Source organism: Artibeus jamaicensis, unplaced genomic scaffold, assembly GCF_021234435.1.
Source record: "Artibeus jamaicensis isolate MK-2021 breed Jamaican fruit bat unplaced genomic scaffold, CSHL_Jam_final contig_1998, whole genome shotgun sequence".
Classification (NCBI taxonomy): Eukaryota; Metazoa; Chordata; class Mammalia; order Chiroptera; family Phyllostomidae; genus Artibeus; species Artibeus jamaicensis.
In genome coordinates, this window is record NW_026521407.1 from 17,786,388 (window position 1) to 17,857,095 (window position 70,708).

At 50.9% G+C, this 70,708-nt stretch overlaps 1 protein-coding gene and 1 long non-coding RNA gene across 4 annotated transcripts in view; both read right to left on the reverse strand.

Moving 5' to 3' along the window:
* Positions 1–1,608: 1,608 nt before the first annotated feature.
* On the reverse strand, positions 1,609–54,068 carry RGS9 (regulator of G protein signaling 9). 3 transcript variants are annotated; one of them, XM_053657433.1, is made up of 19 exons: positions 53,841–54,068; positions 45,696–45,792; positions 42,748–42,798; positions 41,309–41,415; positions 41,055–41,106; positions 40,740–40,798; positions 39,754–39,830; positions 36,383–36,464; positions 30,510–30,572; positions 22,362–22,391; positions 21,613–21,674; positions 20,746–20,859; positions 20,274–20,389; positions 16,675–16,762; positions 14,780–14,918; positions 12,238–12,323; positions 8,927–9,044; positions 2,141–2,625; positions 1,609–1,744 (listed from the first exon to the last, which is right to left on the reverse strand). In XM_053657433.1, the coding sequence occupies exons 1-19, from the start codon at positions 53,895–53,897 to the stop codon at positions 1,609–1,611; spliced, it is 2,019 nt and encodes a 672-aa protein (XP_053513408.1). In that variant the 5' UTR covers positions 53,898–54,068. The 3 variants fall into 3 exon arrangements, with proteins under 3 accessions (XP_053513408.1, XP_053513405.1, XP_053513409.1); XM_053657430.1 differs by having other exon boundaries at positions 30,501–30,572; XM_053657434.1 differs by lacking the exons at positions 1,609–1,744; positions 2,141–2,625 and having other exon boundaries at positions 6,821–9,044.
* Positions 54,069–64,359: 10,291 nt separating this feature from the next.
* Positions 64,360–70,708, reverse strand: part of LOC119036265 (uncharacterized) — an 8,040-nt gene continuing 1,691 nt past the window's right edge. The window contains exon 3 of the long non-coding RNA XR_005079962.2: positions 64,360–64,638. This is a non-coding gene — a long non-coding RNA (uncharacterized LOC119036265). The remainder of the gene's footprint in view (positions 64,639–70,708) is intronic.

Below are 70,708 nucleotides of genomic sequence, written 5' to 3' on the forward strand. Positions count from 1 at the left end.
AAATGTGGGGCTCTTGCCTACTGACTGAACTCGGAGAAAGCTGAGTGTTAAAGCTTTCTTTAACCCTGAGGAGGAGGCATGATGAGTGGTCGGGCAAACCGCTTGAATTTTTTTTCTTAGGATGACTTTCCACGCATCTTTTAAGAAATGTTTTACTCACCATGTAACCTGTGATCCCCACCCTCTGTTCGACCTAAATATGATCCCAGCACGACCGTTCAGGGCAAAGCTTCCAGGCATGGGGCTGAAACAAATGACAAGGGGCACATGCCCAGCATCACAGGGCGTGGCCCATGATTCAGTTCCGGGTTCCTCAGCGGTGGCACCGATACCGGACCAGGTACTCTCTTGTTGCAGAGGGATAAGGCCCCTGTCCCGGGCATTGTAGCAGGTTTAGCAGCACCCCTGGCCTATCCCCACCAGATGCCAGTAGCTTCCCCAGCCAGTCTTGACAACCAAAACTGGCTCCAGACACACTGCTCCATGTCCCCTGGGGGCAGAGCTGCCCCTGGTTGAGAACTGCTGCTGTAGATGAATTCCGTGAAGCAAGGAGTCACAGCGGCATCCCTGGGGCCTCACACAGTGCCTGCCACACAGTAGGGGCTCAGTAAAGACTTGCTGAGTGAATAGCTGGAGGAGAGTTTGGAGTGGTGCACCAAGGTGCAAACCTGCAGAGGTGCCTGCTGGGTTGGGACAGCAGTCATGGCAGTGTGTGCTCAGATCTCCTGCTGCAGGGCCACTAGCCCCATGGCCACCAGCATGTCTGTGCCAGGGCCATGCTTCCCACAGGTGCTCCCAGCCAGTGACCTTGCCCGGCAGGGGTACTCGTGCAAAACGATTACTGCAAGACACAGGTCCCCTCCACCAGTGACTTTGGCTAAGGGACACCCCAACAGCCAGGCCAGAACCTCCTCTCCCTGCCCACTCCCCCTTCCCCAGAGGTCAGCCCAGCACCATGGCCCGAGGACCCTGGCCCCTCTCCAGCTCTTACTCCCCACTGTTTTTCACAGGTGTTTTCCCAACAATCCCTTGCCCACCTAACCCCATCTTGGCATCTGCTGCTCGGTGGGTCTGAACAACAGTCCTGGCATTCTAGGAGGGTGCCTTTGCCCAGCCTGCTTCCTGTCTGATGCCACACCCTGGGGTGTCCCTCTGGAGAGCACTATTGTACAAAGCATCACACACAAACCAATGTAGGCAGGAATCGAGTTCTTTGTCTAAAAAAACCCAAACAAAGAAGACATGAGTTTAACTTATTAATAATAGCTCATAAATAACTAAGAAAACCAGACGCGCACTAATATTTCAATCCAAGAGACTCTTAGAAGTTATCCTTTTATCGGTTTTAAGGCAGCAAGTAAAGTCATCTGATCCACATGCTTTTCTTCTGCCCAAAGAAGAGAAGGTCAGGGGGCAGGGAGGGAGTTGGCCCCCAAGAATCCAGACGAAACGAAGCATTCTTCCTCCAAATCTCCCCCATCTTGGCTCTCGGCCCCCAAGTATGATCTTAATGCACTTCGGTTTGAGAGCCTGTCCTGTGGCCCAAACCAGCAGAGTCTTCCAGGAGCACCTGCCTGGTGCAAGGGTCCCGGCTCAGCCAGCTTTCCCCTAAGCCAGGCTCTCCCAGGGGCAGATGACCTCCTTCCGGATGGCCCGGTCACCCGATTCTCCTGTCCCCGAGTCCTCTGAGTCCATCAGGCAGGTTCCATTCTCCACACGCACATCCATTTTGATCTGGAAAAAGCTTCAGACGCAAGAGGAAACCAAGTGTGGGGGTGCAGGGGGAATGCCAAGTGGGGAGAATTAATAGACATGCACACCCACAGACATAAGGGCACATGTACACAGGCATGCACAAACATGAGTGCATATACACATACATGCATATGTCCGCAAGTGAGCACACGAGCATGCATGTGTATGTCCACAGATACACATGCACACATACACGTGAACATGCCCACAGACATACATGCACACACATGCACAAATGTGTGTCCACGCGTATGTGTATGCATGCACCCACAGACACATGAGCACATAAGGGTGCTTGTCCATGGACACATGTGCACATATACGTGTGGACGTGCCCATGGACATATGTGCACGCATGCACAGTGCACTTCCCTCTGGTTCTTACTTTGTCACCCTCCTGGATTTGAGCCGTGGCAGCTGCTGACCCACATCCCCGAGGGGCTGCACTTTCCCATGGGACACAGCGGGGCACTTGGGCGAGAGCCTGGCAAAGATCGGAGAGGCTAGACAGCCTCGTCTCAGAAAACTGCTGAAGGACAGAGCCATGCGGGCCTTGGCAGGGGCCGTGGGCAGCAGCTGAGGCCCAGGGCAGTCGGCAGAGGACTCGCCGGTATCAGCAGTAGAGGGTCCTTGGCGGGCACTAGATCCGCAGGCCTCCCCCTTCTGCTCAGAGCCCAAGGAGCTCTCCAAGCCCACCCTAATGGGTGAGGGGCAGATGGTGTTGCTGGGTCTCCGGATGAAACGGCCTGGCGAGGGGAAGGGCTTCCTAGGGGAGCGGCAGGAGGGGGAGAAGGGGCTGGAAGGAGAGGGGGGCACGCAGGTCCCCGTGTACACAGCCAGGTGGGGGCTGGGAGCTGTGTGCTGGCCTGGCTGCAGGGAAGAGAGAGAGAGCTCAGAGTGAGATGGGTGGCTGACCAGTCAATGGGCCCGGGGCCACCCTCTGCTGACTTGGCCCCTGCAGTACCTAAAGCACAGGGCATGGCTATCCTCTCAGAAGTCAGAAAGGGTGCCCAAAGCTACCTGTGACAATGGCACAGCCACGCAGAGGTCTCCTGTCAAAGAGCCTGTCTGTCCCCAAGCCCTGGCCATGGTCCCCAGACTTCAGCACTTGCATCCCAGGGCATAGGCTGGCCTTCCTCCAGCCTGAGAAGCTGGGGTGTGGCCAGGCTGAATTCCCAATCACCCCCCAATCCCAGACCCAGGTGAGCAATGTCTAGTGCCTGCCTCGTGCCCTCATCCCTTCTCTGTTCTTGGTTCCTCAGGACTGGAGGCATTTAGAGAATTTTTGATAGGGTGCCAGAGATGGCAGAAGAAGCCCCAGCTCGTGCCTGGCTGACTCTTCCATGCCTGAGACCACCCACCTTGACCTGAACCCACACCTGTGTCCACACCGACCAGAACTGGGGGCTGGCCAGACCCAGCTCTTCCCAGTGCCTCCCGTGAGCAGAGCGGGGCGACTGGGAAGAAAGACTGGATGTGGAACCTGGACTAGCCAGGAGAAGGAAGCAGAAATATGGGGCAATGAGGTTACTCATCGGAGGAGGAGGAGGAGCGTCTCAGCCTCCCTGGGCCACCATGGCCCCTGGGTCCCAGAGCTCTGGGGCAGGAGGGCTGGGTCAGGCACGTTTGCAGCTGGAGGAGCCCAAGAAGCCCAAGAGAGCTCGGGCTGAGTGGGAAAGTGAAAATTGGAGTTTTCGGGGAGGTTCTCTGCTGTCACCTCTCTTCCCTGCCCAGAGTGCACAGGCCCACTGGCTGGAGCTCACTGGTCCTGCCCTGAAGGCCTCTTGTGGCCAAGTGCCACACCAAAGCCCAGAGTGAACAGGCCTAAGGACATGCTGGACCTGGTGGGGAGAGGGGACCCCCTGGGACAGTTGGACCAACACTGCCTCCAAGAGAAAACTGGCAATGATTTCAGTGAAGAACACACCACAGCCACCCCAAGGTCCTGCCTAGAGGGACGTGCCTGCCCCACTGGGACCCAGGCACCGTGGGCCCCAAGAGGTAGCTGCCTGCTTCTTCAGCCTGTGGCCTAGTTTCCAGGTCACTGGAGTGTGCCAGTCCCAGCCTGGAGAAGAAAGGGCAGGCGCATCCAAGAACAGCTTTTGGAGGGAAAGAAACCCAGGAGGCCACAGTGTGCTTTGCTGTGGGGTGGGGGTGGGGTCTGCATTCTCTCCCAACTGCCTCCTGAAGTTCAAGGTCAAACAAGATTCCTCGGTGAAACAGAAGCCACTGATTCTGCTTGGTTGCTCAGATACCCACAGGTCAACAGACCAGATCTGGGGCCATTGGGTTGTTACACTAAGCTGAATGGTTGTTATTGTTAATAAGCAGTGAGAACTTACCTGCTTCTTGGGAAGCAGGTTCTTCCCAAGAAGAACTGTGAGGTTCTGGGTTGAGCACTTTATGTGGATTATTGCATTTACTTCCCAGAGCCACTCAGGGAGGGAGCTAACTATTATTGTGCCCATCTCACAGATGAGGAAGCCAACACACTCGAGAAACCAAACCCCTGGGACACGCTGCTGGAAATGGCGGGACAGGCTTTGAACCAGGCTGGCTGACTCCTTAGTTTCAGCATGGGACCGCTAGCTGGGTGTCTCATCAGAATCACCCCAGGGGCCAGCTACAAAGGCACATCCTAGCCCCACCCGAGACCCACTGATGGAGACTCTCAGGGCATGTGATTCAAGCAAAGCATCTTCTAATTGACACCCAAGGGCGTCATTATGCCCAGTAAGATTGAGGAGCTTTGAGCTATGCTTCCAATGCCTCCCTTCAGTGGGGACACAGTTTCCACACAGGACAGTCTGCAAAGAACAACAGTGGGTGGGGGGAGGAGCTGCACCCTCAATAAGGGCTGGGGGACAACTGTTAGGTCAAAAGAGGGCCCTATAAGGCATTAAGCATCTGCTGTGTAGTAGGCACACTACAAATCTGTAGATGCCTCATTTTAGAGAAGAGAATATTGAGGACCAACGGAGTTCATCACCCTCCCCAGATTCACAAAGCCCATCAGCCAGTGTGGTGTGTACAGTGAAATTCCAAGGTGGCCCCAGGAACCCTGCCCCCAACCTTCGTGTGTGTGTACACAGTGAATGCTATTGGTAGGCACCCCCATGGCCAGACTACGTGACAGGTGAATTTAGGGAAGGAGCATCAGGGTGAGCCTCACCTCAGCACCTGGGCCCTTCAGAGCTGAGTCTAGAGGCCAGGGATAAAAGACAGGCCTGAGACATGACAGGAATTCAACGAGGGAAAATCTCTCCACTCCTGGCTCTCAGGTGGAGGGGTCCATGTGGCAAGGAGTTTGGGCAGCTTGTAGAAGCTGACAGCAGCCCCCTACCGACAGCCAGTAAAAAACTGGAGCCTTCTATCCTACAGCGAGAAACTGAGTCCTACCAACAGTGTGAATGGACTTGGAAGCAGGTTCTTCCCAAGAAGAACAGGGCCCTGCAACAGCTCAGTGGGAGGCCCTGAGTGCAGCCCCAAGTCTCCCCCGGCCAACCATGGGCTGGGAAGTGGCCCACAGCTGTTTCTGCAAATTTGTTAGGTGGCAGTAGATAACTAATCTCATGACTGAATGAGAATTTGATCCCCTGTTGGGAACTGCCCTGCCTGGTCTCAGGAATTGTAACTGCCTCCCATGGCTAAGTGAATGACCTCCAGAATGCAGGCCACAGGAGACAAAGCTTGTCTCTGGCAGCAAGCGATACTTCTGCTTCCTCCCCTGCCTCTAAAGCATGGTCGATGTCCACGGTGGGTACGACCCCTCAGAGAGGGGCAACCTAGTCCAGACACGATCACTTGGGAGGCCTTCGTGGAAGGACTGGTGGGGGTTGGGGGCTGCGCCAAAGAGGGAGCGATGGACCCTCGTCTCCCCCGGCTATTGTGATATCCCCTAAGTCCCCATTTCTGTCGGGGAGAAGCACTGCCTGGCTCTAATCCACTTAAGCCTAAAGACCTATAATGGGGAAGGCGGTGCAGCCCTGTGCTGGAAAGGGCAGGTATGGAGGTAAATCAAGCATAAGAAAGAATATATAAAAATCCTGTGAAACCTGCTTTGTTTAGAATGCTCTCATTTAAATAAGGGTCCAAGCAAGAAGTTGGTTCCTCAAAGTTTTATGGCTCTTTAGACCCTGACTGAGAATAAGCCCTCATAGTTCTTTGAATGCTATCTATTGTTTGATCCTTACCTGTATTCTTGTGCAAATGAGCCCAATAAAAGCCCATTGAGCAGAGGGCTCTTGGCCCTTCCCCTTTGAGGGATCGGCCACCTTTCCTCCCCAAGCAGATCATGTCTTGGTAGTGTTTACTTTCATCCGTGGCGGACAGGGGTACTTTGTGGGCAAAGTTGCCCCCACAATCCCCGTTCTGTGTAACCCCACCGCCCTTGCTTTTTCTACTGATCCATATTGCCATCCCATTGCCTGTGGGTCTGGGCAGGACTTGGGGTCCTGGGGAGTGGGCCAAAGCAGCAGAGCTATGAAATAAGCTTTGTTATGAGAGATAAAGACTCCTCCAACTGCTCTTCCCTGAACTAAGTGACGAGAACACCCCACCCTACTTATATAGAATTTGTGACAAACCCTCATGACAATCCCCACTTCACAGATTAAAAAAACAACTGAGGCTCATGGTGACAGTGCAGTGTAACCAAGATCATACAGCTATGAGCCACTCCACATACCCCCACTCCCCCGATTCTTTGCCCTCTTTCCCATCCCCTTCACCCCCCCCATCCTTCTCTTTCCCAGGATGAATGACAGTACAGGTAAGGAAGGTGGCCATTGTCCTGCTTCACTTACCTGGCCTGAGGAGGTCCTCCCTTCTGAGCAAATAGCCATTAGCCCAACTGGCCCTGGATACTCTAAGCAGGATGGCTTTTGCACCCCAGCCCCCATGACCTTGGCCATTCTTAGAGGGGTCTGGGGCTTGCACTTGGAGACCCAGCCCTTCCAGATGATGCCATACCCACCGTTGTTGGTGTGAAGCAGCAAAGCAATGAAATGCAAGGCACATGGCAAAGAAATGGGACACACCAGAGACACAGTGGAGGAGAGCTCGGTTTTGCTTTGTTTTGTGCTGTGCTGATGCTTTATTATGCAGGGGAGCCGACAGAAGTGAGAGAAGGAGCATGAAATGGAGCAGGAATGTTGACATGAGGACACAGTCACAGGCTTTTTAATGAAAGGCAGAGCAGACGGCACAAAGAGATGCAATTCGTTTTCGGTCCAGAAACTGAGTGAGAAGTCGAGGGAGACCTCGTGGCCACCTGAACTCTGACTCCCTGGGAGCAGGCGGGTGGGGAGAGGGCTGCATTCGGGTTCAGCATGCAGTGAGCACTCACCCCTCCAGTCCCTTCTCGCTCACCCTTCCCTCACTGTCCCCAAAAGCAAATGAGCAAAGTTGGTCCCATGAAGGAAACTCATTTTGCTTATATGAAACCAAGAGCCATACACTCCTCACAACAGCCTAAAAAGTCCTTGATGACCGGGCCCTGCCCAGCTCTCTCACCTCATCTTGTTCCCTTTCTGCCCCCACCCCCCACCAGGCTCTGCCCCCGCAGTGTTCCCGTTCACTCTAGGCTGTTTCCCACCGCTGGGCCTTTGTCCTCGAAGCCCCCCAGCCTGGAAAGGTCTCCCTGCCTAGCCCACATTCATTGTATAGCCAGCTCTTTCCATCAGCTGCTCATCTGTCACCGCCCGGGAGAGGCCTCCGTAACCTGCACAACCCGTCATCTTGCTAACACAATGTCACATCCATTTCCTTAGTACGCCTTGTATGAGTTTTGCCATCTATGGGTTTGCGTTGTTGATTGCTATCACGGCCCCAATTCTCTCTGCCTCCCTGTCTCCTTGCCTTCTGCCATGAGACTTTGACATTTTCTCACTAAAGAAATAGAGTCTATTTTCCCGCTCCTTGATTCTAAGTGGGCTCTGGTTCTTGCTCTGGCCAACCAAATGAGGGGGGAGAGACCGTGTGCCAGTTCCTAGCCTACCCCTCAAAAACCTTATGTGTTTCCACTCAGTCCCTTGCCATCCCCACAGGCAGCCTCAGGCCTAGGCTAGTGCTGAAGGATGAGACGTGTGAAGCAGAGAAGAAGCATTCCACTCATCCCCGCCGAGGCCACCACCATGGCACAGCTCCGTGAGATAGGGACTGTGTCTATTTTATTCTCCAATGCCTGGCACATGGTAGGCACTCAGTCAACAGGCTCAATGAGTGAGTCTTCTTGCGGTGCAAGGTGCTCAGTGACCTGTTCTATCTCCTTTGCCTTCTTACCCAGGTGTGTGGGGCAAGCCTGCTTTCACAGATAACCCTGTCGGCCTCCCAGGGTTAGAGTCTGAACTGCCCTCCACTCCACCCCGACCACAGGGCTGGCCTAGTCTACAGCTATAGAGGAGAGAAGCACTAACATCTAGGCTTCCCTAGATACCTGAGAGAGTATTATCTTTGATCTTGACCCCTCTTGAAAATGGCACAGATATCTACCATCCTTCCTCCCATGAACAAAAACATTGGCCCCTTCGTTCTTTCTCCAAAAAGATGCTCCTCTGAAGGCCATTTCACCTTGACTGCTCTGGAGGCGTCCAGGGACGCACATCTATAGGGAAGCCCTGAGACTCGTCCCTTGGCAGGATCTGCAGCTGCCTCAGAAGCCAAGTCTAAACTGGACAGATGAGGGTGGAAGGGGGCGCTTCACTGAGCTATTTGAAACAAATGTGCCTGAAAGAACTATGCGTGGGAGTGGAGGGGGGCGCAGAAGGCCTTCTCTTTACTTTTCCAAAGCAAGTGGTAGAACACAAATCAGCCTGTTTTCTCTATGGTGCTCACTGCAAGAACCCCCTACCAGAAGATGGGTGGTCACACAGCAGCTGAGTCGGGTGCTCTGCCCCCACCACTGCCGGTCCTGCCCCTGGGCTGTTGGAGTGAGAGAACCACGAGTTGCTGTGGTATCAAAAAGCTCACCATGAAGGAGGTCGGAGGGAGCTGGCATGAACCTGTCTACCCCAGGGCCCCCCCCACTGATGGGGAATGACTCTTCTAGGCTCCACCCCTGCCTTTGTGTGCCTCTCCCAAGGGCACGCCCTTGCCACCCCCAGGAACTGTAGACTTATTTAGGAGGCAGCTCCCTTTTGAGTTGGCTCCTACGGTCCAGCTTGCTCATGACCTGGGTGATGTCCACCGTGTTGGCTGCCTCTCGAGCCTTGGCTTCCTCCTCCAGCTGCCTCAGGATGACAGGGCTCGGGCTGGAACGCAGGTGACGCCGCATAAATGGGAGGCTGGAGCTGGAAGGAGGGACAGGATTGGCGGTCAGCAGAAAGCCGCAGGCTTGCCCAGCAGTGACCCCACACCACCTGTTCTGGAGGCAGGGCTGGGAGGCCAGAATCTGGACCTGTCCCCTCATTCTCCCGGGGAACCTCAAGTGGGGCTGTCAGAGGTGGGTCCCACCTTAGTTCTTTTCTTTGCCCCTGGAGCATGGGACCAGAGAGAGTCTCAACTGCCACCAGACTTTAGGCAAGGCACAACGGAGACTGCTGGGATGGTGATGATTGGATACACCTACAACCTTTAGAAATTAATGTGTTGTCTCAACTTCCCATGGGCTCTTCCTGAAAGAAGGAGAAAGGCGGGGCTTGGGTACTGGGAGCCCAAGGGTTCCTGCCTTAAGGAAGAGTCCGAGCATTTGTTTGTTTTCCAAAGCCAAGGTTCTGGGAAGGAGGGAGAGAGCCGGGCTGTTTAAGAGGCCTGATGTCAATGGGCAGAGAAAGGGAGAGGGGCCAAAAGAGGGCTGGGGAGCTGCTGGCTCTGGGCACATGCACCGAATGAGTCAGGACCTTCTACAGAAGTTAAACATGGACTCCTGGGACCAAACTCTCTTGACCATGGCCTTGGAAGCCAGGACAAAGTTTCGGTGTCTGACTGATACAGGAGAGAGTGAGCAGGTAAACAACCCAGAGGCTTGGAAAACGAGCATTGTAGCAGCCATGGTGGACTTAAACCCTAGGACCTCCCCATGCCTCTGCAGCACAAAAGCCCACGGAGCTCCTCATCCGCCCTGGGGAGGAGGGGGGCTCCCTGAGAGCAACCCGTGCCTGATGCTTGTCTCCCACCGGCCCTGCAAGAGAAGGCCCGGAGCTCGGTTTCACTAGCTCTGAAAACATTAAGTTTCATACATTGTCTTACACTCGCGAGTCACAGAACAAACTCATACTCACCCCTGTCCCCACACGATTACAAACCCAGCCTCACGAGTCACAAAAGCGTCCCCACATGCATTCCCAAGTGTGGTGGCAGTGGCCGTGGCAGCAATGCCACACCCCAACACTAACGCCTAGCGCCGCCCTTGTGGTCCAAGGCCACACCTGTGGTCTAAGGCCACCGCAGCCCTCAGAGTGCCCCGGGGCACCTGAGAGAAGATCCAGCTGATTCCTCAGGTCTGCCTCAGCTCACAATACATCTGCAGCGAGCAGTGTGAGCGGGACTCTCCTGCCTTCCCCACCACTTTCAGGCAGAACTTGTGGGGCGATTACGGCCCTTTCTTGTGGCTTAAAGGAGATGCTTTCAAATCCCCAGGGACCCTGACCTCCCTTCCTTCCCAGGTAAACCTAGAAGAATAGCACCACAAAGACCCCCTTTCTCTCCTTTTCATAACAGTGCCATTATCCTCAAGAATGAAACCAAGTTGGGTTTTTTTTTTTTTTTATAAAAAGCTCCTTTGATAAAGGCTCTGGGCCAACCACCCACCCCCACTTTTGAATCCACTGGAGGTACTGGATAAGAGCCCAGCGTGGGCTGAGCCTCGAACGGGAACATTTACTAACGACACGGGGACTGGACTCGTGTTGGCGCTAGAAAAACCTCCGCCAAAGTCCCAGGTCTTTGTGCAAACTGTCCTTTGGTCACTCTTTGGAGTCTTCAGTCCCCATAGAGCAGAGATTTTCAACCCATGTGCCGAAAGAATTTTTAAAACATGCAACGCCTGACTGTTTCATCAGGGGCACTGACCTCTTTTCCTTTGGGGTGTGAAATTTTTTAAAAATGATAACATCCAACACAATGATAGCTGTCCAGGGTGAATGCCCTGTTTTGAACCATGAATATATAGGTTATAGAATAAAGTTGCATCTTATTGGTCATGTCACATAATAAAGTTGTGTTTGATTGGTTAATTCTTGGTATCAGAAATCCTTTTTTTTAAGGTTTTATTTGTTTTTGTTTGTTTTTTTTTAAAGAGGGGAAGGGAGAAAGAAAGAGAAGGAAACATTAATGTGTGGTTGCCTCTCGCATGCCCCCTACTGGGGACCTGGCCCACAACCCAGGCATGTTCCCTGACTGGGAATCAAACTAGCAACCTTTTGGTTCTCAGGCCAGCACTCAATCCACTAAACCACATCAGCCAGGGCCAGAAATCCTTATATACAAGTATAGGCACCTGACTTTTCCAAAAGTCACTTTAGAGCAAAAAGTGTCGGTGATTACTATTGTTATTATTTGTAAATCAATCAAAATTGTATCAACTTTTTTGTCAGATCAGCAAAAAAATATATTATGTGTGTGCCATAGAATTTTAGTAGTTTATATGTGCCATGAGATGGAAAAGGTTGAAAATCACAGTGACAGAAGTTTCTTTTTCCCAAAAAAGGAGTTTGAACTGCCCCCTCAAAACCTTATTCCACCCTTTGCCCGGGCGCTCTGCCAGGTGATATCATCTGCATCTCTAATGAGGCAGATGAGAAGGAAGGAGCTAATGAACAGGTACTGAAAGGAGTCACCAAGAATTCTTAGGATGTCACTGTTCGTTTCCCCTCAGTAATCTACCATTTTTCTTGGAGTACAAGCTGTTATTCTCTATAAGGTCTTGGGACATTGCAAGGGTACAAGGATGTGGCTAAATCAATCCCCATATATCAGTCTGGAGGTGGAGAAGTGTAGCAATTAAAAAAATGGTGAGTTGCAAAAAATTAAAAATTTTTAATTAAAAAATTGTGGTAAGTGTAATTATGAGTCTGTGAAGACTCTACAAGTCTGGCTGGTGTGGCTCAGTGGATTGAGCACCAGCCTGCAAAATGAAGGGTCGCTGGTTCTATTCCCAGTCAGGGCACGGTGCCTGGGTTGCAGGCCAGGTCTCCAGTGGGGAGAGTGTGAGAGGCAACCACACATTGATGTTTCTCTCCCTCTCTTTCTCCCTCCCTTCTCCTCTCTCTAAAAATAAATAAATAAAATACATTTTTTAAATGCTCTTTCCAACCAGAACGAGGGAAACAAAACTTACTGGCAGTAACGACTGAGGAAATCTTGCTAGGGTGACTTCGGGGCATCATGAAGCCAATGCGGCAAATGTACCCTGAGAAATACATCCCAGTCCCCAGTATTTTCTTCAGACGAATATTTCAACCACAGCCACTGGGCAGCAAGAGACCCCTACTTCTCTGCAAACAACGCATCAGGCAACCAGCCGTTACAGCCCCTTCCACTTGCCTTCTCTTGGTGGTTCCCTGGGGTTCGATAGCTTTGGCCAGCATTTCCTTATAGATTGGAGATTTCAAGTACCTCGCATAAGAATCCTGGTGGGAGCAAGAGAAAAACTGATTATGAGAGGGAAGTGTCGAATGAAACAAACACACTTGCCACTTTCGAGCCTTCCCTCTGCAATTAGGTGAAGGTTAAAACAATTTGCCCCTCTGTGTGAAAGGCATTTCGGTGCGACTCCAAAGCATCGGATCTCAAGTGTGGTCCCCAGACCAGCAGCACCAGTGTCACCCGGCAACACGCTAGAAATGCACATCCTCCGATCTGCCCAGACCTACTGAGCCAGAAACTCCGGGAGCAGGACGACCTGGGTCTGAACAAGCCTCCAGGTGATCCCACTGCTCTTCAGGTTAGATCATTGAAATCTAGGCCCCCCCCACCTAAAATCCACATTGGGGGTTCTTCCATGAATCGAGCATGAGACAAGAGAACACCTGCAGCCACCTGTCCCGCCCAATACCTTCCTCCAAGGACAATGAGCAGCCATGAGCATGGAGCCTGCTGAAAGCCTGCTAACCTCCCTTTCTGCCCTGAACTGGACTATGAAGGCAAGAGACAATCAAACCAAGACCCAGGCTCAGACTCTTCCTGCGTGGATACATCCTGGGACCCTGGCCAGGTGGCGAGCAGTGGCCTCGTGAACGCTCACTACTTCCAAGCACACTCAAAACTGCTCTTGTCGCAACGCGCAGGGGTCAGAGCCCACAGCAACAACTGGGGACTGGGAACTTTTTTATTTACGGAAGGAGGACTGTTCTAAGGACGGAGGGCAGCCATAAACACTATGAGACCTAGGAGAGAGTCTGGGCATAGGGTTTGGGGGACCATCCGGTTGTGTTGAGTTTATTATGGTGGGAAATACCCTCTAGTGACATGGAGTCCAATACGTACGCAGGGGCGGGCAGAAGTAGGTTTACGGTGGTCCGCATGGGAAAGACATGCGGGTCACGATGATGACAATTGCTCTGCGAACCATTTCACGTTCCCACCACTGTAAACCTCCCTTTGCCCACCTCCCGCGTACGTCATTACTAAGCTACCCATGATTCTGTTTGGTTCTGGCTCGTGGCTGAACCCCGTGGCTGTCTGCCTACAAGGTTGTACAAAACCCACATTTTTAAGAGTCAAAATGTATTTTCAAATACATTAAGGAAGACCAGTATTAAAGAAATTCTGCAGTCAGTCTTCCTGTAAAGGTAAACAAGCAGAAAAACCCACTGAGGAGGCATACATGGCTACTCTGGCCGGGTGAAAATTCAAATTGTTACATATTTTCAAAGCAAAGTAAAACTATTCCTTTATAATACAATACACTGAAAAAACTAGGCAAAAGAACTATAAAAAGGGAAACTAGTAAAAATGCCATCCACGCAGACCTGCACCAGTGAACAAAGTCTCTGGAGACACTTGGCCCTCAGAGGGGTAACTGCCGTGTGAGAAGTTGCAGCTGCCAAAGAAAGTCTCATTGGGTGTGACACCCAGTAGCCACCGCACTAGGCAACTTCTCCAAAGCCAAGGCTGAGCCCCAACTTCTACCGTTTTAAAAGGGCGATTGAAATAATATGTGATCACTATGTACGGTGGCAGGTGGGAACTGGAAGTGGGGGGGCACTTTGTAAAGTGTATGATGGTCTAACCCCCACGCCGTACACCTGAAACTAATTCAAACTGCTATTGAATGTAAACTGTCACTGAAATGTAAAATTTTTTACATAATTTTTAAAAATTAAAAAAATAAAACAGTGATAGATACCATGGAACTTTCATCTCAAGGAAAGTTAAAAAAGTTAAGTGATTCATTTTCTCTCAGGTTCCCTTTTTTGTCCAAACAATGTTCCAAAAATTCCCACCATTTTCACTTTTTATTAATAATCTGGGTTATTAATAGACATTAATCATTTAATTTTTATTAGGGGCTGTCTGGATTCTTCCAGAGCTGTTCAGTAACCACACACTGACCTCCCAAATGGGTTACATGTGCTCGGGGCCAGGGCCACCAGAGCTGCCACCATTCTGCAGTGGAGATGAAGGACTCAGCCTCTGGGCTCAGGCAGACACCCCTGGGGAGACCCCGAGCAAACCTCAGAGTCTGGAGAAGCAGTTCCCACCTCATGGGTTGTCTTTGACTCAAGTCCGTGCTGGGCCCAGCGACTGCAGCTCATAAGCCCTCAGTAAGTAAGAGTCCTTAGAGCTACACTGTCATTACCGGTGTCATCACCGCCTGTGACGCTACAGCAGAGTGAGAGGTGCAACCCACACAGCACCCACCGGCGGGCCTCCCCAGCCAGCAAGCCGGGGGCTCAGGCAGGTTCCAGCCCCGGGGATAGATGGAAGAGAGAGCTGGCCATCCTGCGTGCCTACATCAGCGCAGCCGCAGCCGCAGCCACATCATCCCCCTGTCCCCCACATCTGCAGAATTTTCCAGGTCCCCGAGAAGGGAAGGGCTTCCTGCCCCAGAGGATCATCAGCACAGGCCTCCCCCCGCATCTACCTTCTTCATGAGCATGTAAATGTGGGTTTGCGCAGCGTCCAGCACGTAGCGGTGGGGGTGCCTCAGCCCCTTGACCGTGATGTCCATGGTTTTGCCGTCTATGTTGATCCACCGCCGCGCCCCCGGGGCCAGGAACAGCCTGGGGCGAGGAGGGAAGTGTTAGGAAGAGCAGCTAAACCTGGCCGGGTGCTAAACAGTGCTCGGCTGCTGGAGAGGCAGGGGCTGGCGTGACTCAGGTCTCCCTGATGAAAGCCGCCCCTTTTAGGGACAGGGTTGTCAAGCAGCATTTCTCAGAAGAAGACAGCCAGAAGTGGGGAAATGCCTGCTTAACCGATGTCCCCGCAGTCCAGGAGACAGCAAACACGGATGGAGGAGCCTGACCTCCAAAGGAAGGCCTCTGCCCTGTTCTTCACCAGGGTCTGGGCTGAGGACCCTCCGCACAGGAGCTCCAGGGCCACTGCTCTCCCCTGGACCCGCCTGGACACATTTGGAGACGGACCTCAGGGGGCTGAACTGGGAGGCTGCCCACGACGCCCACACTGGGGGTCTGATGACCGGGCCTCCTTGCCAATGGTGCCGGTGGGAACCCAACTGGCCACACTGCCCGAGCCCTGCAGCTCCACCTGGCATTTCGGGACCTCCCCGGGGTTTCCGCAGGGACTAGCTGAGGGTTAGAAGACTTGAGTGGGTATTACGCCACGCTCCTACGCTGCACGGGACTTTGGGACTCGGACTAAGACTATCTAAGGGGGGGGGCCCAGGGGAGGAAGGAAGCTGATGCAAAGGCGGAGGCAGCAGCTGTCCTGGCAGCGGGTTTGGGGAATTAGGAGTTGTGCGTGGGCCGCTGGGTGCGAGGTGGTGGACACCACTGTCCTGAGGAACAGTGTCACGGGACCTTCCTGGACGGGCAACCGCCCTGCACCCTCACCTCTCTCAGGGCACAGACCTCCCCCCTGAGGGAGGAGGTGGGAAAAGATTTGAGAGAACAGGAGCCTCGGAGTCTGAGACCTCAGGCTGTCTCTTCAATGTCGTTGTGCCTCTGGGAAAACTGGGATGGTCCATTCTGAGTCCTTCTGAAGGAAGGGGACCAGGGGCCCGAAGGTGGAAGTGCTCAGAAGCGAGGCCCCGCCCTGGCCCACCGTGGGTGGCTGCAGACCACCGGTTCCAGCCCACGTGGTGGCTGGGCTTTGGAAACCACGGCTGAGTGAGCTGAATGCACTTGGCCCACAGAGCCCACAACTGGTGCCCACTACAGCCAGTGCAGAGAGGGCCAGCTGGGACGTGGCCACAGCGAGGCAGGAGGGAGGGTACAGACCTCAGCGACCGTGCACCTCGGCTCCCCTCACTGCCCCTCCCCTCTGCACGGGCAGAAGCAGGACTGGCCCTTCTGAATGGACACTCTAGGCCCTTGCATAACTGGTGGGGAAATTTGGAGGAGAGGCAGGCCCGCAGAGGGACAGACTTACTGCTCCACGGAGCGAGGAAGGGCTAGAGCCAGTGACTGCAAGGTAAGGGTGGAGCCCGCATTTGTACCCTGTGCTGGGCCCGCCGTCCTGGACACTAGGGGGGGCCTCCTTTCCCCCCCGGGCCTCACTTCCCTGAGATGTGCAGAGGAGGAATAGGTTTTCCCACCTCACCCATTCTCTCTCCTCTGTCTCTGCCACACACACACACACACACACACACACACACACACACACCCCTCTACCTCTCAAGAGACCTAAGGGGTTTTAGTCAAAGACCAGGCATTGTAATTCAGGGCAGCTGCTTTTTTAACTCCTGAGCACATTCCCGCAGGATCAGGGGGACCTTCCACAGCAGCAGCAGTGAGCTATTTATAGCATGGCAGGTGTGGGGGCGGGTGGGGGGCCTCCACCAAAGGGGCTAATCCTCACTTGTAAATCTCCTCGGCTTTCTCCTTGACCTTGGACTGATCTCCATACTTCAGATCCTCACAGGCTTCCCAGAACCCCAGATTCTCCCCTGCCCAGGGCGGAGGGGGTCCACACGGATGAAAGCCAGGCAGGAAACAAGTGGGGAGAAGAAAAGAGAAAGGAAAAGAAAAGAAATGGGTTAGCTGGGATAGAGTCAGTTCCCCGGCGTGGCAAACATCTCCTTCTACAAAGCAAGCCACGGCACGCTGAGGGGCCAGCCAGAGCTGCGGGCGGCCACACTTACTCCCGGAGCCCGGGAGGGCGAGGTTCCCCTGGGGACTCCTGTGCACGTGCTCCGTGGGATGAAACACGTGGGCACAGCCATGTCTGTGGCTCTGCGCATCTACTGTGATTGCTGCTTTTTTCCCCAAGGGTGCGCGTCAGCCCCCAGAGGCTGCCGTGCTCTTCTTTGTCCCAGAAGTCAGCTGTAGCAGGCATGCTGGAACAGGTTCGCATGTGCCTGGGCTTGTAAACAAGCATCGCTATGCGATAGATAGGTTTTCTCCATGAAGGACCCCATTTCCTTCGCTTGTGTTCAGTGACTGCGCATGACCTCTGCCTCCTCTGTGCATAGAGACCCCGTCCTTGAGAGCCCCTCACAGAGCATATTGCAGCTCAAGGTCCTAACAGAGAGGCTGCTCAAGCAGCGATGCCGAGACACTGGATCTCAGGACGGGGAAGGCCTGGCTGCACCAGGGGACTTCACAGAGGGTCAGTCACCGGAGCCAGAGGTGGGTGCATTTGTGCACGTGGGTGTGTGTGTATGTGCAGGGGCGTGCTTTGTGTGCATGTGTGAATCACAGAATGGCTGTGTGGGGAAGTGGACAAGAGAAGATCCCTCCTCTCCTTCCACAGTAGTTTTTGAAAGTCCCCAGGTGTTTTAGATCGAAAAGGTTGCACAGTTCGAAGCTGACTGACGTCTTCCCAGAAGTCTATAGAGAAGCATCCTCTTCAGCCCAAACATGAGGTTGTCCTTGAGACCACAGGCATGAGTAAACGGGGGCGTGCAATTCATCTCCCACCAGGTGCAATGGGGACCACCCTGCCCATGGCAAAAGGCGGTTCACTGCTTAAGGCTGAAATTCAGTGAGCGATTATTCACCCTAGCCAAAAGGTGGGAGCACACCAAATGTCCAACCGTGGAGGCATGGATAAACAAAACGTGGTGTATGCACACAGCGGAATGTTATCCAGCCTTAAAAGGGAACAAAATTCTGGCACAAAGTACAACTTGGATGAACCTGGATGACACTATGCTAAATGAAATAAGCCAACTCAAAAGCACAAGTACCGTGTGAACTCCATTTATATGAGGCACTGAGAAATACCGATTCATACACACAGAAGGTAGAGTAGTGGCTGCTGGGAGCTGGCGGGAGGGAATGAGGACTTAGTGTTTATGGGGACAGAGGTTCAGGGGGATGATGAAAGGTTCTCAGGACAGTTGCTGGGGATGGCTGCCCAACAGTGTGAGCGTACTGAATGCCACAGAACTGTGCACTTAACATGGTTAAAATGCTAAACTGTATGTTATGAATACTTTACCGCAACAAAAAATTAAATGAGCATGCAAAAAGGTGTACATGAATGTCGATAGCAGCATTATTCACAATAGCCCAAAAGTTGAAACAGCCCAAATGACCACCAGCTGCTGAGTGGGCAAAGAAAATGTGTCCTGTCCACGCAATGAAATATCACTCTGTCATGAAAAGGAATGAGGCACTGTTTTATATGCTACAGCACAGATGAGCCAGGAAAACGCTCTGCCAAGTAAGAGAAGACAAAAGAACAGGTGTCTTATGATTCCATTTATGTGAAATGTCCAAAATAGGCAAATCTACTAAAATAAAAAGTAGATTAGCAGTTGCCTAGGGCTGGGGGTAGGGAGGGAGTGGGGGACAGAGGAAGAGAGAAGTATAGAAAATGACCTCTAAAAAAAAAAAAAAGAAAATGACCTTTAATGGGTAAAGGGTTTCTCTCGGAGCTGGTGAAAGTGTTCTAGAATTACGTAGTGGTAATGGTTATACCACTTTGTGAATCAACTAAAACCACTGAATTGTACACTTTTAAAGGGTATGTGGATTATGGCATATGAATTATTTTGTATGTGAAGTTATGGTATATAAATTATATCTCAATTTTAGCCCTGGCTGGTGTAGCTCAGTGGATTGAGCACGGGCCTACAAACTAAAGGATCACAGTTCGATTCCCCATCAGGGCACATGCCTGGGTTGCAGGCCAATACCCAGGAGGGGATGCATGAGAAGCAACCATACACTGATATTTCTCTCCCTCTCTCCTTCCCTTCTAAAGATAAATAATAAATTTAAAAATTTTTTTAAACTGGCAACCTTTAAAAAATTATATCTCAATTTTAAAATGTCTTTAACTAAATGAGCAAACTGATGATTCACCTTCCCTGCTCATACCTGAAGCCTCAGGAGTGTCGTGAGAAGATCACCAAGTGTACTGTTTCAATAACGCAGGGGGACTTTCTCCACAGATTTTGTTACTAAGTGATGCCTGGGTGGGATCAACTCAGAGTGTGGTTTGTGACTTTGCCACTAGATGGCACCCTATCCACTCATTCGCTAGTAGCTTTGGTCCCGGCAGAAAGCACTCCCCTTCCCCATCCACCTGTGACTGGGTTTTGTTATATCACGGCAATTAGGCGTACTTAGAAGGATCATCAAAAATCCACACCATATTGTAATGTGTTGCATCAGGAGGTCACGCCAGTTAATGGCATGTCCTGTGGGGTTAGATTCAGGAACAACTGCACACAGGCAAATGGGTCTCAGGGAATAGGCAGCTGAGTGCTGGGGCCTTGGTTCATTCAAACCCCATAAAGTAAATGGCTCAATGTAAGTATGGAAGCCGATGGAACGCTCAGCCTAATGTAGTTGGTCCTGGTCTGGCTTTTGGTTTCCCCAGATATTTCTCAGTGTTGTATATTTAGGGAGTTGCAAGTGTCCGCCATGCAAGAGCCCTGCCAGAGGGGGGCGTCTATCTAAAATGTGGCCCCACCCATTCCAGTAAAATCGCACCCTCCAAGGGCCCAGACGGAAGCAGACCCGGAGGGCGGTTCTTAATTATGGCCACGAATTAGAATCACCTGAGGAGTTTTCAAACCTTGGGAAATCCCACCCCAAATGAATTAAAAACAAACTTCTGGGGATGGGACCCAGGCAAGCACGTTTTAAAATATCCCCAGGTGAGTCGAATGTGCAGCCAGGGCAGAGACGCTCCGAGCTGAAGAAGGTCAGGCTGTGGAACTAAAAGAGGGAGCCCGCTGTTCGGCCCCCCTTCTGGTCTGGTTTTCCTGAGGGGCTGCATCAGCGGCAGTGGCCACAGGAGGGTGCGGACCCCAGGATCGGAGAGAGGAAGTGGGGGCGCCGGAGGGGATGGGGTGCTTCGGAAGGTGAGTGACATCAATGTGAGCGAATGAAATTTCCCCCTCAATTGTGAGGCCCCCTTTGGTGCCCCCCTGAGGCACCCCAGAAGTAAAACCTCTTGTCTAAAAGTAAGTTCTTCTTTTTTGAGAAAAATCAAAGACCCACCACTGAATTCTTTCTTGAGGAAGTACTGGAAGCTCTGCCGGCCCTTGGGGTCCCGGATCAGTTCACTGAAGTTGATGGCCCACCGCTCCACTCGCATCTTGGTTGGGATTTCCACCCTGCGGGGACGACAGTTCATAAAAGCACTGGACACCCGGGCTGTGCTGGGCCGTGGCCTGGACAGGGCGAGGGGCTTTCGCTCCCTGCTGACCTCCAGGAGGCCAGCAGCCCAGAGTGCCACCCAGTCCTCCCCCACCCTCATTCCTGCACAGCTGTACAATGCAGGCGACCACTTGCCGGGAAGATGCATCCCCAGACAAGCCCCTGGGCCCGATACTAGGAGCTAGCCACCCCGACGGCGGGCAGGACCTGCTTGTGGCGACTGTGGCAGGGCTCTATGAATATAATAAAAAAAAATTGACTTGGGAATAACTCCAAAAGCTATTTTTTAAAAGCCGATGTATCAGATACGTACAACTTGGCATTTAAGTCCCAGAACTGGGTGTCGTCTGTGACCCAGGGGTTGCTGGGGAGGCAGCCGGACATGAGGGCATCGTTGGACGAGAACTGCTCGCTGTACTTGACGATCCTGAAAGGCAAGTGGAAAGCGGCTGCCTGGGGCCGCAGCCCCCAGAGGCTGGACCAGCCCGCCCTCCTGCTCCTGCACATGTGGTCACCTGCTGACCACCGTCTTCTCGGGGAAACCGCTCCAGGGGCACTCAGATTGGCGGGCACTGGACAGAAGTCTGTCCCCGCGGTGCTTGTGAAATGAAATGCTGTCTCCCAGCCCAGCCCCTTCCTGATTTCTCTGTGCCTATTTCATCAAAAATGCAGGCTCTCGGCCTTGTATCGTGACCCTGAACACTGTAGTGTCTCTCAGATAACGTCCTCGGGAGACTGGGTCAAAATGGCCTGAACATTCAATGAACCAAACCCATATGGCCAGTTTATCCTGATTGGATTTTAAATCAAATCACAGATATTAAAATAGTCATTGACCCTGTAACATAACCCATATATCCCTAATTAATTTGAATGGGTGATGATGGGAACGCTGGCTCTCAGGGGTCCCTGTAGGGTCCAGTCCGTGAACTCTCCCCACCTCCCACCCACACAGCAGTGGGTTCCAAGACAGGTGACAGGCCTGCCCAGAACCCCGCCCACCCCTGACTTTGCCTCATCCGAGATGAGACGTGGAGACTTGCACTGAGTGAAAAACTGGTAACTGAACCCCTACGAGGCCGCTGTGTCCCTCAGAGGTCATTAGGGTCTTTAGTTTGCCTTAAAGCACAAGCTCTCTTCTTGTCTCTCTGCTGTCCACACCAGTGAGTGAGGAACGTACCCTCCGAGGGACACTGAAGACTTCACCGTGGACCTCAGTAAGGCCTGCTGGTAATACATGATCTGGAAGAGACACAGTCGTTAGAAGATGCCCCACTTCCCCACCCCGGAGTGTCGCTAATGCTGACATTTCCTGTGACCTCTAGAACTAGAAGCCATCTGTCCGTCACAGCACTCCATTCCATTTCCTCAAGGCAGACACCTCAGTACCCACAGTCAATGGGTGACCCCACACGCCCAATCAGGGGCCTCCCTAACCCATCATGTGTTCGTCTGAAAAAAGGCACCAACTGGAAAAAAAGTTCTACGGAGCATTAAACCAAGACATGGGGACTGATCTGTAGCCAAGCAGACCCAACCTCAATAGCCAACAGTCACCAGGGCTCTGTCTTGGGCCCTGGATACAAGATCTGCCAAAGTAGGTAATTGCCACCTCAGGCAGGCTCTGAACAGCCCTGTCGTCACCGCGGGAGCAAGGGCCAGGGAAGGGATGCAGACACCACAGTCTGTGCTCGCCCGTCCCACAGAGCTGTGCCTTCCCAGGGCCACAGCTGGGGTCTTGGCAACAGCCCCGTTCGGCCCTGGTGAAGACACCACGCCAGGCTCCACTGTTCATCAGTGTGTGAACAGTCCCTCGAAGTTTACACTCGGCTTTCACTTCATTACTGAGTGCAGAGTGTAAAGCCAAAGTACACATAATTTGTTAGAGGGTTTAAAATCCCACCTCCCTAGAACTGGAGACTTAGTTACCTCTTTTTTGACAGCAGTGATTGTTTGTTTCTGTAAAACAAAGAAGCCAGTACCATTAAACAGACGTCATTAAATCATTCGAGTTCAAAGACTGCTCTGAAAAATAAAAATGCATCCCCCCTGAGAAAAATGCCCATCTTTTCCTACTTACAATATACAATTTCCCCTCACTACCATCTCCACCCTCTTCTACACAACTGTGGGAGAACACGATGAACCACGAGATCCGGTGAAGGGAGGGCTGGGATTCAGCCCTATAACTTTACCCTGCTCTCCCCAAAGCCAAGGTGAGTGAAAGGCTAAGTTTGGGACTGGCCCCCGTCTACCGCCGTGCCTACAGTTCCAGCCACGATGGAATGGGGTATAAAGATGGGGAACCAGCGTGGAGCTTGAGAGTTTGCATCTTGTCTCACAAGAGAGAAGCCAGCGAGTGGTGAGACGCATCCCCCAGGGCTTCAGGACACCCTGACCAGCGCCACTCGTGGGGCAAAAGAGTCACATTGCCAAAGAAAAAGCGCATGACTGAAAGACTCCGGACCAGCACCCACTGAATGCTGAGCCCCAGAACTGAGCAATAACGTGAAGATCAACTGGGGCCCCACGCTCTCAGTGAAGCTGCCGGAGCGAGTTCACGCCCGGGACGGGTTGCAGGGTGGCCCTTTGCTGGACTGTTTTGGCTGTGGCAGAGAAGGGGTGGCTCCCCAAGGGACTGCACGTCTGGGTTCTTAGAAGCTCCTGGAAACCGTCCAGACCTGTCTCTTACTAGCATCTTCCACGATCTGACATGCTCCCGCAGTGACACTTCACTGCTCCCTGCAGCTCAGCTGGGGACTCCAGCCTCAGTGCTCCTAGGTTTGGTTGTGCCCAGGGGCTGCTGGGTGCTGACTCCTATACACGAGGTTGATCACCTTAGCTCCTGGCTGCTCATCTCCCTGCTGCTGAACACAGCCAGGTCTTTACTTGGAACAGAGTCAAAAGACCAAGGAGGACGCTATTTTCCTTAGCCAGGTAGCAAAATAACTACGGGCCCAGAGCCCATGGACAAGGGCGTACGGGCCGGGAGGGTCCAATCTAGAATGCCGCATACTCGTCTCTCTAACCTATGCAGGGTTTTACTTGGTTTCATTACATTGCTTCTATGTCATTGCTTTTCACAGGAAATCCTTTCCCTGTGGCTGGGAGTTGAAGAGAATTATCTCCGAAAGGTAGAGCTCAGGTACTTCTCTTGTTTTCAACTCACTCACACCCTGACTTCCTCTTTGTGGCATTTGTCACTATGGTAATTATATCTCTCTCTGTGTGACTCTTTGTTTGATAAACAAACCACCAACTAGGTACCAGTGTATCTTCCGGTGAGCAGGACAGTCCAATGTATCTTCCCTCCCATAGTATCTAGTGCAGAGTAGATAGATGTTCAATAAACATGAAATAGACGAGGGCTGCCGTGTGCTCAGAAGCCTGCCCGCCCCCAAAAATGTAGTTGTATTCTAAGTTTAGTAGAATATTTTCACTTAAAAAGTTGAAGACACTACCCAAATGATTCAAACATTTTGGCAACCGCACTGATTGTTTGTTCCCATAAGGCGCTGGTTTAGAGCACACGTTTCAGGTAGAAGAGGACCAGGAGGCTGCAGATTTGCGTGCAAACCTAATACAAGCAGATGCTTCTGTCAGAGTCTGCCGAAATGGATTAAAAATAGTATCGACAGGTCTCTGCCGTCTGCTAGAAGGGGAAGCTGGACTGTTGCAAAACAGTAACCACTTGACAATTTGTGCAAAGCAAGTTACGCCTCTTGGAGCCCTTACCAAGGGAGGTTTTATTATTCTGATCTTCAGCTCTGAGACAGTAATAGGTCATGGGCCACTTTTTCAACAAATCCGGATCAGTAAGTAGTCGAGCCACGATTCAAACCCACGTCTACCCATGGCGAAGCAGAGGGGGGTCCATGAGAAACAGAAAAATCGCCTGTTCTTATCACCAGTTTCCTCTTTGCCCGGAAGCTGAGAACCATGCAAGATACAATGACTGTCCAGCTGTTTCAAGTACAATTAAAATGAAGAGAGCTGGAGCCCCAATCCTAAGATGCAACGCGAACACAGGGAACTCTGTAATTAACACTAGTGATGATAAAACAAGCTCCCAGCTATAAGATGAATAAGATCTGAAGATCTAAGGCACAGCGTGGTGACAATAATTAGCAATACTGCGTTACAGACTGGCAATTCATTAAGAGTAGATCTTCAATGTTATCAACACAAACACAGAGTCACAATTATGCAAGGGGGTGGAGGTATTAACTAACCTTACTGTGGTAATCACGTTGCAATGTATACATGTATCTAATCATCGCTGTATACACCTTAAACTTACATACGTTAAATGTCAGTAACACCTCAGCAGAGCTGGGAGTGGGGGAGGCAGTGCTGACCATAACCTAAGAAGGCAAATGTGCTCAGCCTTGAGCTCAGCAGCCACCGTTCCGAACACCCTCCTTCAAAGCGCCCGGTACCCGAGGTCGGACTTCCACTCTGTGTCCTCGGAGCTCCTGCGTGGACGTGCACACGCAAACGAGCCAGCTTCTCAGTCTGCCCCGATGTTCTCCGGGCTCCATGGGGAGCCGTCCCTGCAAGTCATTTCTGGTCTACCCAGCGTGGTCTGACTTCGGCCTAAAAGTGTCTGTTTCTGGGGCCATTACCTCAATCTTCAGGCTTTAAAACTTTTCATATTTTAATGTACTTCACTGGCTTTTATTCCCCTTTTAGGGCCCTTCACAGGGTGGTGGTTTGCTGCTGGGTCTCGGGTTCCCAGAATTACCAGCTATATTCTGGGAATCGAGCTGCAGTGAGCTCTCTAATAATAGGATTCAGCCGGATCTGAGGCTTCCCAGCTCCACCTTGGAGTGTCCACATGGATTTCGGCATTCATGTCTAGCTTTCGAAATAGCTGCGCATGGGATCAGCCTCCTATTGGCTGACACACAGGGCACTCTGTGGGCGTTCGGGGGCAGTGGGCACGATGGTTCTGACTTCTCTGAAAGACAGAGAGAAAAGCCGATGGGAAGGTAGGGTGGAAGAAAGGGCTGGGTTTGGGGACCAGACCAAGGTCAAAATCCTGGAGTGGTCACTTACTGGCTACGTGACTTTGGATGAGGTCTTTTTTTTTTTTTTAGCATTTCAAAGTCTCTGTTTTCTCATTTGTAAAAGCGGGCAGCAAAACAAGGGATTGACTGGGACATAGACCCAGTGACTAGCACAGAGCAGACACTCCACCAACAGTGGCCAGTGACTGAGGGTTTACACGCTGTTGCCGAGACTGTGCACAGTAGGGTCTCGGTTTTCCACACAAGATGAAACACAAGGAGGCCCGGGCCCTCTTTGGGACACACGCATACTAAAAAAGTTCATTTGCCGTGTATCTGAAATTCAAATGTAACTGAGCACCCTCTATTTTCATTTGCCAAATTTCATAAACCTACCAAAGTTATTACTTAGCCAAAGGCCATAAGAAACATTAATTTAAAACAAATGGAAGTTGTTCAAACACACACATGCTTCTGATCAATTCAGAGAAAAACACCTGATGATAAAACAAGATAGAATGACTGTCCTCATGCCCCGGAATTCACGCACAAACCCCGTTTTCTCAGAGCTGGCCCTCCTGGAGTGGTCGCTTCTTTGGTCTTCATCTGGGTGACACTTTGTACAGTAAGCCCCTCAGTCTACAGAATCTTTACATGCTCTGCATTCTTGGGATTCTAACTTATTTTTCACTTGCCGACTTGCCCAAATAGGGACACGTGTAGAACTTGTTTACACAGCTCGGTGGCCCACGTGCTGGCCATGAGAGCCGGATGCAGGCTACAGACAATAATCACAGGGCGGGAGGGGTCAGGGCCGCAACCTGAGAGGCCCGAGTCCCTGTGGACAGGAGCGCAAAGCCCAGAACTGAGAGAAGCGAGGACCCTTCTCTCAGGAGAGCAGGTGGCCAGCAGGAACCTGCAGAGACAAGAAGTGCAGGATGGGCAAGCCACAGGCAAAACACAGGATGGGAAGAAGCCCAGGGAACTGGGGTCCCAAGCACTGAGAGCAGAGGGAGAATCAGAAGTCAGAAACCAGGAAATTCCAGGGCCCTGGCCAGGTAGTTCAGTTGGTTAGTGTGTCATCCCAGACGCCAAGGTAGCAAGTTCGGTCCCCGGTCAGGATCCATGCCAGAAACAACCAATGAATGCGTAAGTAGGTGAAACAACAAATCGGCGTCTCTCTCTCCCCCTGCCTCTCCATCTCTCTCTCTCTCTCTTTAAAATCAATAAATAAAAATTAACAACAACAAAAAGAAACCTGGAAATTCAGAACTGATGTGGTTAATGCAGTGCAGGAGAGATGAGATGGGAGGCAGGTGGCAAGCAGTGCAAGGAGACAGAGTTCAAGGTTGTGATCCTCTGAACACCTGGCCTGCGCATCCTTCCTGATCCGGCCGAGGCAGGGGAGACGGCACCATTTGCAGGATATGGTGCAAAATAAAAATGCGGGGCCTCTTGTTCAAAGAACAGTAGTAGTAAGAATTTTAAGACGGTGCGAGCTGAACATTACACCCAGCGGGGCCCACTGAGCGTGGAGCTGTGGACGGAGAACAAGTCTCCTGCACTGAGTCCGGCCCTGAGTGCAGCACCCAGGGGCTGTAGAGGGAGGGGTAGTGATGGTGTTGGGGAAGAGCAAGAGCTACAGAACTGGCAAGACCTAAATTCGAATCCTGCCTGAGCCCGCTCGGGCAAACTGCTCCACTTCTCTGTTTCTGTTTTGTCATGCAAATTTCGTGAAATCCAACAAAACTCCTAGAAGCCACCCAGTGGACAGTCGAACACATCAGGCAGGATATGGACTGGGCTTAGATGCCCATGAACCAAAGTTCAGATCCCAGCTTCCCCATTTCCGAGCCATGTGTCTTGGCTGAGTTGCTTACTCTCTCTGTCTCCTCAACAGTGAAGTAGGCATGCTACTAAAACTCGTGACCTTGACGGTAGCTGTGAGTCTCAAGTGGGTTGTGACTGAGTGTGAGGCACTCCGCCCCACACCCCTGGCATGCGAGGAGCTGTCCCTTCGCAGCCAGCTCCAGTGCCACAGTAGCCACAGGGAGAAAGCTGTCTGGCCCCCGCTGGTGGGAGCGTATGGGGGCTGTCCCTCACGGGGGGCTCCAGGCCGAAGGTTCTGCAGAACACAGCATTAACACTATGGAGCAGAGCCCCACCTCTTACCCAAACACCAGTGTGCACGTCCTGGTAAACTGCCGCTCCCAGCAACCATTTATCAGAGGAGGGAAGGAAGTTGAAATGTGTGTGTCCCTGCCCTGTTCCACCTCCAACGGGGGCAGAAGTATGAGAAGGTGTAAGGACAGAGGAGGAGACAGCCCGAAAAACAGGGCCTGGGGGCTGCAGGGCTCCGTGAATTGTGTCTCTCACAGCACAGCACTCCTACAGCAACAGCCTGTGTCTACGGGGAGTCTCTGCATGTTGGGTACCCTCCCAGGCACGTCAGTGTAAATGCCTCGTGTAATCCTCTGCGGAAGGAGCTATTGTTATGCCCATCTTATAGATGAGGAAACTGAGGCTTTGAACGGCGTGGGAACAGGTCCAAGATCACATAGCCAGGGACCGGCAGAGCTGGGTGGGGCTCATTCCCAAAGTCAAAGCTATCTTCACACTGCCCTGGCCCTCGTCACTAAGCACCCACGTCACTAAGTGACCACGGTACCCGGTCGGGGTCAGGGGAGGAAGGGCCAGCCTGGGGCACATCCCTGCCCCGCTGACCCTCAGTCTCTCACTGCAGAACCAAATTCTTTCTGAAATAGGAGAAACTGGGGGTTGTGCATACTTGGCACACCAGAAAGCCTCGAGGTATCAGGCCTGAGAGAGGGCGCCCTCTCTGCCTGTGGCCCTGGCCCCTGGCCAGTTCGTTCCTCCCAGGGCTGGGCAGCCATGCTGACCAGCAGCCATGAGGTGGCTCACTCTAGACACCTGCCAACCCAGCAGCCTTCTCTCTTACACTCGATGGTGTTTATCTCTGTGGGGTTATCTGCCTCCATTTAAGGAAAATGAGTATGTTTCCAAGAACTGACTAATGCTCTGCAGTGGCCTCTCTCTTCAAACCCGCACCATGGGTTCTTCTCTGAGAGGAAACACAAATCTGAAACCTCCACTCTCCCAGGGCCTCATGGGGACACGTCACGGTCCCGGCACACCCTCCTCTCAGGGCAGACGAACCCGGAAAAACAGGGGACACTGAGTCAGGCTGGGGAAATGTAGCAAACAGGCAAGACCCAACAGCACGGCGGCAGCCTCTGTCTCCCTAACACTCGCTGGGGCTGGCTGAGGGGACAGGTTGCGGGGCGGGGGGGGGGGGAGCCCCCGCCTGCAGGAGAGTTACGGTGCTTAATTCTTCTTAATGCTGCACGGCAGCCAGAGGGCAGACAGGAGCAGGGGAGCTGGTGGAAGAGAGAGAGAGACAGAGAAGACAATGGTAAACAAAGGGAAAAGCAGGCCCCTGCAGAACAGCAGCACGGTGGACACAGACACACTCCGGCTCCGGGCCCATGGAATCGCCTGCATCCAGCAGGAAATGGGTTTGAAAGCCAGAAGGCACCCTCTCCTCAGGGCCGCCGGTGCTGTGCTTCCCACCGCTGCCCTCCCCTCCTCCATCCACGTGGTGGAGGCTTCCAGAGCTGTCAGTTACCCATTTAAAAAAAAAAATCTTCCAGCCAGGTTCAGTTATTTGCCTTGATGGCTGTTTCCATGGCAACCAAGCAACAAAGCCTCAGCAATTATCTGTCATCTAACAGGGGAAACATGGAAAAGGCTGCTGAAGGCTGACAGTGCCGTATGTGTATCCAAGGAGGGGTCACTTGGAGTTGTGGGTAAGGGACTTAGCAATGCCCCCATCGCCCCCGCCAGCTCACATCCTCTGGGGATGCAAAGTCTCTCTTCAGATAGACTCCATCCCTACACCTGGGCACCTGTCTCACTCACTGGTGGGGTGTCCCCACAGCCACCGTGAAGCCTGGGTCCCAGAGGGCAAAAGTATACCTGTCACGGAGCTGCCTCATGGCCACCTTTTTCTTTTCTCTTTGCCCATTAACTTCCTTCCCCCTCCTTCTCAGATGCATCCTTCCTGGCTCCCACCCAGGCCTTAAGGCATTGCCAAAGCTTCAAGACGCCCCACTAAGCCAAAGAGGTCACTGACCCCTTGCTGCCCAAAGTCAGCGTTAGGCAGACACCAACAAAACCATCTAAGGCTGAAAAGGGGCTTAGGCTGGTGCAGTGGGATCAGTGGTTCTCAACCAGAGCAATTTTGTGCCCCAGGGTACATGGGACAAAGTCTGGAGACATTTTTTATTGTCGGTACCGGGAGGTGAGCAGGGAAAGGCACGATGTTACTGGCACCCAGTGGGTAGAGACCAAGATGCCACCAAACACCCTGCGCTGTGCAGGGAAGCCCAAAACAGTAGTGCCAGGACCAGAGGCCCTAACGGGCACACTCACTGTCTCAGCAGCTTGTGAACTGCGTTGCTCTCAATAGGAAACCATCACAGGAACTTGGCCACCCATCGCGAACAGTAGCTGTGTTTGGGGACACGGTCCTTTTAAAACAAAAGCCTGGGAGAATCTTTGCAAAGATTCCTACCCTCTTGGGATGCAAAAGAAAGCATGGCATTCCAGGTCCTGTCCCGTGGAAGCAAGTTGAACCCCAAGTGGACGGGAGGGTTTTAAGCCTGGGGCCCAGGGAGCCAGGGAACTGGCTGGGATCGTATGCAAATTGTCTGTCTGCGCATCTTTGGGCGGAATGTTTCATAACTCTCACTAGATTTTCAAAGGGGGAAACTGACTCAGAAAAGTCTGACAACCACCCATGTAGATTCCATCTGCTTTGACCTGCACCCAGATCTCTTATCTGTCTTTATGCAGGGCCCTGGCCATGGGCTCCCTGTCCCCAAAACTGATATCACGCAGCGTACGTCTCCTCTCTGAAGCAATCTCAAAGGGCAGGTACTATTGCCCCAACAGACATAGCCAGACAAAAGACAGGGGAACATCTTCCCAGCCTAAACCATGACCTAGGCCCTGCCCAGAGGATGCCATGGAGACCTACCTGGTTTACCTGAACTTCATTCGGATTGGTCACTCGGTCCAGGCCATAGTCCAGCACATTGTTCATTCCTGGCTGAATGGGATAAAAATAACGTAAGGACCACTGCTGGGAGAGTCTCCAGTTTTTAATTAACCTAGGCTCTTAGCCAAACTGCCAACTGTGAAACTGAGCTGAGAAAGGCTGTGGCCTAACCCGCAGGTGCTATGAGGGTGTGTACGACCCTCTGGGTGGGCAGGTGGGCTTCATGGGGCTGTCCCACCACTGCATCCCCAGAACCTGACCCAGTGGGATGGGTGGGTGCATGGATGAAGGGATGGATGGGCAGGTAGGTGGGTGAGGGATGGATGGATGGGTAGGAGGGTGGACGGATGGATGAACTGATGTATAAATAACACTGAAATTCAGTAAGAGTTTAGTAGGATGAACACATGGGACTCCCGACTCCTCCTGTGCTCCTTCCCCACCCTGCAGGGCTTTGGAGAGTCCAAGTGTCAGCCAGGCACCCCTGGGACCCAATCCTCGTCCTGACACTTCCCAGCTACGAGGCAGGTCTTGGAAATTACTTCTCCTCTCTGCACACTCTGTCTCTTCTGAGAAATGGAGATCCTCCTACCTGATGGGTTCTCGTGAGGCCTTAACAAGGCAGAGTGTGAGGTTCTCAACAGAGGGTAGCCATTACTGAGTGAGGGATCGTGCTCATTCTCAGGCTGTGTTTGCAAACAGAGGCCTGGCCCAAAGCCGGGTCTCGGACTCCGTCAGGCCACCAACTCTCCAGCCAGTCCTGCTTGCCCCCTCTCAACTCTGTTAGGCCAGCAGTTTGGCCTTGCACTTCCCCCCGGGCTGCTTTGGTAGCAAGCACCCACCAAGTTCTCAGGTGACGAACCAGGCGGACTAACTGGAGCAGAGGCAGGAAGCAGCTGCGCTTTCTCCCCATCAGATTCAGCCTCATCAGTAGGTTCAGTCACAGTTTCAGCTCAGAAGTACGGTTGCCAAATACAATAGACAATGCGCAGGTCAGTTGGAATTTCAGAATAAACAACAAATGTTTTGATTCTATAATTTTACATAAAAGTATATCACATATGTTTTTAGTATAAATATAGAACAAGTATCAAAATGTGGGGACAGACATCATTTGCTGTTTATCTGAGATTCAAATTTAGCGGGGCATCCTGTATTTTATTTGCTAAATCTGGCAACTTTACTCGGCAAACTACCACGGGGGCAAATACCCGGCAGACGACCTAGGCAAGGAGGAGAGAAAAGGAAGGAACAGAAAGTGGGCGGGGGGAGCTCGGGGAGAGGGGACGGCCGTCCTCACGCTAGCTGTTCATGTGCACTGCAGTCAGGAAACCTACCAGCGTCACGCTCGGCCCCGGGGAGCCGTGGTGTGACGGAGACCCCCGACTCCACACCCCAGCAGGTCTCGTGCAGGAGGCAGCCACTCAGCAGTTAATCACACAGTGTGACCAGTGGTATGAGTGACAATACAGGAGTCCACGCCGGCCTCCGGCGGGTTCTAGCCCAGCAGGGGGGTGGCAGGGTGGGGCGTGTGGTCATCCAGGCTCATTACTCACTGCCTTTGCCTGCAGAGAGTTCTAGGACTGGCCCCCTGGGTCTGGTACAAGAAACTCCCCAGCTGAACTGAAGACAGCCTTCACACATACACTCACACTCACAACTTTCACATCTCACACACATGCATTCACTCTCACACGCAGTCACATTTATACACACACACTCTCACACTCAGATCCACTCACGTACTCACACGCACACACCCTCATGCTTACACACTCACACAAGCATGCACTCACTCTTGCAGCCACACACTTGCACTCGCACGCACATGCATGCACACCCGGCAGGCTGACACGCTCGCAGCCTGTGCCCACAGTGCCCCTACAGGCACCGGTTGGCTGCTGTTCCACAGCACCAGTGCAGTTCTCTCCTCGAGGCCTGAATTAGTTCCCCAACCCTCTCCCTTGAACTTGACCCATACTTTGATATAAATTCAGCCCCCTCAGTGCTCAGTGGTGCACCGGGACAACCATCATCGGCACAGGGCTGCCCAGACCAGACAGCTGGGACTCAGAGCCGTAGCCACCACCGGGCTCCATGATTCTGCAGCCTGGCCAGTGCCGGCCCTCCTGGCTCTCTCCAGCTCTACTGAAGGGCCAGGTTCACTCCTCTGGCTGCCCCGCCCCCAGGCTTCTGCCTCCTCTCGGCCTTTGAGCAAGTCTCAGCTGTTCCTATAGAGCTGTGGTCCCATCCCAGTGCCCTGCCTCCAAAACTCCCCAGGGGGCAGCTTTCTGCTTCAGCTGGTTTGGGAAACCCCCAGGCTGCATTCATTCACTCACTCATTCATTCATTCATGCACGCATGCAGTCATCAGGCAGCATGATGTCTGTTCCCCGTGATAGTCACCAGAGCCACAGCTGACATAGTTCCTGGCACGCAAGGAGATGCTTGAATGGCGATAACCCAGAGCTGACTGTCAGCACACAGGAAACGAGGGCAGCAGGCACCCTCGTGGTGGGCTGCCAGCAGATAAGGAGACACGCAGGTGCCTGGAGCCCTGGAGCCACACACAGGAAGCCCTCCTGGGGCAGCCAAGCCTCCCCCTGCAACCAGAGGAACTATGAACACCAGGCTGTGACCACACCCCTTGGGCATAAGCCAAAGAGGCAATGCGCTTCATAACTCAGGTTAGGTTAGGAAAGGGCCTCCGTGCCGAGGAGGCGACATGCCCAGAACCAGCATTCCAGAGCAGGGCCGGGAGGGAGCTGATGTCCACTCCTTGCTGACAGCCCCCCGTGTCCCTCCTGTCCCTTCTCTTGCTCTCCTCTCCTCTCCACTCCTCATCACCCTCTTCCCTAACATATCAGTTCAGACCCTCTGGGTGCCTGAGACAGGAAACAAATAAGTAAAATCCCCAATACTTTTATAAACAAAGGATGGAGCTAGAGAGGAGGCTGAAAGTGGGAGACACGTTTGGATGGAAGGGCCAGAGAAGTCCGCGGCTGCCAGATCTTGGTTTGAACGTCACTTCCACAAAGAGGTGCTCCCAGACCGCCCCCACCATCTGACACAAGACCCCTGCCTCTCACAGCCAGCTGGGCTGGCTTTCTGTAGGGTACACATGCACGGGTGCTAACTACCGAACCTCTCTGAGCCTGGCTCTCCCCAGGAGGGTGATGGGGGCGCTGCTGCTCCCTGCTCCACAGTGCCACCCTCAGGTAAATAGGACCACCCGCACGCCGGGAGCTCAGCACAGGCACGTGGCAGGCACTCGCTGACTTCTAGCTGCCCTTTTACGCCCAGCACCTAGCTGCTTAGCAGGCACAGTCAGGGCCCCAGGAATTCTGCAGGGATTAGTGGACAGACCAGCAAACAGGTGAACGCATTGACTCAGGAACCGCAGGCTGGGGTCCACCCGCAACAACGGTGGGTTCGTCGGCCCTCACGCTGGCTGCTGTACACGCCACAGAGCCACATGCTCTGTCTGCCTGGCTGGCTTTTTTCCCAGTGAACCGAGTTTGTTTGGGTCTCTAGGAGACAGCCTCACAGTCCCTAAGCTCCCAGTCTTCCTGGGTTTGCTCAGTTTGTAGGCCGAGACAGACTTCAAACCAGACACTCTTCAAACGGAACACGTCCCTAACCCCAGTGCTTTCAGAGGCTGCGGATGTTTTAAGAAAGTGGAGGAGAGCAGGACCCGGCTGCCCTCTGGCCTCATCTTTGACGACTGGTCCGGTCTCGACTTCTGGGAGCAGCAGTGAGAGAGATTGGATGTGAAGAGTTTTGCATCCGAGGAATTTTTTTACAACCGCTCCGAGCACATCAAAGCCTCATTCTGAACTTGGCTCCCCAATGCTATCAAAGAGGAACCGGGCGCCTTTGAACCCTGGCAGCACGGTGGTTAGAGCAGCAGCGACTTGTGCAATGTTCTAATGACCAAGGAGGTTACAAAAAGGTCTTCCATGCACTGGGACATTGTCGTGGGAGGCAAGAGAATATAGGGACTAAGAGAGAAAGGCTGAACAGCCTGTGGATTCAGAGCCCCTGGTACTCAGCAGCCCTGTGACTTTGGCCAATTAGCAGCATCCCCGGCTTCATCTTCCTTGTCAGCAAAATGAGACTAATAACCTTGCCTCCCACCCACGGCCGCAAAGATGAGATAAGACAGTGACTGTGGAATGATGCTTAGGGCAGTGCCCGGCACACTGAAAGTTCTCCATTCAGGTCCGCGGTGATGATGATGATAGCGACGATGTCAATGGTGGTGATGGTGGTGAAGAAAGCGGGGGTGATGCAGGAGCTGGTGGCGGTGTGTGAGGTAATGGTGAAAGCAGTCATCACGCAGACACACTGTCAAATGTAGGTACTTCTGAATCATACTCTGAAGAACCACTCAGCCATTTGCCCAGTGTGGGGGCTGAGCGCTTACCCCAAGAGAACTGGGAAGAACTCAGACAATCTGGTTTTCATGTTGTTGCCCCGAGGCCTCCTGGGCTCAGGGGCGGAGGGGAGGCACGGGCCCCAGGGCAGATCACGTGCACAGCCAGCCGACGTTGCTTTGCACGGGGCCCAGCCGCACTGGCATTCTCACACCACGGAGCCTCACACGTAACGTGGAAGCCATGCTCCACCCTGCAAGGAGCAGGATCCTCCTGCTCACCGTGCCACTGGGCACCAGGGCATCTTGCCAAATGGGTGGCTTTTCTGCCATTCTCCCTAACCCTCACCAAGGCGCCCCCTTTAGGAACAGATGTGTGAATGCAGGCTGAACTAGGCTTGGTTCCCTTCTCATGCAAAAAGCTCACTCTCAAGCTCCAATGCAGAGGCAGGTGGTTGGCTGTTTCTCCGGGACACTGAGCTCAGTCATCCACTCCCTCACCAGCCCCCAGGCACCCATGTTGGGCAGCGGGCAACTGGTTTACACAGAGGAGGAGCACAGACAAAAGCAAGCTTCCTGAAGAGCAACCTCAGGGCCTTACCCTCAGCAACAAGTCACCTGAACCAATGCTACAGGGTATTTGAGTAGGGGGGGGGGGAACAGCCAAAATCTGATAGGCCTGCATTCAAAAATCCAGAGGCTTTGACACCATGATGGACCCAGTTCTCTCTCTGGCTCTGAGAACCTGGTCACCTGGCAAGCAAGACAACTAAAGGAGGAAGAGCGAGCGCACTGGTTTTGAACTCCTCACTTTTCAGAAGGCCTTTCACATCTTCCGCCTCCCATGATCCATAGGCAGCACATGGGCCTGACTCGGGGTAAACTGAGGCAGCAGAGTTAACCCCAGGGATAACAGTGACAGCTGCTTCTTTGTGCTAAGGAACGAGGCTACCATTTCCCAGGGAGGAGCTGTGACAGTGACATTGCTTATGTGCAGCTGGCATCTCTGGGCTGTTTAAAGTCCCACCACCAGAGAGGCCATGTGCTCTAAGCACGAAGGCTGAGCACGCACTTCTCCCCTCACCCCATCCAGTCCCGGGTGCTGGGGAAAAGTGAGGGAGCCAGGGGCATGAGGCAAGGCTGTGCCTGTGCAGAGCGCCAGTTCTCCGCAGCGTTTTATTTTGGTACTTTGGAGCCTAGGCTCTAGTTTTTCTTCTTATATTTCTTTTCCAAGGCATCCTGGCAAAAAAAAAAAAAAGCAAGGGAGCCTACCCCTTTTAAAAGACAAACTCCTGCAGGTCTCTGGCTTCAGAAATGTCAGGTAGTCCCAACACCACCACATGGACCACGAGAACAGCCTGTCTGGGGAGTGTCTTTCCTCTTCCGGCCGAGAGGCACCGGACGCTAGCCCAGCCCCGGGGAGGTCCGGCCCCGGAGGGAGATGAGACAGCAGCAGGGGGGGGTGGAGACCGGGAGGAATACTCACAGGGCACCGGTGCACCAGCCAGTACGCCTTCTCCTGGCAATCCAGGGCGTACCTGTCCGCTTTGTTCCTTTCCTTTCCAGTCCTGAAAAGCCAAAAGCCGTGTTTTTTTTCTTCAGGTTATTAATAGTTAATTTTTTCAATTACCGTTTGCATTCAATATTATTTTGTACTAGTGTCAGGTGTACAGTATGGAGGTTACAGAAGAATAGACTTTACAAAGCATCCCCCTCACATTTCCAGTGCCCACCTGGCACCGTGCGTCATTATGACACTTGTTAACTGTACCCCTCGTGCTGTGCTCCACATCTCCATGACTGTTCCGTACCAGGGGCTCTCTGCTGTTGCAAATGGCAATGAAGTCATAAATGGGATCCAAGTGAGTCTGTAGCTACCAATCTGCACTTCTCCATCCCTTCACCTTTTTCACCCCGCCCCCCAATTCCTCGTCCCCACTGGCACCCCTCAGTGTGTTCTCGGTATCCATGAATCTGTTTCTGTTTTGTTTGTTCATTTATACCAGTCTTTGATTCCACATATAAACAAAATCACATGGCCTTTGTCTTTCTCTGACTGACTCGCTTCACTTAGCATGATACCCTCTATGTCCATCCATCCATGCTGTTGCAAATGGTAAGATTTTGTTCTTCTAAAAGCCAGGTTTAAAGCCAGAAAGATTTGGCATCTTTTGCCCAGTGAGGGACCCCACTCCTGGTGACCCACACCACGCTCCCCATCTGCCGCCTCATCTGGCTTTGCCATAATGATCATGAAAACAGCAGACGCTGGCGGGACCCTGGTGTGCCCGGCTCCCTGCTAAACACTGGCCCGTGTCTAAACTCACTGGATCCTCTCAGTGGCCTCCTCTCACTTCGCAGTTCAGGGAACTAAAGCAAAGAGAAGTAGCATGTCCTGTCCGGGGTCACACTGTCAGCCAGTGGCAGGAGTGGGACTTGAATCAGGATTCTGGTCCTGGACAGAGTCCGGCTCCGCCTGCATCACCGAGCTGGGCCGCAACCACGCCCACGAGGAGGCCTAGATGCGTATCAACTCCACCACCTTCACCACCGGAGCGGGTGTGCATGGCGCTGCGGGCTGACGCTGGACCGCCTGCCGTCTCCGCTCTCCCTGCTTCTGTAAGCGGCACGGCCAGCATGTGGACCAGCAGGCAGCCAGCAGTGCCAGCGCCCCACGAGGTGGGGGCGGGGAAATGCTGGCCTCGGGGCGTGTTCGTTCCCCCCCACCTGTCAGTTCCACTCTGTCACTTCAAGGAGCTTGTGCCAAGTCAGGGCTTTTCTGAGCCCAACTTATTCCCACAAAAGGCTATTTATTTTCCCTCTTATCTCTCGGCCTCGCTCTACCCCATTGTGGATAGAAAACGTTCGCAGGCTTTGCTCCCGCAGGAGCCGGGCGACGTTCCTTATCGCGCCCCAGCTGCTTTCAGCACCATCTCCGCGGCGACCCGCGTGCACACGCGGTAATGCTTGTTCTCCCAGGCAACGTGGGATGACGCACGTGCCCTGCCCAAGACAGAGGCAGAAGATTTATATGCCAGCTAATGTCTCGGGAGTAACATAACGACATCCAGAGACCCAGATGCATGGGGAGGGCCATTCCGGTGGGCTGTTGTGCCAACCTCCCCAGGAAATTAAATATAAACACTGTCCTTTCAGCTTCCCTCTGCCAACCCAACTCAATTTTCCACCAGGTTAACTACCCTGTGTCCTCAGGAGCCTGCGGCCCTGTGGAGTTTTCATAATGCCAGGCAGCCTCGTAAATAGAGTCCATTGCTAATGTACCCCTGTGGTCCTCCCTGGCTTTGCTCTTCTGCTCGTCCCTGACGGATGGATGCTACTGGAGGACTGAAGTGATAAATGGGACCCAAGAGAGTCAGTAAACGAGGAATTATTTTAGTTTGTCCTATTATGGTTTTTTTTAGCAACTGTATCACTTGGTCAATTATTCATTCATTTGTTCACTCGTGTACTTATTGATCTCCCACTATGTTCCAAGCCCTGGGGGTGCCCCGGTGACCCAAACAGGCTGCTGTGGGCTGAATGGTCGTGTCCCGGCCCAGCTTGTCCTGGGCCTCTGGCCCACCAGCTTTCAGACGGACGTGTACACCACCGGCTCTCCCGGGTCTCCAGCCTGCCGACCGCACATCATGGGACTTAACCCTCCATAACTGTGTGAGCTAATTCCTAATAGTAAATCTGTTTATATTTATCTGCTGTTGGATCTCTTTTCCCAGAGAATCCTGACTGATTCACCACCACTCTGGTTCCAAGGCTGCTTCATGAGAATGGGGTCCCCACCGTCCAGCCCAGTCACACACCCACGGGTCTAGACCTGCCTGGATCTGGCCCAGCTGGGGTGCAGGAGGCTGTGCCATCTTGCTGATCAGTGGTATCAGTCCCCAGCTATTGCCGACTGTCCCACATCCCAGGCATACAGCCATGTGGGACATCCCGCCCATCCTCCTTTGAGGTTGGGCCAAACCACATGACCAGCTTTGGCAAATGAACTGTGAGCAGAAAATGACAGACACCACCTGTGACCCACACAGCCTCCCTCCCCCACTGCTCTGGGAACAGGCAAAGCCCAGAGGGTGCTGCTCCTTTAACACACGTCCTGGAGTGGGCACAGAGCATGTGTGGCCCCAGTTGGCCCACAATGGACATGTAACACAAGTAAGGAGTAAATGCTATGTTTTTCTACGCCTGAGATGTGGGTGCTGTTTGTTACGAGATCCTAACCTGACTGACAACACACCCTCCCCAGCATTAACATCTGGCTCTCCTGGACAAGACAAGGCCCTCCAGGGGTGTCAGCGCCATTTCTGATGTGGACAGCAGGCCAGTGAGAGCGGCATGGGTACTGCAAACGTGTGAATCTGGTTGCATACCTCCCCTGCCGAACACCTTTCTCTGGCTCCCCGGGGCCCTTAGCACAAAACGCTCTCCTGATCTGCATCTCCAGCCTCACGTCCACCAGTTCCGAACTTTGCATCCTCCACTCCTGCTATTATTAGAAACCGCTTCAAGTGGGCACTTTCTGCCTCCAGACTCTGGTACTGGTTCCGGTTCTGTCTGCTGAGAACACGGTTTCTCCCACCTCACTGCTCCATCCACCGTCACCATCCTTCACCTGGGCAGCGTTGTTTCTACAGCTGCTTCTGCAAACGCCTGCCTGTGGCTGTCATCTCACTGCCGCATCACGGTCATCTGCCTGACTCACCAGACGGTGGCTTTATATTCCCTGTGCCCAGCCCAATGTTTGACACATAAATTCCCCCTAAAGGTTTATTTTGGCAAAGAGAAACGAGGAAGGGGGGGAAGAGGACAGCCGGAAGATAAGTAGGACCTTTCACTCACCTGTACTGTTCTTTGGCCTGCATAATGACGAAGTCCCACTTGTAGTTAATTTTTTTGTTCAAGAAATTGTAATTTTCCTAGGGAAGGAAAACAAAGTGAGAACACTGAGTCGGTGACAGGCCATGTGCAGTGGTCAGAAAGCCCCCCAGTCTTGAGGGCGTGACCCTGGCTCTGTAGTGAGTAGGACCAGCCGAGGGCCCTCACCCCAGCCCTGCAAAGGGGTTTGTTTATTCAAGAGGGAGCACCAAACTCTGAAAAAGCCTTTTGTAGATACATGTGCCCACATCTGATTAGGAAGAGGAGAATGGTGTGGGGAGGAACATGGAAGCTCAGTTTTCCAGAAGAGAGCTTCAGAAACCCACATAGATGAGAGCTAACATGGCTGTGACGCTGGCCCCACTAAAAACAGGTTTGTGAAGAATAAGACCCAGAGGAATTGTTGCCATCTGCCCAGAAATCTAGCCTTCTGAGGGTCCTTTGAGAAATCTGACTCATCTAGACTACCATAAAAGTCTATACTATTGTTTTCCCATCACAAACTCAAATTCAAATCTGCTCACCAAATAATATGCATTATCATATGTATTAATTAAGTCATATTGTTTGGGGACAGCAAGGGCTTAAATTATAGCAGGAGAAATGGAAGCTCAGCATTGGGAAGAATTTACCTCAGGGAGCTGCTTCTGAATATATGGATGGCTAAGGGACAGGTGATGGATGCATAGATGGATGAATAGATGGATAGACAGACAGATGGATACCAGATGGATGGGTGGATGGATAATGGGTGGACAAATGGATAGGCAGGTGGATGATGAATGGATGCTTGCATGCATGCACGGACGATGGGCAAATGGTAGACGAATGATGGATGGAGGGGTGGATAAGTGAGGATGTGAATGTAGCAGTGGAGGAACAAGGGAGAAACAGCTCAAGACTATATTCTATCCAATTATAATAATCGTTACTTGAAAGCATCTCCATACCTTTTCGTGTTCTTCTAAAATCCCTTTCTTCTTGATATTCCGCTTGGTTAGATAGATGGCTGGAGAAGAAAACAACACATTTCCATCATCATATTTCAAAACGGCATCCGCAGCCTTTGTGGGAGAGAGGCTGCCGTGCTCGGCCTGGTGGAGAGGACACTCGGCAGACCCACTCTCTTCCCTCAGGACCACTCCCAGCACAGACATGAACTGACAGAAAGGTCATGATGACAGCAGGACAAACACCACCAAATGCAGCAGGTACATAAGCAGCATGTTAAGCAGTACCAAAGGCACGAGGGGGAGGGTGGTTACCATAGTCTGTGTCTTCCGCTGGCCACTGCTGGGTCGGCCAGAAGTACGGCGTCTACGAAAGAAACCAAGAAACCTCGCTCAGACAGTGGGCTGGGACCCAGTGAGCCCCCAGCCGCGTGGCTTAAGAGAGAAGACTTCCTCAGCTCCCTCCACTATTTCTGAAATCCTGATCTGTGAGGATATAAAGCTAAGCAACTCTCTTTTCAGATAAGATTGGTCCCATATTAATACCCAAAGTCCAGGTCAAGACTCACTTGAAATCGGTAGAGGCTGCCATCGGGCTTGAGAATGAGATTCTTGGGGTCTTGCAGGGGGTAGATGTAACCATACTTGACAATGAAGTTGCCCAAGTTCTGGGCCTCTGGGGAGAAGCAGTTGAAACATGGAAATTAAGAGCAGGGCGGGGGGGGGGGGTGCGAAGGCAAAGCCCATTACCTGGCCCACACACAGCACCCCAAACTCCAGAAGAGAAGTCCCCATCCTAACGGCACTTCCATAAAGAGTGAGAACAGTGGTTCCTGAACTTGGCTGTGGGCAAGTACCAGCTGGGGAGCATACTAATAGGAGGATCCCCCAGCCAACCCCCAGGAACGATGACTCAGTAGTCTGGAGGGGAGCCAGTGAACCCCTAAAGTTAGTGCACTGCAGGTGTTTAGGGGTGACAGTTGGGGACATCCTGGAGAAGCTCCTTTAGGCACTTTGGGTCTGGTGAAGTGCCCAGGAGAAGGGAGAGGATGTTTCTGTTTGACCAGCACTTCCTCACTCCCTGGGAAAGGGGGCTGCGTTTACAGTCAACCTCTCTCCCCAGCTGGACTCTGCCTGCATGCCTGGTCCAGATGCTCTGGCTGCTCCCCACCCACCCCCTCCAGTTTGCTTGGAAACCTAATCTTGTTACTGAATTTGCATCAATTAAAGGGAAAGTATCCTGGCTCTTTCTTAGAGGCACCAAGGAAAGCAGGTGTCTTTCCATCATGGAGAGAGCCCTCCAGTCCTCCAGGCCCGCCCTGCCCAAGGACCCAGCCCGCATGCCCCCCCAGCTCTGCCTCCAAGCCTCAGGAAGAGGTTCTCCCCAGCCCTCCCTCCATCACAGACCCTCATTTCCTATGTCTGGTGCAACCAGCCTTTTCTAGTGGGAAGTCAGGTCCCCAGATGTTTCTGCTCCATTCCACTATTCAAACTTCTGCCAAACAGCCTACCTTAAATGGGACTTTCGTGTATACCACCGTGCTCAAAACTCCCCCATGGCTCCCTATTGCCTAGCTCCCAGATCGAATGTGGAGTCCACAAATAGGCACTCCCCTCCCTCCACTGCCCTCATACCCAATTTCCCCTCGGTGCCAGTCCACTCCTTGTTCATCCCACTTCTCTGCCATTGCTCTTGCTAGTTTTCCCTTCTGGGTAGCCACACCCTCCAGGCTCCCCCCAACCACAATTCACAAGCATCGCTTCTTTTAAGACCAGGCATGGGTACACATCACCCCCTCCAAGAAGTCTTTCTTCACTCGCTCCTCCCCAATCACCCCTCATATTTACATGCTCTGATTGTTTTACACTTGAAGGCCTTGTCTCTTCCATTAAAATGTCAATTTCTCAGGCCCCTGCCTAAGCCTCTCTCTACGGCCTGCCCTCCAGAGATTCCTGCGTACTGCCCACACCACAGTCCACGGTAACTGAGTGCCAGAGGCCTGCTCACCCAGGTTGGAGATCCAAAGCCGCTGGATGATCCACTGTAGAACATCACTTCCTGCAGAACAGAAGTGTGGCCGTCCATCACCAGAGCCTCCTAACACACCCGCCGAACCCCACGCTGTGTGTGTTTTGCCCAATGGGCCTCCTCCCTGCTCGGCTGTGATCTCGTTCCTCTTCTGCTCAAAATGCTCAGGGACTCTCCTCCACCACCAGCCCCACTAAGTTCAGTCCAGACCCTGCAGCCTGCAATTCGGGGCCATCGTGATCTGGAGCCTCTGGCCCCACACGCAGAACATGCTTCTTGTAGGAGGAGGGCAGCATCTTCTCAGAAGAACAAGACGTCTGGATACCAAGCACCCCGCTGCAGACACCATCCTGCAAACGCCAAAGACCTCCCTTCCAGCAACTTCAGCCTGCTTTCCAAAGGCGGCACCGGTCCCCCTGCCTGTGTGGCAACCAGCCCACAAAATACGCCAGGAGGGAGGATCAGGGCCTGAGGCCCCACAGCCTCTGTCCCCGTGGCTGCACTGTTGCAAATGAGAATTCCCTCCTCGGAGATGGTGAAGGGGCATGGCCTTCGCTGCCCTCCAGGAAGGGCCCTTGTGGTCCACTCACACACTCTCTGGGGTTCATTACCTGCCCACAGCATGGCCGAGGGGGGCCACCTAGGACCTTCCCTTCCTGTCCAATGTCCGGACATTACCTCTGTCGGTGCCCACGCGCCCACCATTCACGCTTTCACTGGGTTCTCCTCCGTTACTCTCAGCTTTACCCACCCTTGCCTGGCTGTTCAAAAGCAAACGTCACCTAAAATCCTAGTTAAAAAATCCCAGGACTGGATGTTTAGACTTTCTAGCCCCAGTCTCACTGAATCCTACACAGGGGTGTGCGGGCAGAGAGAGAGGCCCAGGCAGACGGTAGACTGGTTAGCGCTGTCCCCCAAGGAGCCGAGGGTTTTCTCATCCACTGGACTGCTTCCTGAAATCAGTCAAATGAGATTAGGAGGCCTCTGGCGCCTGTACCACGTGGTCTGTGCAGGCTCCTACAACAGCCACCTTCATGCCCAGAAGCCCTGGGTCACCTGCCATCCGAGGAGACGGATGGCAATACCCAACTTGCTTGCATGAGTGCTGACTCGCAGCTGCAAGATAAGGCTAGGACTCACCAGCAGGAGGAACAAGGGAACACACAGCAGGGTGGGCAGCCTCACCCAGGAACCAAGGGCACCCCGTGTGCAGGGAAAGAAAGCAGTTTGTGCACACTGACCAGTACTAAGAGCATGGCTGCTAGAGTCCCATAACAGGGCTCCAGTCCAGGCTCACCACCTACAAGTGGCCTGGGGACAAGTCCCTGAACCTCTGCGTCACCATGGCCCCGTCTGCAAAAGAAGGGGGACTAACTTTTAACATAGGTATTAACTGAGGCAGTGTGGGAAACTGTGAGCTGTTGCCACCCTTGGAGTGTCAGCTGCGTGCTGACCACATGCCCAGTACTATCTGGTTTCATTCCTGCAGTCATTCTGTCAGACGGGGACTGCTATTCCTGTGTCTAAAACGAGAGCATTGTGGTCAGAGCTACACAGCTAGAAAAAGACACCCAGAAGAGTTAATCCTAGGGAGACTGGCTCCACATCCAGAGCCTGACCAGGACTGGTTCACACCTTCAGTAAACTTATTAAATCTCTACCCCACCCCACAGCTATGCTAAGCCCTGGGGTTACCCAGATGAGCAAGAGATTTCTCCCCTTGAGGGCTTCCAAATCTAGTGGAGAATTCAGGCCCAAATTAGTGACAACCAGGGACAGGGAGGGGAGGGGCAGCAATGCCTTCAGGAAGAATTGCCACAGATACATCTTAAATGCTGGGGGAGAGCAGAGGCGTCCTGAAAAGCCTGCCCATGGCCGTTGCTCTCGGAGGTACCCAGGCTACCCCCTTCCCCGCTTTTCCCGAGTCTGGCTCATTAGTTGCCTTGTCTTGTGGGAGCTACCCTGCTGCATTTCAATTAATTCCGCTTTTCTTCCAACTTGCAGAAATTGGTTTTCTGCGGCTGGCGCTCAAGGAACCCCGAGTGACCCGTGGCTGGTGGGGAAACCCTTCTGCCAAGCAGTCAGAGAGGGAATCAAGAACTGTTAGCAGCTCGTCTCTGCAAAGACGAGAGCACCCTGAGTGAAAAAGCAATGGCCGGGCTGTGGGTGGGGCAGAGAGTGAGGGAGGGCTCACCAGGAGCTCTGCACAGGCCCCCGCTGGTGCTGCGAGGAGCTGTCTGCTTCTGTAGCCCACCCACCTCCGTGGGAAACACACCCCTTACTGCAAACCCGGAATCGTAAAACATGCCGCACGTTTATCAAAATGAGTTCTTGTTTTGAGGTCCAGCCCTCCCTGCCCATATCCTCTAAGGGTGCTCTGAGCCCCTTCAGCCCCCACCCAGAGGTGGGGTGAGAAAGGACACAGGGTGCCATCCCCATGGGGTAGTTAGAAAAGGTCTGAATACAAATTAGAAGGTAGAGGAGGGTGGGATAAAGGCCTTTTTTTTGTTGTTGTTCTGCCAAATAGTTTCTACTTCCTGCTACCTGATTTTATTAAACACAAAAACAAGTGAACAAAAAATTGACAGTAAAAGTTCTTCGAATGAGCTCCTAGGAGGAACGGCTTCACAAAAGTGACCTATTGACTCTTTTGCTCCTTCCCTTCTGACCCCTTCTTCGGGAGGAACCTGCAGTCCAGCAGTCAGCAAACTGATTTCGCACGAGGCCGGAGAGTAAACATGTTCGGTTATGTGGACCATGACACTGTGCGCAGCTATTTAACTGCCAAGGACAATACATAAGTGTGGACATGGATGTGTTCCAATAAAACTTTATTTACAAATATAGGCTGCGGGCTGACTTTGGCCCACAAGCTCTAGTTTGCCAGCTCCAGTGTGTGGTCGCCAGGACAAGAAAGGCTCCATTACCTGTCATGGCGTGAGGGACACTGGTGACCAGGATCTTCTGGTTCTGCACCCTGACCCCCGTCTCTGGGTCCTGCATGTCCTTCACTAGCGCTTCAATCTGCAAGGCAGAAGCAAAACATCTGGCTGAGCAGATCCATTTGGAAGGCCGCGCAAGGCCCTTTTTACACAGCACTAAGGGATCAAAAGACACCAAGGTGAACACACGGAGCTTACCACCTAGGTGGCCCCGAGCAACTACAATGCCACCAGAACCGGGTGTTCCACAGACAAAGAGGCCCTGCCTGAGTGTGAGTACCCGGAGATGGCCATTCTGGCTTGGAGGTCCCACAGAGGCTTTTGAGAGAAGACAGGACTTGACGAAAAAGGATTTTTCTGGACAGAAGGTAAGAGCAGAGGCATGGAGGAAGACTGTGCCCAGGGCGTCAGAGGGACAGAAAACAGTGGGAGGAGGAGCTGGAGGCGCAGGCGGAGGCCAGACCGCAGGGGACCGCGAATGCCACTCCCAGAAGTGGGTTGTTCCAGCAGCTGCTTCCGAAGAGCTGCGTGAGCCGGCCTGCGCCTTGGAAATGTGGCCTTGGACAGAGAGGAGAAGGCTGAAGTGTGACTCAGGTTGCCACGGTAGAGGGAAGCCGGGGAGATTCATTCAAATTCATTGGTCTGGGGCAAGAAATGTGGGGTTTCACCTTTGCCACATCAACCGCTCGGTCTATTCTCAGCAGGCAGAGCAAGGCTTTCAGTTATTTTAGAACATGTCACCTCTCCGCTCAAAACTCTGCAAAGGCTCTTCCACTCAGAGTCAACGACAAAGTTTCCCTCTTCAGAAGTCAGGGCAGCTGCGGACAGCTGGACATGTCCTCAGGGAGGGTCACACCTGAAAACCGACCGGCCTGTCTACTCCCTAAACTAAAAGGGCTCACTGGTCTGCCTGCTTCCCCTCCATTTAACTAACGTGGTTACATCAGCATTACTCTCCTGCTATTTAATAAAATAACACTCTCTAATGCTGCACCACCCTTTATAGTCATAAAGTCCTTTTACACTTTGCACGTGCTTGTAGCCCAAAGAAAGGGAGCCCTGAGTAGAACAAGTTAGACCTGCCCCCTCCCTCCCCCTCGGCCAGCCAGCTCCTGAAGCTGGAAGGCTCCCACCTGCCCAGCGAGGGAAGGAGTGTGGGACAATGTCCAGAGGCGACACTGCGTGCCGAGATTCCTTTCAATCATTTGCTGAACCAGAGTTTGCAGTTGAACCACAATCTCCAGAAACAATCACGAACAGCTTTCCCAAGTTCTCCAAGGTCACTCCGGGCACGGCGCCAGCGGCTCAGCCAGCAAGACTGACTCGGATGACCGGGCAGTGCCTGGGGCTCCCCGTGCAAGACTGACTGCGGGCTGGCTTCCTCCGCACCGACCCTTTCTTAGCTCACAGACTTGCTCTGGAACAGAAACTATTCATTTCAGCTCCGTGCAGAGCTGCAGACCTTGGTCTCTGCGATGGCAAGGCCTGGCAGTGTGTCAGGCCACTGGGTCAGCAGAGAGACATCCTCTGCAGGGAAGTGGGGGTGCTGGGAGGGGCCCCCCTCCTCCTGGACATAGCCAGGGGACCGAGGAGCCACAGGCTGCAAAGTCACTCCTTCCGGAGTTCTCAACTAACTGCAAGCCGTGGATTTATATGCGACTCCAAGAAGTGCCTGATTTATGGACATGAGGGCCCAAGCCGCCCCCTTCCCACATTACCTGCCAGATGAAATCCCACATTTATTTTAAAATAATTTTTAGATGAAACAGCAGCATTTCATGTAAACAGAGGGCCCAGATATTCGGGAAGAAATGGAAACCCATCTTAAAAGTTAGAAACCCGGGTTTCTCCGATGGAAAGTCAGGGGTTGATCCTTTCTCTCTGTATGAAAAATAATCGAGTTATAAAGAGTTTGAAAATAACCTTCAGAGGAAGAATAATGAGAGTTATTTTAAAAAGACAATGAGGGAGTCAGATTTCTTTCTAGCAGGTGCATCACCCTTCCCAGAAAGGAGGGGACATCACGTGGATCTTGAGAACATTTTGTGGGAGTTGGGCCCATGGGGATGCCAGTCAATTTTCCTTGGGGCTTCCCTCGTGTAAATTCCTTGGAGGAGTCTCCCCAGTCCCCACAAGGAAATGATAGGACTGGCTGGTGGCGCTGTCTCTGAGAAATTCTCGTACGGGCTGACTTGTGTCCCCTTCAAATTCCTGTGTTGAAGTCCTAACCCCCAGGACCTCTGAAGGTGACTACGTTTGGAAACAGGGTCTTTATTTAAAGAGGTAACGAAGTTAAAATGAGGCCATTAGCATGGCTCCTGATCCAATGTGACTGGTGTCCTTGGAAGAAGAGGAAATGAGGAAACAGACACACGGCGGGGAGACCATGTGAGGACACAGGGAGAAAGCGGCCGTCTGCAGGCCGAGGAGTAAGGCCACACCGCAGACAGAACTGACGCTGCCAGCACCGTGACCTCAGACTTCCCAGACTCCGGAACTGCAAGCAAACACATGTCTGTCGTTTAAGCCACCCAGCCTGAGGTACTTTGTCACGGCAGCCCAAACAAATGCATAGACCGAGTTCTGTGTTTCGCCTCCATCAGAAAACCACTGTGCCCATCATAGACAGGAGAGAGTGTGACTCGCTCCCCAAGTTCTCCAGGGAGCGAGAAGCCCGTGCCTTTCTGCTGCAAACTGCCACACACTTCTGTCCAGCGGGCCTCCCTCTGGAGACGAGGGAGAGGATGGCCATCCCCACCCCAAATGTCAATGCCTGCTCCTGACCAGACTCAGCTCCCCGGCGCCTCGGAGGAGCCACACCTCCTGCCTAGACAACGAATAAATGTCGCGTAACCAGGCTGTGCTGGACCCCGCCTGACCCCGTGTTGGGGGCAGGGGTGGCGGGCTGTCAGCCTCACGTGTCTCCTCTCACATGTCAACGTGCTGCGATGTGACTGCAGGCGTGACAGGGAACCCCCACATTGCCAAGGGGCAGAAATGACGGCTTTGACGGCCTCCACATCCCACCCTCCACGCCCACGCCCGCTCCTCGCATTAAGGAGCTGTCACTCACTGGAAGATCTGTGGGGCTGGAATTTTCCTTTAAGCCGGAGAAGGCTCCCAGGGGGGTGATAATAATCAGTACTTCTCTGTACAGAGATGGAGAAGTGACCCAGAAGCATGGGGCCATTTTGCTAACAAAGCAGAAGGGGCTCCTGCTAATACATCTGACCACACAGCGGGCAGCTGACCTCCCAGACACCTGACCCCAACGTCTAGCAAACCCTCACAAGTGCCGTATCCAGATCACAGCTAATAGTCTTTCCCCCAAGGCTGCTCTTTACACCCTGATCAAAAGCCTGGGAGCAACGGATGTGACCCCAGACAGCAGTGGTCAACATCTGTGGACGCTACTTTTGTTTTTGATGTGCCTCCCCTCTGTCCACTAAATCCTGCCTCAGTGGGATATCTAACGCCCCTCCTGGACTGCCAGGTCTGCCCACCTGGCAGCTGCATTCTAACAGACATAACTCCAGGTTCCAGTGCATCCTCCAGCCGAGGCACTGTTGACATTTGGGACCAGATCGCTCTTGCTTGTAGGGCTGGCTGTCCTGTGCACTCTGTGATGTCTAGCAGCTTCCTGCTTTTAGCCGCTAGATGCCAATAGCATCCCCTTCCCCAGCTGTGACAACCCAAATGTCTCTAGAGTTTGCCAAATGACTCCAAGGGCTTCCATCTTAGTTGTGCATTCAAATCACTTGGGGAGCTTTATTCAAAACACCAATGTTCGCCCTGGCTGGGTAGCTCAGTTGGTTAGAGCATCATCCCAATACATCCAGGTTGTGGGTTCGATTCCCAGTCAGAGCACATGCAAGAATTAACCAATGAAATGCATAAATGAGTGGAGCAACAAATCAGTGTCTCTGTTTCCTTTCCTCTCTCTCTTAAAAACAAAAATCAATTTTAAAAAAGCGCTAATGTTCCGGCTCCACCCCACTTAATTACTTACTTACCTCTTAAGTAAATCAGAAACTCGAAGGATGGTAACTTGATAGCAATATTTCTTAAAGTGCAGCCAGGGTGGAGAAGAACTCATACTCTGTCATCGGAATCATCTTTCTAACCTGTTAACCAGCTCATTTTATTCATCTCCGATTTTAAAACATCAAACAGCTTCTCACTGAACACAGAAAGCATCCAACTCTCTGGCACAACATATGAAGCCCCCAGCTCCGGGCCCCTCCTCACTGCCCCCTTCCTGTCTATCAGCCTCCTGCCCGCTCTGGACCAGCGTCCCAACCCCTGATGAGTCTCCTAAACCAACGTGCTAAGTCACATGTCCATGCTTTATATTTACCTAAGATGTCACTCAGCTTCCCATCCTGCTGGCATTAAAAAAAACTACTTATTTTCCATACCTCAAGTCAATTATAAACCTTCTTGCCCTGATTCCCCTCATCCAAGTAGAACGGACCATTCCCTGATCTGTGACAGATAGGTAGGAATTTGGATAGATCTGGAAATGCATATGTCTCTAGATATAGATATATTTCCTCTAACCACATGTGCCAGAACCTATGGAACACCATTCTCATTTGTACATCTGTCTCTCTCTGTTAGACTCCAAGCGCTGGGAGGACAGGAGACATGTCTTAATCCCCATGGCATCTCCATCAGCTGGCACTTGCCTAGCACAAGTGCACCATTATTATGCATGTTGGATGAAGAATGATAGCAGCAGAAAATGCCATACTCTGCCAAACAGGTCTCTTGTTTCTGCACTCCCTTCCCATGCAAAAGGCGCAGCCAGAAGCCGCACAGGAAAGCAATGCAATGTTAACAGGACTTCTCCACATGGCGCAAAGAAAGTCAACCTGTGGTGCTTCGCACAGGCAGTGGCACCTGGACCGGCCAGGATGATGACCCGGAATCACAGCGGGGGATGGGCCAGTGCTGCGGCCACAGGAGGCAGTTATCTGAGTGTCATCAGCTAACAAAGCCTTGCACAGGTGGGTCCACCTCCTTCCTTCACATTCTAACAAGACCAGGCCTCAAAGGTTCACACCAGCTTGGCTGGTGGGCATCTCTTTTCGGGGGCTGCATCTGCCTGAGACGGAGTACTGGGTATGAGAGCCACAGCAACCACAGGGAAAAGAAGGGCCCCGATCCAGCAGCTCTCTTCCTGGCGCTGTGACGAGCTTGCCACTTCATGTGCCCCCTACAGCTGGAGTTGTAGAGGGCACATGAGGGTCCCAAAGTGAACCCTCTGAACTCAGGCCAAAGCAGATATCCACCTATTCCACTCACTCACATCAGCAGTCTTTTTAATTTGCACTCCTGCCCATGTCACTTGCCTATTCCAAATTCCTCAGTGGCTCCCTACAGGATAAAACCAAACCACCTTCAAATGGTTCAAAAGGCCTGTGATGGCCACGGCCAGGCAGCTCAGGTGGTTAGAGCATCGTCCCAATATGACAAGGTTGCAGGTTCAATCTCTGGTCAAGGCACAAAAAAGAATCAACTGATAATACATAAATAAGTGGAACAACAAATTGATGTCTCTCTCTCTCCCCCCTTTCTTCTCTCTCTAAAATCAATAAATACATTTTTAAAAGGCCCATGATGGTCCCCTGGCCCCAGTCTACCTTTCCAGGCCCCCACTCTCCCAATACTTCAAATTCCATCCATACTGAATAACACATCCAAATTTTCTGTGCCGCTGTGCCTTAGCACATGCTGTTCCCTCTGCCTGGAACATCCTTCTCTTTCTCCTTGCCTAAAACCTCCACTTTTCCTCCAGTTCTCAGCTCCATGTCTCCCGGACACATTTAACCAGGCCGTCCCCCAGCCTCCACTCTGCCCTACATTGCACGACAGCCGACAGAGTACTACCTACGCGTGGCATTGTATCAATTTGGCAACAGAAGGTGGTCAGTCCTGTATTTTTCCTGGTTCCTGGTTCCGTGACTTAGTGGTTATGTTACTAGAGTGAGCCACCCAACCTCTCTGAGCTTTAGTTTCTTCTCTGTAAAATGGTGACAATAGCCACTGCCTTAGGGAATAAATGAAATGATACATGTAAGGCTTCCATTGGAAAATACGACATACTTCATAAATCTTTATTGACTATGTCACTGAATATTCATTGAGTGGTGAGTGACAGTTACATCAGGTTCACGTTCCTTTAGGGTCCCTCTTCAGAAAGCTGGACATCTAGTTCAGCAGGTTCGTCACTAAGGGTCCCCTGGCATGGGCTCTGGAGACCCATTCTGCACACCTTTATGCTCTCCAACCTCCTGCTCCAAGGAGCTGTGTGACCTGGCAAAGACCTCAGTCATGAGGACCCTCCCTTTAAGGCAAAGGGGAAGGGCAGTACTGGAGGCGTGGGCAAGAGTCTGTGCAGGCGAGAAGTCTTTGCTCAGTTGGGTCCCCAGAACCCGACTTCCCAGAGGAGAGGATATTGAGCTGGGCCTCGGAAGAGTAGGAATGGGAACTTGGCACAGAGAAGGGAGAAAGGCCTTCCCAGTAGAGGAAGCTGAGGCATGAAAGGGCTGGGCTTTCTGGAAAGGTGAGAAAGTCCTTGAGATGAGAGCCCCACCGAGTGCTTCATTTTGTTTCCCTGGACAGCAAGCGTGGGAGGCAGGAGGCAGGTAAATCTAGAGAGATGGGTCAGAGCAGGATCCCGAGTGCCCAGGCTGAGAAGTCTGGACCTAATCCTGTGAACATGGGGAGTCAGAGGGGAGTTTCAGGTCGAGGAAACCAACGTCGATTTGTGAAGGAAAACGGTGTTTGTGACAGGTATTGTGGAGGAGGGAGGCTGGGGTGGAGGAGGGGAGGCTGGCGACCAAGACTCCAGCCAGAAGGCCAAGGTAAAGAGAAGAAACTCTTCTACCTAACAGCCATGATGGAAAACAAGTCCGAAATTCAGAAAACAAACAGAATGACTCCAGACAATTACTGTCTGAGCCTCCAAGCCTGCCCTGTCTGGGAAGAAGAAGAAAGCAGACTTGGGGAAATCCTGGAACATGACTTACACCTTTCAGATGTCGGGTTTGGGCGGTTCCTCCTGCTTTTAGGAACCAGTGTCTGCAGTACCTGCCTCTGTTTTATGGACGAGCATCACCCCGCTACTACCCGGACATGAGCACAGGCTTCCTGAAGTAGGCTGAGTGAGGACGACCAGCCATCCCAGTGTGCCTGGCACTGTCCCGATTTCAGCGTTGAAGGTCCTGGGCAAAATAGGGCCACTGGGCACTGACTGCTCCAATGTGCTGAGCTCCAAGGGCTCAGGGCAGGGCTCTGCTTGTCACAAAGCATTCAGCTAATTCTGCCCAACGAGATAAGCCTAAGATGGTGGACGCCGCGCCAGGAGAAGTGGCTGTGGTTGGAAGGAAGGGAGGACAAGTGACCTGGGACCTAATCCTCTGACAACCTCTCCAGATTATTTTCAGAGTTCAGAACAAAACGAGGCTCTTTGCTCCCGAACACATCGCCCCACAGGATGCATTTTACCTCCCCCATGACCACAGAGCACCTTGTGCCTGGCCACTTGGTCTGAGAAAGTCTTTGTGAGAGAAGAGAAAAGAGACCTGATGAGCAGATCCACACTCTCCAATGAATGATATGAGGGCACTAGAGTGTGGTGTCCCCTTATCCTACAAATCATATCATTTTCATGATCAATGTGTACACACTCACCACACACACACACACACAATTTAAAATACCGCAATTTGGAATAAAAAAAATATCAAAAACCGTTATTTTAACATTGAGTGCCTGATAGCAGTATCAGGAGACAGTCTCACATCTGACAGGCTCCACAGAACTGCCTTCTGGCACCCCCTCTCCTGAGTAACAGGTTGTTTTGAGCCTCCAGCAGACCATCGTCCCTGGCTTCGATTTCCCAATATAAACAGGTTACATTAAAATCTAATTATTATAGTCTTTAAAAACACACATAATGCAAATAAGTCATTAAATAGCACCAGCAGCCGCACTAACGGACCACAAGGGATGCTTTCCACTCTTGCTCACAGAGCCTCCGAGCCTCCTAGCATCTCCGCGGACACTTCCCAGAGTTGGGTCCCTGCCCACCCCCCAGGGCCCAGGTGACCAGACCACGCTTACCTTCGGGAGAAATGCCATCCTCGGCCTGTACTGCTGGCCTTGGTGTCGGATTGTCATCCTGGATCCTGGAGGAATTCAGAACCAGAACACAAAAGGGAGAAAAACGGACAATGCCGCACGCGAAAGAGCCCGCGTCCTTCCCTCACGCCCTTAAGTCTAAGGGGAGATGGGGGGACCCGAGGGCGCGGGTTGGGGGCGGCAGCCGCCTGCAGCACCCCTTTACTAGAGCTCGGCTCACGCCCCTGGGAAAGCAGCTGGAATCAGGGCCAGCCAATCAGCGAGCCGTGCCGCGGGCTCATTAGCATGCGCTGTGCTGGAACCCACCTGCCACTAGGGGGCGGTGTGTGTCTCCGCCGTGACCCAGCAAGAGCCTCAGGTGAGCCCTGCGAGTGGGAGATCTGTCGCAGAGCACGAGCCTTTAAACCTGGGACCTAGTTATGTAGAAGTGACCTAGAAATGAGACAAGGCAGCCTCACTAACAAGCACGGTGGAAAACAGTTCTTCTCCCAACTCTGCCACTAGCCAGCTGGGCAACCTCAGGCAAGTTCCTTAAAGTCCCTAGGTCTCAATTTCCTTATCTGAAAAGTAAAAAAGTGAGATAATATGCAATAGAAGGATTGCTATATTATTGAATGAGGAAATGTGTAATACGGTGCATGGTCCTCAACAAATGTCTTGAAATGTGTAGAGGGAGAAATGATAAAGTGGAATTGGTGAGATGTTACTTAATAAAAGAAATCAAGGGAAAAGGAAGAAAGAGAAGCCAACTGTGGTCCCTACTGGACTAGCTGCCTGATCTAGGCACATTCTACTTTATATCTGTGGTCCTTAGTGTTTTTATATCTAGAAAATGACAGGGCTCCTAAGCAATCATCAGAACCCTTCATGTTTTGTTATGTAAAGCACCTTTTCCCATATATACGAGTTGGAGGGCTGCCGATTGTAGCAGAGAAAAAATGTTTAAGTTGAAAGAGAAGAGAGAGGGATTTGCCTCAGGAAGACACAGGCAACCCCCGTCCTTGTAAGGGGGCTCTTATCTATAGCCCTGGAGGTACTGACCAGTAAGAATCTGACAAAAGCCATGAACACCGTCTCAGGAAACATGGCCACGTATGCATGTGCACACATACTCACGCCTCGCTGACTCAAGTCTGCAAGCATTTTAAGGGGTTTATGGCTGGTCTCCTCTGGAGCTTTCCATGGACTTCTGATTCAGAGCCAGACCACCTACTTCTAAAGGATCCTGGACTTTACAGGGGTCCATCAATGAGAAGTATGTTCCTAGTGTGAGCTGAGACCCAAGGAAAGTGCTGGAATATCCTGACTGGTTTTTGTTTGTTTTGTTTTTTTCATTGAGCGTCTTTGGGGCCTAGCATTATGTAGAACACACACTAGAATATGCTGGAGCAGATGAACTATGAAGTTCCTTCCAGCTTCAACATTCCTTATTCTGTAAACCCTAAGTAGAGAGGAGATAACTGGCTTTCCTGACATCAAGGATGAGAAGACTAAAATGATTCGGGAGCAATGAGGGGCAAAAATACCAGGGACTTCCTTCCGCAAGCAGATAGGAGAGGCCTCAGAATGCCTGCCACTTTTTCTTCTATCAGACCCTGCTCTCTAAGCAACCACACTGTGTGACACCCACTCTTTAGTTCACTGGACTAGAGATGCAGGATGTGTGAGCCAATAGGCTGTCCCTAGCTAAGGATGCAGCCACGATGTGGATCTGAAAAGCTTAGATGAGCCTGTTAGAGTATTACCTTCACGGATGTCAACTTGAGCCAGACATAGGAAAAGTCAGGGCCAGAGGAAGTGGAGGCCAAATGCAAGCTAAAGTTAAGAGGAAGCAGAAATGAGAGGTGAGTAGAAGCCAAACAGAAAAGAGAAGCAACTAAAGAGGCTGGGAGCAGCCGTGTGGCCGTGACGGCTACAGAGAGATCCCTGGGTCTCACCGGGCTCTGTGCCTTTCCAGGGGCACACGCTCTTTACAAATCCTCCCACAGATTTTGAGTCTTCGTTTCTTGCAACCAAAAGGGTCAAGCATGTAGAAGGATTTTTTCAAAACATTGTGACCATGTCTTGAAAAAAAGGATTTAATTTACCTATTCATTTAAGCAACTAACATATTAAATGTCAGGCATTGTGCTAGAGTCAGGAATTCAAAGTAGACTATGACCCAGTCCCTGTCTCAAGAAGCTCACAGGTCAATGGGGAGAAGAACACTTCAACAAAAAGTTATAAAAATGAAATCTATTTGTAATGGTGATCCAGTCAACGCAATACTAGACTTTATAGCAGGGCACCTTATCCCTGCTACATAGAAGAGAAGATCAGGAAGACTTCCTGGAGGAGGAGTCTTGAAGATAGTGGGTTAACCAGGTAAAAAGGGATAAATGCAGGTACATCACAGAGAACAGTTCAAAAATGGACATGGAGACAAGGATCAACATGCTTTGAGGGTGGTTACAAGCAATTCATTAGACACAATTTCCCACAAGGTTGGGGAGAGGGAGGTGGAGAGGGGTCAAACAGAGAGTGATTGGCTTTGGTAGGGGTAGGGGATGTGGAGTTGGGTCAGGGGTTAAATGGAGGGAGCACAGAGAACTGTCTGAACATTCTGTATCTTGATGGGAGCAGTAGTTATAGACGTAAGTGTATAAGTTTGTCAAAACTCATCCAACTGTATTCTTAAAACATTGCGGGTAAACTACACCCCCAAAAAGACTGACCCAAAAAGCAAGTATTATCTGGCAATATGACAGAGGGACATAGTACAAAAATGAAGTCTTCCCGTGACTCAGTCAGGTAAGTGGACATTCCGTCATCATTACCATTGTCACTCCAGTCACCAGTGTCCTCCTCATCAACAGAAGAGCATGATCCAGGGCCCAGACTGGGTTCATGCTGCCCTGGATATTATATGATGTGATCAACATGGACCTTGTCTCTTGTAGGATAAATGTCATCCAGGCACAATTATACGCTCATCCACACAGCAGTGCCCTTTAAAACCCAGGTCTAAAGTCACCTCCACAGGAAAATGTCTTAAATCCCTGGTCAGCAATTTAGTTCAGTTTGCCGTGCTGAGTACTGAGGACATAAAGCTTAAAAAGACATGGGCGAGGGCGATAAACACCGTCTCTCTCCTCCCACTGCCTCCCTTTGTTCAGTCCTGACCTGAAGCCAGCCAGAAGCAGCTGGGTGGTGCAGTCTGTTAGGGTCAGCTCTCTGGAACACAGAGCAGGGCAGAGGAGGGCAAGGGATTCTGAGTGAGAGGGACGCGGTGGAAGGAGGTGCGTAGGAACTGTGCAGAGGCAGTACAGTGGGTTAAATGTCTTTGACAGGCTAGATGCCCGGAGAAGAGTTCTCAGAGTGAACCCTGTGTCCCGAGCACTTCTGGCATCTCAGTAACTGCTCCTCCTGCCCCTGCACTTCGTCTCCCAGACTGGGACAGAAATCACGGTGATTTATCTGTCTCCCGGAGCCACTGCCCCTACTCTACCCTGTTTGCATTTGACATAATTCTGTCTTGTTTGACTTTGTGACGTTTGTGTGTTACATTTGCATTTCTAAAAAAATCATATAAAAGAAAAATGGCACCTTACATGCATGCATGTTGCTTCCTCACTCCTGCTAGTGAGGCAGTATCTTACAAAAACATATTCTGGTAGGAAAACCAGAGGCCCTATTTGCTACCCAGAGAGCACACAGGGCCAGCTGGACAGTGTGCCCCTGTGCACGTGCTGGCCAGCCCCAGGTGAGCAGCAAAGCAAGTAGGGGTGGAGCCCAGCTACCCATGACCTTGCACTTTTACCTTCACAAAGAGGCTATTTTACACCTCTGGAAGCTGGCCACACCTCGTGGCCTGGCTGCGTGATCAGAGAGAGAGAGAGAGAGAGAGTTGGAACTTTTCTGGAAGGTTTCCTACCTCTTCCTCATCCAGGAATTGTTCAAAAACTATTTTGGCCCATGGGGGCCACCAACTACATCACAAAGTACAGTCTTATAAAAACCTCATCCTTACCTTTTTTACCCTCCAAGCAGAGGTACCATTTGCAAATATTGTCCAAGATAAACACCACTCTGTCCCACCACCCCAGCTCAGTGGGGTTCACTTCTCTCTACCTGTATCTGCTACTCTTTTGTCAAGAATGTTCTTATTTTTTATTATAGAAAATTTTGAATAGTGTGGTTTTTTTAAATGATGTTAGGCTTTTCTACAACTTGAATATGGTTTGGTATTAATTGTTTTATTTAAGACTTTATTTTTTTAAAGGTTTTATTTAATTATTCTTAGGGAGAGGGGAAGGGAGAAAGAGAGGGAGAGAATCATCAGTGTGTGGTTGCCTCTTGCACACCCTCTACTGGGGACCTGGCCTGTAATCAAGGCATGTGCCCTGACTGGGAATTGAACCAGCAACCCTTTGCTTCGAAGACCAGCACTCAATGCATGAAGTCACACCAGCCAGGACAGATTTTATTTATTTTTTTTACAGAGAGAAGGAGGGAGAAGAAAGAGAGGAAGAGAAACAGCGATGCACAGATTGGCTGCCTCTGAACGCCCCTAACCTTGGACCTGGCTGGCAACCCAGGCATGTGGCCTGACCAAGAATTGAAAAGGTGACCTGCTGTGCACAGGCCTGCACTCAACCTCCTGAGCCAAACCGGCCAGGACAACTTCAAATAGGCTTTGGTTTTAAGACAATGCAGGGGTTAAGGGGAAGTGCAAAAGCCTCAAGGTACAAGATGTGTGTTCTAGTCCCTGCCCTGCCTCTGATGGGATATGTGGCTTTTTAAAACAGCTTTACTGCGGTGTACTTGACATATACTCAGTTGCACATATGTGTGCAATTTGGTAAGTTCTGATATACATATGCACTTGTGAAACTATCCCCATGACCAAGACAGGGAGCTCGTCCACTTCCCCCAAAAGCTTCCTTTGCCCTTTGTGATCCCTTCCCGTGCTGCCCCCAGGCAACCACCGATCTGCTAGTTCTGCCCCTTCCTTTGTCTCTTTACCTTTGGAAGATATCCCTTCTGGGTTCAAAGTTCAAGCCACTTTTACAGATACCAAATGTAGTGTTGTGTAAAAAGTACACACCTTTAGGGAAGGAGGAATGTGGCGTGACTGCTAAAGAGTATGGAATTTCTTCTTGAGGTGATGAAAATGTTCTGAAATTAGATTGTGGTGGCGGCTGCGCAACCTTGTGGTATATTAAAAGCACTGAATTATACACTATAAAAGGGTGAATTTTATGACATGCAAATTATATCTTAAGTTTTCTGAGTGCAAACTCAGACAATTGATTTTTCCAAGGTATTGCTGTTACAATCCCCCTCCCTTCCTCAAATGTCTTCAGTGGCCCCGAGTCACTCTGAAGGCAATGGTCATTTCTCCTGCCGACCCCCAAGGGAAGAGATGGGTTCCAAAGAAGAAAAAGGGAGCAGTAATTCAGAAGGCCGCCTTAGGGACTAGTCTATTGCTGGAACTCAACTACCCAGAGTATGAGAGCAAGTCCGGGGCTGGGAAGAAATGGAGTCTGTAATCCCAAGGAATCATGCGGGGATTTGGTTAAGAAAATTGTTCTAGCTTCTATTTCCTTTTTGTTTAGCCTCTAGGATCTATGACATTTTCATTCACCGTTCCAGCTTTCTCTGCTATGTGTTAGAAAGTATTGAGTTTTGTTCAATAAGCCCTTATCAAGCACCATTTCTGGTGTGGGAACCATATGAAGCGCCCATGAAACAAAGGTGCCTGTAGGCATGTGTTGAACTGGTCTCAGCCTGTTAAGAGCCAGTGTTGTGGCTGGACCAACTCTTGTGGCTCTTACTGCAGGATGCCCTTCAGCAATAACAATGAGGAAACTGAAACGCTGCAGGCTTATTACTTACAGGACTTGAAAATTACACAGTACACCTAGGGCTACGCAGCAAGGTTTGCGGGGTGAGAAGGTAGAGGAAGAGAGGGGTCTGGGATTCTGTTTTCATTGGTGTCAAGGGTCGTGGGGCCTAGGGTTTCCCAGGAATCCCTTTTTATTGATGAATTTAAAACAGAAGAGCCAGAATTGAAAGCACAGGAAGAGAAAACAAACAAGTAGCCCAATCGGTCAGTTACTGAAATTAACCAAGATCTCTCAAAAAAAAGGAGCTCAGTGCTGGAGGCTGCCTGACTCTCTGGACTGACCGCTGGCTGACCAAGTGTTGATTGGGATCGCTGTCTTTGAAGTGGATGCTTTGGCAATCAAAGCTTAGGTCGGGCAGTTGCATTACTAAAAGAAGGGGAAAAAGTCAGGATTTAAGCTATGAGGGCACTTCCAGGAGGGGAAAAGATATAAAATATAATTCAGGGATTAACATAGGTGATTATACTGGAGTGTGTGGAAGGCAACAGGGAAAGTGAGGAAAGGAAAGCTGTTAAGATCCTGCTCAGAGGCATGGGGGTAGGAAATGGTAATACATACATATCAGGCATTATATTCCTGTTCCATTCATTTGCAGTAGTTCTCACTACAACCCTATGAGGTAGATATCTATTAATATACCCATTCAACAAATGAGTAAATTGAGACTCAGAAAGGATAAATAGCAACCTAAAGTTCATGCATTTGGGAAGCAGCAAAGCCAGGACTGGGACCAGGCAGCATGGCCTCCGACTTCATACCTCACCTCCCGGCTGTGCTGGGATATTCTGATGGGCTGGCCAGGCCATGTCATGTGAGAGCTAGCTGGCTTCCTACAGAAAAACCTTAGTGTTACCAATCAGAAGAAAAAGAAAAGAAAACTGAATGTTGGATAAGCAGATTTAACTGTTGTCCATTGTACCATCATTTCAGAAATGCAGCTTGTCCTTCCTCTTGCATTTATTTGCTTGGGATAAATTTTCTCCTGGGTCAGAGCCTACACGCATTCAGTGGTTCTTGATATACAATGGCAAGTAGTTTTTCAACAGCATTGCATATTTACATTCGTCTGCCCGGAATGAACCAACTTCACCACACCCTGATTTGTGTTGGATGCTGTTATGTTTTTTTAAACCTAAACAATTCTAATTTTACTAGATTCTGTATTTATATTTGCATAATTTCCCTTTTCTTTTTAGAGTGGAAGATCACAATAGAAGTTGGTGAACCTGAACCTTTGAATTAACAGATGTGCCCCTTGGAGCCCTACAGGTGAGGGGGAGGACAGGTGTGCCCACTCATCATTGCAGAACTGGGTGTGAAGACACAAGAGCAGCAGGGCCAACCCCAACCTGGGGTTCAAGTTCAAAAGATACTTCAAATGTAAAACCTGTTTTTAAACTGAGAGCCACTTGAGCAGTGTTATTGCATCCAAGTTAGACCTCATGCCAATTTAAAAAATGCATGTGCACATCACGAACAAAAAAACTGCTAGAAAACTGCTGAGCAGTTTTGGGGTGCCCCATCGCGTTCCAGTATCTTTATTTTTTAAAATCTTGATAAGGTCAATTTCCGACTCTCTGTTAGTAATGCTGCTACGTGCACGCAGGTATGAAAGGGTAAGAAAATGTCCCGAGAACATTTATCCGCGCCCTACCCTACAGGCCCATCAACTGCCTTTTCCTCCGGGCGTGGGGTCACGAGAGGTCTAGAACATAGAGGTGCGGATCCCTCCATACTCCTAGAGAGGACGCAAAGGCTCCCTGAGGGCCAACTTCCGCCGGTGGCCCACTTCCGGCCCCGCCCCACCCCTCCCGCCCCCTTTCGTTAGTTTCACAGGTAAGTGCTGGCGGCTTGGTCGTTTTTTTTTCTACACGCATGCTCGGGGCTCCCGGGGGTCGTGCGGCAGGCGTGGACCCCGGAAGTCGGGCCCGGAGTCCTGGGCGGTGCCTGCTTCGCAGACCCAAGCGCCGCGAATTTGGGGGCGGGGAGGAAGGATTTATGGAGAGGTCCCCCTCCCCTCTAAGTGGCGCCGTGGAATCGGCCCCTCGGATACCCGGAGCCATGGACCTGTTTCTTTTTTATAACTATTTGAAGCCGACTGGCTCGTAGAAAGTAATGGTGATTCTCCAACTTAAAAATAGATGAATTTAGGATCTGTTTTGGTGTACCTAAGACAACGACCCGCTTGCCCATTTAAAAAAGGTAACTAAAAAGATGTACCTTAGTATTGAATTGTGGCCAGATACGGAAGAGAGGGGTTAGGTTAAAAGATGGGGAACTGTGGCCCGGGAAGGAGAAGCGCGTGCGAGGGAACGCTCAGAGTGCAGTTTGGAAGGAGGGGCAGGGCAGAGGCTCGGAATGCTTCCCTGCGGGAGAGGAGTGTGGAGGCTCAGAACCCAGGAGAACGGGGACTCGCGCGATTTTAGGTTACTTTCAGAGTACCGGCCTGGGTTACTGCTCTGCTAGGGCAGCCACTTGCCACAGGCGCCAACTGCCTAGACTTTTCGAAGTGCAGTTTTCTCAGTAATGAAATGAGGGTATCCGCCATCCTGTCCTAGTGTGTGTGATTGTACAGTGGTGTATGTTCGTTTGTGAAACGGATTTACTTTCTCTGACACTATTTTAAATATTGTGTTGGGGGACCAAGCTGGTGTGGCTCTGGATTGAGCGCTGGCCTGCGAACGGAAAGGTCGCTGGTTCAATTCCCAGTAGGGGCACAGGCCCAAGTTGCGGGCCAGGTCCCCAGTTGGGGGCATGCAATTCAGATGTTTGTCTTTCTCTGTCTCTCCCCCTTCTGGCCTTCCCGTCTCTAAAAGTAAGTAAATAAAAACTTTTAAAAAGACTGTATTGGGGAATATTTCATTTAAGGAAGCTTTTACCGTAATGTATTCCTGAGGGAAAAAGAAAAGATGGACAAATAAGTTTGGCATTTGCATGATGGGGCCTGAGCACAGTTAACAACAGAATATTTGTTCTAAGAAGTCCTGCAATAACGGAACTCTTCTTTGATTAGCCTGGTGTTTTCTTAAGTATTTTGTCTATAAGAATTTGAGTAACACCCTATTAATATATCTCCAAGTGATTTTCCCCAGAACTTACTTTGGCAAACGCTGACACAAAGAAATCATTTACCTGGGGGGTGACTCAGATCTGCTCAAAAGACACTCTCACTTCTCAAAAGACATTTCAAAACTACTTTTTGAAAGTCATCTGACTGGATTTCAGCAAGGGTAGTTTCCAGTGGACAAACGTGGCAGAAAATGGCCCATAATGAAGTACTGTAAGTCCCATAACATTTGGGAAAGGAAGTGAACCCTTCCTGCCCTGTGTCCCACATGCATCATGCCCAGTAGATAGTGTCTCAGTATCACTGGATGCATGTTATCACCATAATTACTAACAAAACAGTGGGAGTAATTATTTGGAAAAATATGTAAATTGTTCCAGTGGAAATTCTACAATTGAGGGTTTCATAAACATCTTAGGAAATTCATTTCCTCCTATAAATAGAATGTAATTTAAAGCCATTGATGTATGTTGCATGTGTGCATTACCTCACATTCACTGTAAATTTCCCCTATTAATATAGAATAAAATTTAGTATGAAAATGATCTTGAACTTCATTTAAAATCACTTAGTTACTGAAGTAACAATAGAAGTTCTTAATGAGGTGGTGTGATATGTTTGACACAAATGTCGGTCAGGGAGAACTTTGAATTGACTTACAAGTATGTTACTAAACTTGCGATTTCAAGCGAGATCTGCCTAAGGATGACAGGTTTGAATGCCCTTATTTCATGGTCTGGTCCTCCACCCGTAGGGCCAGAAACCTGGCTTCAGTAGTTCACAGAGGAAAGCAGCCTTCAGAAGACACACTAACACAAACCAAATTCAAAAGGGGCTGGTATATGAAGTGAGGGTGTGAGTTGACTCCTTTCTAGTGAAAAGCAGTTACCAGTCAGCTTAATAATTTTTATCTGTCAACAGTGTGTTCCTTCTTGAAGGAGGATCTGCTTGGGAGCCCAGATTCTTTATACTACCGCATATTATAATGGAGACACGGTGTAGAATCAAAGCAGTGAGGCTGACATCCAAGTTGAATGGCATCAGGTGTCTTCACTGAACAGGTAGACCTATCAGGTTGGCCAGGTATTCATTTTTGTGGGCAAAAAGCCTCTGTTCATCCCTTTCAGAGATGCCCTCCCCATATTCTTTGTCAAGCTGGAGTACACGTAACTGACTGGGCTTAAGCTTTTCTGTTTACAGCCCCTCCCCAGCTGTGCCTCCCTGAAGTCGAGCCAAAATTGCCAAGTTTGGATTCGGGGTCTTTATAAACAGTCTCTTGGGGCCTGCCTCTTGATGACTGATTGCATTCTGTATATCTGTTCTCTTTCTAAAATTTAAGTGTCTGTGGCCCCATTGTTGTTGGTTCAAAACCTTGGGAGCGTCCTGGGTGAAATCCGAAAATGGCCCCCATACATGGTAGGCAAGGAGAGACGGAAGGGAAAAGCAGTCCACTCCAGAGTGTGGGCAGTGTTGCTAAAGAAAAGGGATTTGTTTGCCCGCGTGCACCAAAGCCCGATCAAATGCAGGCGGGATTTGTAGCTAAGAAAGTAAACGTTTATTTTTAAGGAAGTGGCACCATGAGTCACAGGTGAGCCCTTGCCCAAAGACCTGGCTCTGTGATGGCTTCCAGGAGTGGGTAATACAGAGGGAAAATCCTTGGTCACAGTGACTAAGGCAGGTGGGATCGTGGTCTCCACTGACTGACTGGTACCAGGGGAGGGGGAGTTGATCAGTCCATCTGGGCCTAACGTCAGCGATGGAGTCACTTCATCTGGTTTCGAAAGGATGTGGCCAGTGGAATTGGTTCACTTTTCTGGGTCTGAAACTGAAACACAACTGCAGCTTAGATGTTATCTTTAGTTTGACTGAAACTCTCTGTGGTCAACGGATCTGAGGCTTTGTTCCCAAGATTGTTTAATGCTGACTAGGGCCTCATTGCCCTGAGGGCTTAATGATTAAGGGATTGGGTTTACAAGGGAGAATGAGGCAGGTAAGTCAGGATGCTGGATGAGGCTAATTTGTTTACCTCATTTTGAACTTATTTTTTTCTTATGTTATTGAATTTATTGGCCTGGTGTTGGTTAATGAAATTATACAGGTTTCAGGTGTATAGTTCTATAATACACCATCTGTATATTGTACTGTGCGCTCACCACCCCAAGTCAAGTCTCCTTCCATCACCATTTATTCTCCCCTTTACCCTCTTCTGCGTCCTCCTGCCCACTTTCTGTCTGGTAGTCACCATACTGTTGTCTGTGTCTATGAGTTTTTTTCTCAATGCCTTCACCTTTTTCACCCAGTGCCCCAACTCTCCTCCCCTCTGACAGCTGTCAGTCTGTTCTCTGTAACTATGAGTTTCTATTTTGTTTGTTTGGGTTTTTTTTTTTTTTTTTCATTAGACTCCACATATAAGTGAGATCATATGGTATTTGTCTTCCTCTGACTGGCTCATTGCATTTAGCGTAATACTCTCCAGGTCCATCCATGCTGTGGCAAAAGGTAAGCTTTCATTCTTTCTTAAGGCCAAGTAGTATTCCATCGTGTACATGTACCACAGCTTTCTTAAAATTTTTCACCCAAGCGTATGTTTAGAGAGAAAGTGGGTGGGGAGAGAGAGAGAAACATCAACTGGTTGCCTCCCACACGCACCCCGACAAGGGATGAGCCTGCAACCTAGGTATGTGCTCTGATCAGGAATTGAACCCACAACATTTTGGTGTACAGGATGACACTCCAACCAACTGAGCCATCCAGCCAGGGTAAGGGTTAGAGTTTATCCCAGAAATGCAATGGTGACTCAATACTTAAAAATCAATCGAGGTAAGTCATTACCAGAAAAAAAAAATAGAATCATGAACCATCTTGATAGGTGCATAAAAATAATGAGCTCTGGGAAAGAGCCTTCAAGAAGTAACATCAGATTCATCTTCCCACTAAATTCTGTCTTCCTAATTTGAAGTAATATGTAGGAAAAAACTGGAGTGTGTTTCAGGCCTGGCCTGAGCCATAGGGCCCTGATAACAGGACCCTCTGGCTTTGCATATTGATCCCAGTCTCTGGTTCTGTGTGTCTTTTCCTGATGCTTCCATCTATGAGACAAACAGAAAGAGGCTGGCAAGCAGGTACAATTAAGCAATTAATTATTGTACCAAATGCTCTGGCAGGTACTAGAGAAACAGAGAGGAACCAAGGTCCTAGAAGATTAAGCAGCTCATCAAAGGTCCCACGGTTGATAAATGGCAGGCCTGAGATTTGAACCCAGTCAGTCTGGTTCCAGAATTCATACTCTTACTCTTTCTGCATCACTAACTTTACGTGTACTTAACTAACCGTAATACTAAGCACTTAGCACCCAATAGACATAAGGTACATGTGCTATGAAAGCAGAAGGAGAAGAAATTAATTCTGACGGGGGTGGGGGTTGGGGTAAGTTGATTCTGGAAGGCCCTTAAAGAGAGGTAGCATTTAAACTGGTACTTAAAGGATGAAGATTTGAACTGACAGAAAATGAGTGTGTGAGTCGGGCAGGCTGGGTTATACTGCAGTACCCAAGGTTTAATACAACAAAGACTTCTTCCTCACCCAAAGGCTAATTCAAGTTGGCAGTGTCCAGGGCAGTGGCTCGATGTCATGACTCAGCGAACCAGGCCGCTACCATCTGTGGCCCCTCATTCCATGCATGCTTTCACTATCACTAAGCCGGGGAAGGGCCAAAACCGCCGAGAATTCGCAGGTGCCCTTCAGTGCTTTCAGCCTGGAAGCCACACACACACATCACTGGTGTTCATGGCCCAGTGGTTCTTGCTAAGACCGCACATGGGCTTTTGGGCGATGTGCATATTTACTGCCTCGGGCACTGAGAAAAGGGGGATTCCAGGATGAGGAGCTAGCAGGTGCAAAGACGAAAGGGTAAAAATGCAGGGCAGGCAGGCAGTGGGCAGAAAAAACAGATGTAGGACCCAGCAAGCCTGGGACCTCGCTTCATAGGCATATTAGTTTGCTCAAGCTGTCATAACAAAATTCCACAGACTTGGAAACGGAAACATCAGAAATTTATTTTCATACAGTTCTGGGGGCCAGAAAGTCTGAGATCTCGGTGCTAGCAGGTTGGTTTCTTCCCAGGCCTCTCTGCTTGCCTTGCAGGCGGTCGTCCTCTGAGCACTTGTCCCTCGTATCTCTGTGTGTCTTAATCACCTTTACTCACAGGACACCAGTCAAATTGGATTAGTATCCACCCTAATAGCCTAATTTTAGCTTAATCACCTTCTTAAAGGTTTTTTTGTGTGTTGCGGACTGAATGTTTGTGTCACCCCTGCCCCCAAGTCCACATGCTGAAGCCCTAACCCCTATGTGACTATTTGGAGGTGGGGCCACTAGGAAGTTCTTAAGGTCACATGAGGTCATAGGGATGGAGACTTGGTCTGGGAGGATCCGTGCGTATGAGAAGAGACTAGAAAATGTGCTGACTCCCTCTCTTTCTGGGAACACAGCTTTAACTTCATTGACTGCTTCTTATGGACCCAGTTTTAGATTGTTACAAAAACACAATCTCTGTCCTTTAGAAGTTGGGGTCACAAGGTATATAGACAGATAAAGGTGAACACCCAGCACAGGACAAATTGTGCCAAGTGCAGGATCATCAATATGGTCAAGGAATGCTTCCTGGAGGAAGTGGACTTTGTAGAGAATCCATGATGTGACCAGGTTGAGAGACCTGGCTGCGCTGGAGGGAAAGAATCATGCAGGGGAGCCCTAACTTGTTAAAATTCTTCCTGCCACCTCCCCCTCAGCCAGCCAGCTCCTGAAGGAGTGTGGGAGGCTCCCACCTCCCCAAGGAGGGAAGGAGTGTGGGACAATGTCCTAAGTCAACCTGAGAGCAGGGATTTCCTCTTTCAATCTGTTGCTGAACAGAGTTTGCAGCTGAAGCACCATCTCAAGGAGCAGCTACCATCAGGAGCATGGTCAGGGTCACTTAGGGCACAGCACTAGCACTCAGCCAGCAAGCAAGACTGACTGGGGGCTGGCGTCACCTGCACTGACACTTTCTTGGCTGCCAGACTTGTTCTGGAATGGAAACTTCATTACAGTTCCCTGCAAAGCTGCAGACTTTGGTCTTTGCAATGTCAAGTGTCCCACTGGGTCAGCAGAGCAGCCTGCAGCAGCGAGGGGAGCAAAGAGGTGCCCCCAGCATGGTGTGGGGGTTGCTGAGAGGTAACCCCACTCTTCCTGGATATAGCCAGGGGACCAAGGAGGCATGGGTTGCAGGAATTACTCTTTTTGGTAGCAGCCAGCTGTCCCTTCTTCCCCAACGCACGCGCACACACACTGTTATTTTAGATTCTAACGAGGGCTTAAAACTTTCTCTTCCTTTCACTCATAACTTTTCAGGTTATAATAACTTTGTACTGAAAATACTGTTACCTCACTAGGTGAAATGACCATCTTCTCGGGGAACCAGGGAGCTGAGCAGTGGATGGAGGAGTTCTACCTGCTCTGCTAGTTTGAAATGGAAACCTCTCTGATAAAAACATCAGCAGCTTCATTCCTTTCCCTCTGTGTTAAAAAAGAAAGTATGAATCTATAAGGAATCTTAATCTTCAGAGACCAGTAGAAGTATTTTTATTTTTATTAAGTTTATTGTGGTGACATTGGTTAGTAGGATTGTATGGGTTTCAAGCATACATTTCTAGATACAAGATCTGTACATTGTATTGTGTACCCACCACCCAAAGTCAAACCATCTTCTGCTACCATATATTACTCCGCTTCCATCCCAAGAGCTAGTTTAAAATCACAATAAAGAGAAGCAGGTTTCTTTACAGCAGGGAAGTCCCACTGTGTATGAAGTAAGGTTTTGCTGAGAAAAGTGGAATACGTATGTTCCATGTGTGTTTTTAGGGAGTTGCTATGGTCTGAATGTTTGTTTCTCCCCCAGATTCAAATGCCAAGACCTAACCCCCACAGTTACGGTATTAGGAGGTGGGGCCTTTGGGAGGTCATGAGAGTGGAACCCTCGTGAATGGGATTAGTGTCCTAATAAAAGAGACCCCAAGAGATCTCTTGTCCCTTCTACCACATAAGAACACAACCAGAAGTCTGTGACCAGGAAGACAGTTTGCATCAGAACCCAATCATGCTGGCATTCTGATCTCAGCCTCCAGAACTGTGAAAAATAAATTTCTGTTTATAAGCTACCCAGTCTCTAGTATTTTGTTTATAACCACCCAGACTGACTTAAGACAGGAGTCTTCCCATTAGGGTACAGGATAACTTTCCTCTGACCTTTTCCCATGTAAATTCACTTAAGTGGTTCCTGAAAAGAGAGTTGTAGCCCTGGCTGGCGTGGTTCAGTGGATTGAGTGCTAGCCTGCAAAGCAAAGGATCGCCAGTTCAATTCCTGGTCAGGGCACATGACTGGCTTGCAGCCCAGGTCCCTGGTGGGGGGGGATATGCAAGAGGTGAGCACACATTGATGTTTCTCTCCTCTCTTTTCCTCCCTTCCCCTCTCTCTAAAAATAAAATCTTTTAAAAAATTATAATAAATCTAAAGTGCAAAAAATATAACTGAGTCCTAGGGTCTTAGAGACGTGATCTCAGCCAACAAAAATCCTTCCCACCAATAACAGAAAATCTACCTTGATTTCAAAGCTTGCCAGGAAAGAGCCCTGGCTGATGTAGCTCAGTGGATTGAGCGCTGGTCTGTGAAGCAAAGGGTCTCGGGTTTGATTCCAGGTCAGGGCACATGCCTGGGTTGCAGGCCAGGTCCCCACTAGGGGGCGCATAAGAGGCATCCACACATTGATGTTTCTCTCCCACTCTTTCTCCTTCCCCTCTCTCTAAAAATAAATAAATATTTTTTAAAAAAAGCTTTCCAGGAAAGGTACTGTTGTGGCCTCGCTCCAGGTTGCCCTCATCTTTGCATTCCATGTGCATCTCTCCTGAGCTGCCTCCTTTCCTCAGACACAGTGAAGACCCCCAGCCCTTCCCCAGCCTGTCACTGCCCCTCCCCCAACACACACACCATAGAGCAGACCCCAGCTTCTGGGCTCTCTACAATCCAGACACCTCTACAACTATTCCCTAAAGTCACAGACAAATCCTGTAAGAAAAAGGCCATTGTTGGCCTGTCTGACCCCACCACAGGCCTAGCTTTTTCCCTCTCAGAATGCATGTGCCTGAGATACAACATCAGGGCACATCAAAAAATCCAGACAATCGCTAAAAGTATCAGAAATTCACAGCTTTGATATGCTGTCCACCCACACTCACAGTTACTTTTCACATGAAGTGGCTGTCACTCTCCGTAAGAGATCTCAGGGAGTGAAGTGTTCCGGGTTCCCTAGGGACAATGGGAATCATGTCCTTGCTGTGCAAAGATATACTGGTGATCAAAAATAAAATACGCTGCACCCTCTTTCCTCGTAGGGGCTCATGGCCCAACTGCAGCGCTGCCATTCAAAGTCCAAATGCCCCAGTGCCATATGCTGTTAATCCTCATTTTTATTACATTCTCAGTAACCACTGAGAATCATTCTCAAGTCTTCCAGAACCTCCTTCTAGAAACAGAATTGCCTATTGGCTGTCATTCTCCAGCTCTGATCGACAGCTGACACACAACAGATCCACAGCTGAACGCATGTCTCCTGTGTCACGGCCCTCTTCCAGCACCCCAAGGGCCATAGGAACCTTCTCCTATCTTTAAAGATGCAACTAAACACCACTAAATCTTCCAGAATTCTTTTCTGGTATTCCACCCAGGAGACAGTGAATGCCTGCACTTGGACACTTCCTCTACCCTCCAGGTTTCTATTGTGGCACCTGTGACATGCCATTGGGTTGGTGTATGTGGCTGTCCCACAACTGGACTAGAAGCCACTTGAAGACAGGGACCATGT

Excerpts from the sequence above, each read along its gene's own strand:
- RGS9 (XM_053657430.1), bottom strand. The coding sequence starts at position 53,897 with ATGACAATCCGACACCAAGGCCAGCAGTACAGGCCGAGGATGGCATTT. Across the intron at positions 36,465-39,753 it reads CAGGCCAAAGAACAGTACAG|GACTGGAAAGGAAAGGAACA; the intron begins GTGAGTGAAAGG and ends TTGGCTTTTCAG. Across the intron at positions 20,860-21,612 it reads TCTTCAGTGTCCCTCGGAGG|GATCGTCAAGTACAGCGAGC; the intron begins GTACGTTCCTCA and ends CTTGCCTTTCAG.